Raw genomic sequence first — 72,089 nt, 5'->3', positions numbered from 1 at the left:
GGGTGTGGGTTGGATTTTTCGCTCTGCTTCTGTTTTCATTTGTGATCTTGGGAACAGGATCTGGTATACTATTGGATATACAACATTTGTCTGATACACTTGTGAGGAGTGGCAGTCATACTTTTGTCCTATATGCCTCCTCAACCTAAAGCCAATACTGATTTAAATACTAACCCTGTTCCATGTAAGGATTAACTGAACAATGCATTCATGAGCAGAACTCCAGGCCACAAAAACAAAAAGATACAACTCATTTTATTCTACAATATAATCACTGCAAATATATCATAATACAGTAACTTTGGCCTATCATACTACAAAATACATCAACTTATCCACAAGGCTATCAGCCACAACAGGATAATTACCAAATGACTATGGCTCTTGGAAACCTTAATTACATCTTCTACAAAGTGTGGCAAGGGGATGCTGAATATTTTAAACTTCAGGCAGAAATTTATTATTACAGTTATTTATTATATTTCTGTGCTGCCTGTGTCCAAAGCTCTCTGGGCAGTTTACAACAATAATCATAGAAACATACACTCAAGTCACCCATCTGCAGGCTTGACCATACTTAGCTTCCAAGATTAGGCAGGATCAGGCACTTTGGGCTATAGAGAAGCCTTGACACTTTGCAGTGGGTCTAGGACAGGCCTTCACCAAAGGGCAGACAAATCCTGGATATTAATTGAACTGGGCATCATTTTTGAAACCTAAGTATCACCATCTTTTGAATAAACCCAAGTGGAGCTAATTGTTTTGGGTTGTTCTTATTTAATTCCCCCTTGACTCTTAATCCCCCTCCTTTCTTTGTGCAGCCATGACCCCTTCTTCTTACTGAAAAATGATGTTCTAATTTTATAGTACTTTCTGGTTAAATTATATATACACATACATACGTGTCTTTGTCAGTCCATGTGAAAGTGTTCACCAGAATCATGACAGAATTCTAAAAGAAAGCAAGCAGTGTGAAAACAATAAGTACTTGCACGATTATTGCTAGTTATGATTTATATAAGTCAATAGTGCACTTGGTGCTATCCAAATAGTGATGTGTTGCATTTTCTTATTGTCATATATGTGTGCTCTGAAAAGATGAATGCTCCATCTAGTGTAATATTCTGGCAGTTCCAGGCCAGAAAAGGGTTGTGCTGTTATAGCATTTATACCCTGCAGTTTAGCCCAAAGGACTCCCAGAGCAGCTTATAAAGATAGGTGGCATGGCAGTCTCTTCCCTCAGAAGTAACAATATCAGTAAGGGTGACATTTCTGATGGCTTATGAGCCATCTTTGTGTATCTCAACAAACGAGTTGCAGAAAATCTTGTGCTTGCATGCTCTCTTCTTTACTTCTTTTCATAAGAGGAGCGATACCATCAGTTTCCAGCTTGGAACTGTTTCCGGGGGTTGTAGAAAACAATCAGTTAATTATCCAGGATTATCTGAGCAGGCAATTCCTGGTTACAGAATGTTCTGGAATAATCTTCTCCTTCCTGTAACTGGATAAAGCCGGAAGAAGGTTTGACTGACTCTAGACTTTATCTTTTATTCTGGTTTTATCTCCTTTTTCCTCCAAGAAGCTTAGAGAAGTACATATTAAGTTTCAATTTTATTTGCAAAAATCCTGTGTTAGACTCAAAGCCACCCAAGAGTGCTTCCTGGCTGAATAGGTGTTTGAACCCAGGTCTTTCCAATGAAAGTGCTTAAATACTATTGCAGCAAATTATGCCCATTGTATTTTCAGCTTACCTAGCACCTCAGTTACAAGGAAAAAAAGTTACATCATGTTGGTATCAGTATCTGTCCACATCCCCGGTTGGCCCAGTATTTAAATATTTCATCATTCATCCAAACATTAATGTTCATAACCATTATGATCGAGAAAAAAATAAATAGATCAGACAAACATGCATGATTGGTTCTCCTGAAAATAATTGGTTATCATTCTTTTTCTCAAATTATTGTATTTCAGTGGGCATTTGGTGTGACTATGTGGGAAATTGTGACCCGGGGGCAAACTCCTTATGCAGGTATTGAGAATGCAGAAATTTACAACTACCTCATCAGTGGAAACAGATTGAAGCAGCCTCCAAGGTGTATGGAAGACCTGTAAGTAGTGTATTAATCCCTTTCACTATCTCAGCATGGGAATCTTTTCTCAAGCACAGGCCCTTTTGTGAAGGCAGAAGTTACACAAAAGCACAGCCATGCTGCTGTCAGTTCAGATACTTTTCAATACAATTTGAACAGCAGAAGCTCCCAGTGGACTGTGCAGATTCTTTTCTGGTGGAGGTAAAGGGTGATTTCATCCCTTTAAATTTTAAAGAAGCCCTGCATATGACTGAAGACCTAACATATGTCATGAAAGCTGTGACTATTTTTTCAGGAGTGAAGCAAATGTGATGCTGAAGCAGAATTAATAGCAGGAAGTGCAGAAGAGCCATTCTTAACTATTTATTGGTGTGGGGTTAAGATTGTTGCTTCTAAACTCATAGGTTGAATCCACTAAAAAAACTCTGTCAAACCTTCCAGAGCATATCTTTGGATCACACAGAGCACTTCTGGGGCAAAGAGAGAAGGGGAAAGTCCCACTGTACCAGCTGACATCTGCCAGCGTTATGCTGGAGTTAACTCTGTATAATTGCTTCTGGGAGGTGTGTATGGAACATTGAACAGAGGTCAGAAAGCTGTGCCATCCCAGGCAGGATTTAAATAAGGGTATTCAAAGGGGACTTTAGGCTTGCTTTTTTCTGAATCAGTGTCCTCTCCAGGCCAGATGGCATTTGAAATCTAAGGAAATTTAAAAAGCACTGTGTGATATGGCATAGGATTCAGCTGTTCCAAGAAAAGGGGTGAAGTAAAAAAAAAATCCAGTGAGCTAGTCTAAGGATCATGGCCTTAGGATCTTGTATACTTCTTTAGATATCTGCTCCAGTTTCAGAGCCAGCTCTTTCATTAAGAAGGGTAATGCAGCCTGCTACAGATGATGGCTGTTTGGATTCACCTAAAAGACAGCAAAGTTATTTAGTCCATGATTTAGTTTATTACTATATTTTACAGCCTTGGAGATGCCATTTAGACTTTCGCACTTAGAAACCAAAACATTTTAGGGCATCTCTGATCACATTCTTATTCAGCTTTGGACACTCATGTCTGTTAATGAGGCTCTGTTTATGTGGCTATTAACAGTGGTCTAATCAATGTTGCATGTAATGGGATATACACAAGAAGCCTATCTTTAACAATGGTTACTCTAGGGCTCCTTTTCTCAGTGCCTTTTATTTTGTTTGCTCTGCAGCTATGATCTTATGTGCAGATGCTGGCATTCAGAACCCAAGCTACGACCTAGTTTTGGAGCCCTGAAATTTCAGCTCGAAATGATTTTGGCAAGACTGTCTTTGCTTTCATCCAGTGAGGATCCTCTGTATGTCAACATTGGGGAACCACAAGATTCTTGTAGGAATGACCCCACAACGAATTGTCTTTTTGGAACACTGGATGCAGAAGTGAACATTGCAGGAGCAACAGCTGCTGTCACTAGTGACTATCGTTACATCATGAGCCCCTTGTGCCTTGGGAATGATGCTGAAAGTGAAAGACATCCAGATGCATTGAATGAGGGAGAGGCCAGAAGCCTTCTTTATGATTTGGAGATGGGACCAAAACAATGTTAGCCTGGGAAAAAAAGTGACATTTCACTCTCCTCCAATAAGATGTGTGTATCTTTCTCATCATATGGTACTGCTTTACCAAGACAGTTGTAGGCTGCTTTTAACCAGCATAGGTAGCTGTAATCTAGGCTACTTCCGTAACTTCCTACAGCTGCTTGGGTTGCTGTGGCTGACAGCCCAAAATAACCATGAATCTTAATCACCTCTTGGCCTTTTGAGAGTAACTTCCTACAATGGTCAGTGAAATCCAACAGGAGTGACCCCATCTGTTAAGCCAGTAAATGCCTGTTTGCCCACAGAATTCTGAGTACTCCAGTTAAATAGGGTGCTGGTTGGCACCCTATTTTTTGTAGATTATTTAATCTGGACAGGAAAGCTTGGGACTAGCACATACAGGAGGAAAAACATCAGCCAGGTGTACACATTGATTTATACTGTATTTCAGGGCACAGAAAAATGAAGACCTAATTTAGCAGTACTGCCTAGACCTTCTGTCTACCTCAGTGATTCTCAAACTGGGATCTGTGATACTGCTTCTCTGAAATGACAAAATTGCATTTTTTTCCCCAGTGTTGTTTGGCTACCAGATGTATGCATTTCTCAAGCAGCTAAGTACCAACATTCTAACACTTCCGACTCCTAATCTTCGCCTTTCTTCATGTTTGACATAAAATTGATGAAAAACAAACTTGCCCTGAGAGCAAAACTTTTGCAATTTTTTATAAACATGAGTTGCAGCAAAGAAACTGGTCTGTTGATGCCCACAGAAAAATTAGATGTCAATGAGATGGTTTTTATTTAAGGAAGTAGTTTTCATTCAGAGAGAGTTTGAGAATCACTGGCCTACCTAAATACAGTCTCTTTTGGCACTTTGTGGAAAGCTGCATTGGACTTTAACTTTGCCTATTTTGGCAAATAGAAGAAGAAACTTCATTTTTAAGCTCTAACTTTGAAATCAGCTTATGTAATTAATCCTAAATTTAAAGAATAACATACATTTTGAAGATGACAGCAATGTGTAAATCAGTCAATGTTTTTGTATAACTGTTCCTAACATAGGGAAGGCCCAAGGTGGGCGTCACATCCCACTATCATCCTGACTGCCAAAATTTCCTCTCTGATTGTTAGAAGGACATCCTGATGCTTTGATAGTCAATATTCAGCCACACAAAAACACCAAATCACATAGGAATGCATTCTGTTTGGAATGTGCTAGCATCAACTAAGTAGCGCAATAGTATTTGTCAATAGTATTTTCTGTTGCAACAGGTTTCCTGAGAAAATTGGTTGCCCCAACAAATGCTATTGGCCTTATACTAGTGGTTGCTTACACTAGCACAATGTAATTTACTTCAGTGCTAGTGCCAAATAGAAGTGGATGTGACACACCTGAAGTATTTTTCAGTCCAGTTGAGAGCTTAGCACAGCACTGTAGAACCTGTAGCCTTCCAGATATCTATCCTAAATCCCATCAGTCAACAATGATGAGAGTTGTAGTCTAGCAATATCAGGTTTAGGATAAGCTTAGAATTTCAAATGAATGTGCTGGGTTGGAACATATCTACTGAGCCTATCCACCCAATCATGGAGAGGGTATTTGCCCCACTGCACCTGCTGGAGGGATTTGCATTCTGACCAGCACAGCTTGCCATGTCATATGAAGTCAGCAAGGGTTGCTTGTTGTTTTGGTTAACAAGCCAGCCCAGAACTCTAAAGCAGTCTATGGGTTTTGGACAGCTTGTTAATCATGGCAACAGGCATGTATGGCTGGGGAAATAAGCCACAGTGGCTTACCTTCCCTTCTGTGATCCTGCAAGCCTGGTCTTTATCTGTTTTCCAATCTTTAGAACTTTCACAGAAGGAATAAACAAACTTTCAGGGCTGTGGGCACATTTGGCAAATTAAGAAGTCTCCTGGGCACCACCACAAAACGGCTACTACAGGAGTTGTGCTAAAGGACAAATTGCACATCCAAAACACTGTGCAGAAGGCAGAGGTGAAATCTGAATCCAAATACACTATACAACTGCTTTGAACCCACAATTTTGAGCACCAACAAAAATCTCTTTCACAGCAATCCCAGCTGCCACTAAGAAAATGTGTTAACCGTTCTAAAAAAATGGGAAGGAAGCAGGAGGGTTGGGGCATCTTGGCAAGTGCAAGCAAGGTATCCCAAGGAAAGCACTGGCGCCCACAGGCACCACATTGCCTATTATCACCAGAGAGGCTGTGCATACAGCAAAGCACTACAGATAGGAAAAGAGTACCACTGGTGTTTTTGTATTATTAGTCATGCTTTCCTCATGCATTTCATCCAATGCTCATATTTAAGGGCACAATCCCTCCTGCCAGTTGTAGGACCAGATAATTGAAAATACTGAAGCTCAAATCATGAACAAATCCTGGCACTTACAAGGCCCTGTCTACTAATTAGTTTATCCTTCATCAGATTTGAAACTCTTTTGTTCATATGAATACAAACCTTAAAGGTTGCATGGCCTTTTAAGATTGAAGAGGTCATTGCCAAGTGCCAGAAATATTGCAAAATATATATCCATTCAGAGCCTGCAACTGAACAACAACACCCTAGCACAGCCTCCCCCAACTTGGTACCCTCCAAAAGTCTTAGACTACAACTTCCATCATCCCTCATCAGTGGCTAGACTGGTGGAAATTATAGTCAAAACATTTTCAGGATACCATGTTGGGAAAGGATACTCTGGCATCACCTACATGATTAAGAACTAGAACTCAGGATGGGGCAATGGAGATAGGACTGTGGTCTATTTTCAGTTACTTTCCATGAATCTTATTGGGGAAAAAAGGTACTGATCACAGCGAGACAGTTTGGAAAGAAGCCAACTACTTTATCCCCTTCTCTGCTCTTAAGCCTGGGTTGAGGACACAAAGGCATATTTAGGTCTGCAAACAATCTCTCCAATACCATTTTGCCTTCTTTTGCTCCATACCTATACCATTATGTCATGTGGCAACTGCTACAAGCCACATTGGATAAGGGGAGCAACCATGTTTCTTCATTCAAACACAAAGCTGTTGGGGGGGGGCAACAAAAGGTGCATGTGCTGAATGTTCCCCTCTTAGCATGGCAAAGTCCCTGCTTCAGTCCCCTGAGGCTGCTGCAAAGGACAGCATATAAATGTTTTAATTAAATTTAAAAAATTGGATTAAATTCAGTGACTCCAATATCAGAAGTGAGCCAAGCCATGGAGAAAAGCGCAGGAAGTGTCAAGAGCACCTGGAGGTAAGGTAGAAAAGCATTCAGCTTCTCTTATCCACATGCATCTTTGGTTGTAAAACCATCTTTGGTTAGATCCCAACCTCATCCACCTACCATTTTTATGAGTGGGCCAGACCCATGTAGCTGTCCCATCACATGAAATTCGGCCATAAGAGCAAACCAAGGGAGATGAGTGGTACCAGGCAGGCCCTTCCGTCAGGAAGCAGTTTGTCCTGAAGTTTCTAGACATGTCCATGCTTCTGAGCCACCAGCTTGGTGGCATCTTACTGCTGGCCTTGGTATCTACCCTGAGCCCTAAAGCTATCCTGCCACCCTCAGATGCAGTAAAGGATGCTATTCTTTTGCCACTGAAGTATGTTTCAACTCCCAGACACATTTGCTCTGGATGTGGAATGTGGGGAACATCACCTTGTTTTGTTCTTTGTCTTAGGCAGTAAAATGTCTTGGATCAGCACTGGGGCCAAGAGACACAATGTGCTTCTGCATACACAGATTCTTTTGATATCTGGGTCCTCTCTGCCCTTCTCTCTCTCAAATAGTACTCTGGTGACCTCTCATAAATATGCAATGAGAAATTGGTCGGGGGGGGGGGGAATCATCTTTTTAAACAACTTTGACTATGCTGATTGTGTGAATGACGCCACGGCTAAAACAAGTAAGGGTTAACTAATTCACATTAAGTTCCTACAAAAACAAGTTTCCACAAAAACCAAAAAAAAAAAAAAGCCAACAGATAATGGAAGCATTAATCTGTAACGAAATAAGCATGATCTAGGGAAAAAAGTTCTTTATTTGTACAAACATTGGTGGAATGCCTTCATTGCCAGAGGTATTTGGTGTGTATATGAGGTTCCCATTGTCATCAAAAGTAAATAATTGACGTGGTGCTTGAAAATGTAAACAATTCCTGATATAAGTTAGTAAAACTGGTGACAGACTAATGGTATTAAAATTATTGTTTAAAATGGTTCCATTCAGTAAGTGCTGAATTCTGTACTAGCTGTTCTGGAATCAAGTGAACCAGTTGGGACCAAACCATAATCCCCAAACAGTTAACCTATCCTATCCCTGCCAAAGCTCCGAGTTTCAAATTTCACTCTTGAATTAGAATCCAGATTTGAAAGGAAAATATTCTGCGGTAGTCTGAATCTGGGATTTTTATGGACCTATTGAATTAAAGCAACCCAAAGCAAGTGTCCTTTCCAGTACCCTATGCAATAATTCTTCATGGATGTAGACAGAACTTCATTGGATATTACACACTTCCCCCACACACATTCACAAATTAAACTTATCTTCCCACCATACCTGACTGTTCATAGTATGCAGTATAAGATATAACTAACACTTTGACCCTATTATGTCAACATACTAATAGCAAATTGAATTCATTGAGTGCCAGTCCTTACAAAGGCAAAATGATACCTTCCAAGCACAAGAGAAAGGTATTAGCAAGCTTGGAACTCTGAGATTTGCAGAATTACAAACCAGAGGGAGTTTGGTGAGGAGACCCAGTGAGGGCTGAACACACTCCATGGGCACAGAATGCTGGCTAATTTTGGGGCAGGGGAAGAAACTGAGAGGCGCTTAGAATGAAATGGAGTGGCTGGAACTTGGAACAAAAGCACTCCACACTATAACATTTGGTTGCAGGTCCCACTTGTGCCTCTTTATTTGGAATTAAGTCTCAGTGAACTGGAAGGGATTTATTCCCAAATAAATATGCATAGGATTACAGTTTAAGCTTCCTGCAGCAGCCATTAGCAAGAAGAGCAAGTGTACATACAAATCTAATTTTCTGAAGCATGTTGTTAGTTTTTATGCTTTTTTAAAATAAAATATGTACTGTGTCCTGGTTCCAGACTTTTATTCTTGGTCATCACTTTGCAGGTATTTTTAAAACATGTGAGAACAGAATTGTCCCTGGAAGTGAACAATTACATAAAATGTATTGAACCATATAATAATCACTGCTTCTGCAAGGCTGAGTAATCAAAATTGGGACAATGGGTGGGAACAGACCAACTTAGCCAGAATGCATTTCAATGATGTCCTGGCAATTGCAGAAGTCCTTCCTCCTGTGACATCCTATTTGTTAAGCGGTTCAAATATTTGAAAAGGTGGGATGGAAGTTATGGAAGTATCCGCTACACTTCCATGACCTTTTAGTGCCAATAAGCTGCTTCAGTCCATCACAAAATGATTATGGGCACAATCCTATGGCCTAACATCCTCTGGGAAGCCATGGGATTCTTCTGAATCCCAGCTCCAAGGTCCAAAACCAGAAATCCCTTACTCTTGAAGCTGGCAGGGCTTGACCCATTCCAGCTGCTTCTCACGCAAGGTCACAACTAGGCCATGGAGGGGGGAAAAGGTGGTGTGCTGGGAAAGAGGAAGGAGTGTTATAGTTCCAGTTGGCACCTCAGCCTCCTTCCCTCCCCAGCACTAAATCTTAGATGGATGAAAATAGTCTAGAAAAAAATACAGGGCATGAGGTGTAGTCACTGCTATTGGACACTCATAAGCTTCTACCTTCAGAGGCTTATAAGCATCTCCCAAGAGTGGGGCAACTAGTTTCGTTTTTGTAGCAGAAAAAAAATGAGTATTTGATTGCAAAAGTAAGTGTAATTTTCTCTTGTATACTTGTGCTACTCCAGTATAGCACAGCACCACCTAGAGGTTATGTAGCCGAAAAAAAAATCCTTATACGGTTCGCAGATCTCAAGTCTCTCCAGAAACCGCAACTAGGTAAGTTAACAGCCTCGTACAGAAAAGTTATACGGGCGCAACAGACATTTAGACAGAGCTAAGCCCTGCAATTCCCTGCATGATCTATCTTGTGAGTTGTAGGCTTTTTTGTACCAGCATAGGCCTGCGCCCTAAATCTCTTTCTTCCGGTCCCCGTAGCCACCACGTAGGGCTCCCACCACGAGAAAAGGCAAGTGCGTCTCCACCAGCCTTTCTCAACTCAAGCCAGCGCCCTCTCCAGGAGTGATAGGGTATAACTCCCACCCTCAGTGGTTGGGGATGATGGGGGTTATAATCCAGGGCATCTGAACTGGAAAGCGGCAGACTGGGGACGGCCGCGCGGCATGTTCCTTTCGGAAGCCAGTCTCGTTGACTTTAACGGGGCCCGGGCGTCAGGGGGGCTTGGAAGGAGCGCGACTGGGCGAACAGCCTTCTCAGGCGGGGAGCGGAGCCAGTTGCGAGCACCCTCGCTCGCCCCGCCGCGTCCCTATTTACCCGGAGGAACCCTACACATCCCCCCTCCCACGTTGGCTTCAAAGGGACTTACGGCTGTGGGGTGCAGACACGCTCGCAGTCCTGAGGAGGGCGCCAGTCGGATCAAAGGCGGCGGCGACCAGGCACATTGCTCGCTCGCTCGCTCGCGGGCAGCGTGCGGCGGTACGTCACGTGGGCCAACGGGCGGCTGCGCGCGCAAAATCCCTGTCCACCTGGCAAAAGCAGACGCGGGGGATGCCTGTGCTGGGGAAGGCGGGCTCTGCTGGGGAAAAGTGGGTGGGCGGAAGGAACCTGGGGCCCTCCCCACCTTATCCCGCATCTCTTGGCAGCCTCCCGGGAAAGTGCCGGGGGAGCGCCACGAGGCATGGTGGGAAAGACAGGGGCCCTGGCAGGTAAACACGCTGCAGCAGCAGGCGGCGCGCGGGGGGCTCCGGGCCTGCGTGCCTCCTCGCCTCACCGAGCTGCTTTGACCACCTGCCTGCCTTGTGGCCTCAGGGGAAGAAAGAAAAGTTAACATCCGTTGTGGGGGCGGGACGAAGCCCCGGATTGGCTTTATGAGGAGGAAAGGGGAGACTGTCGGGTGTAACGCTTGCACCCGCATGGTGGGTTTTTCCTTAGGCGCAGAGTTGGCTGTTTGGAAAGTGGAGGTGTAAGCTATTTTCCTGAAATACATAACGATGAGGAATGGACTTGAGTTTGGGTTACTACAGGGCTCCCTCAATATGCGTGGCAAGGTCAGGTAAAAATTCTGCATAGCGTAAGCAGATGGGTGCTGGGATATAAATATGATGATAACGATTTGGCGAGGATTAAGACCAACGCAAATGCACTTCTTAAAAGGGGAAGCACAAAGCTATATTCTGTATTTTATTGTACACGGTGCTTCATATGCGTGTTCTTTGATCATTCTTGCGTTTTGACAAGAAGCAGAACAAACTCGTGCATGTAACTTCTTCGTACCCCTGGACAGTTTTTTAAAAAAAATAGTGGGGTCATATAAAGGGGCATCAGTCATACTCAGAGAGGCTAGTGTGTAAAGTTGATTTTTTTTTCAAATATGCTCACCCAAAAACTTACTTTGCCAGTTGAAATTAAATGCTTTACTATGGTTTGCTTCCTTCTATACCCAGTGTAACACCTGCTGAGGAGATTGTACAGAATGCATGGTTGTTCCCAAGTGATTCAGTAAAATAACGGTCTGCTTGTGTTGGTAGCCCTTCTTCCATAACATATGCATCTTTTGTTTTCTCATGCTAGCTGTTCTCCTCTGTTACCAGTAGCGGCTGAGATCTTAGCAGCTGATGCTGTGATGAGCTGGCCAACAGGCAGAGAGAGTGAAAGGCAGAGCAACTGCTTCATCAAGAGTCCTGCCAGGCTTGCTTCAGCAGGGTAGAAAGGAGAGGGAAGTGGGGTGTTTCTTCCTGTTAACTCCTGCCCCTTCCCCTTTTATAATCAGTAGGAGAGAAATGCATGAAAACCTCTTAGTCTTAAGATCCTAGCATGTTGTAGTGGTATGCTACCTTTTGCTTCTTAATAATACATTTTGTTTGAATTGTGAGATAAAGTGAAAACAGAAAATAGATCCATTTATTGGATAGTCATGCTTTGGTTGTTCATGTTTTGTTATTGGTGATGAATAGTGTCTTACCAAAAACAATGGAGTGATTAATAACCATGTTTTAAGTCATAGAAACAGAGCAAGTCAGAAGGGGGCTCTCAGGCCATCTAGTCTTACCCCCTGCTCCAGCTAGCTCTGCTTATGACATGAGAGACTTGAGATCCGAGAACCATATAAGTCATATGTTTTTAGTGCAAGGGAACTGCTCCTTTGTGAAGTATTACTCATTTTGTTAGGAAACTAGTCCTTAAGGGGGTGGCTGTTCCAAATTTTCAGTTAATGCGAGAATGTATACTATACACAGTGAAGAAGCAACCAATTGTGTTTTGAAGGGAGGATGGTGGAGAAGCTTTAGGTGTAGCAGCTCCCCTTTATGCCCTTGTGAAATATCGCTGGAAAAGCCAACTAAGGCACCTTGGTTTCAAATTGAGATGAATGTGGCCTTGCCAGCAATGCCACAACAACAACAAAACCTAAAGACCTACCTTCCGGTTAACTGCACCTCTGGCAGCATTACTGTTACGCTGGATGACAACAGCATATGGAATGAGTTCTACCATCATAGCATAGAAATGATTGTGACTAAGCAGGGAAGACGGATGTTTGTACAATAAGATACTGGATAGGCCTAGACCCAGGCTGAGGGATACCCTTTTTTTGGATATTTCTCCTTTCAACAAATGTTGATATAAATAGAACAGTCATAGTTGGGAGCCCAGTAGAGCTAAGAAGAGTATTCATTCACCTGTAATCGCTTCCCACTGGTCATTCAACTAAATGGTCCTGATGTCCATACCTTCAGTTTTCCACATACAGAATCTTTTGACATGACCTCCTATCAAAACATCCAAATCGCACAACTAAAAATAGATTACAATCCATTTGTTAAAGGTTACAGGAAAGTTGACCTAATCACTACAGCCCAACTTCGAGCGAAGCAAAGTGATTACTCTGAGCAGATAGAATTCTAAGTACTTACAGGTGTCCCACTGAAAAGTAATGTTTTGAATCTAGGACAGAGTGACCTGGGTGCTTCATGCATGTATTTACTTATTTCTATGCCACCCAATAGCCAAGGCACTCTTAAGTGATTAGAGCAATTCCCAAAATATAAAACACAGTTGCTATAATAAAAGTACAGCATAAAATATCAGTACAGTAAAATATAGCATGAACTACTGACACAGTAAAATACAGCATAAACTAGTATACAGAATTAAACTACTAAAACAATTTTAGTGAAATGACTGGAAGGCACATTATTCTGATTTAGAGAAAAGGTTATTCATTCCAAGCACATGTTTGTATGTATATGATGCATCAGTATAAAAGTATCTGAAGTTAGGGTTATACGTTTACCACTGGGGGCGGGTGCTGAATTATGCTGGTAGCAAGGCTAAGGCCAGATTACTGGGCCCAAAAGGTATGCTTAAAACCATTTAATAGACACTGTTGGTGATACCTGCCACTATTTTACCTTACTGACCTTCTCTCAAAATGATAATGGTGCCAAGGAGCTCAGCCAGTCCATTTCTAACTTTAGAGTTGTTGCATCAATGAGGGTTCTGGGGTGGTGAACTGAGCTGAGGAGAAACATGGAGTGGAGATTGTTGTTTTGCCTTTTTAAAAAAATGTGTTATCTGCCTGGCTACTGCCAAAGACAAAATACAGTGCAAGTTGTTCCATTTTTGTCTTACTGCGCACAGCATTCCGTTTGATCCATGTGTACCTGTCACTTGTGCTCCTACCCCACTCAAGGTCACTGTGAGTTTGTAGTATTACTAGAAGATTGGATTGGCTACATTAGGAAAGCCACAGACTTGAATTTGGAAGTGCTGAGCTGTCATGGATGGGACATTTTGGAGGGCTGTCAAGGATGGAGGGCTTTCATTCATAGGATCTCCATAAGTCAGAGACAATTTGACAGCATATAACACCAACTAAGAACAATAACATGCTTACTGCCATTTAATGCATGATGAGGATACTGATGTGTATTTGAGATCTTACACAATGTAAGAGAAGTTTAAGGAGTCAACTTCTATTACACTGGCATTTATTAAAAATAGTAGTTTATGTTTCTATTCATTTCTATATGTTTGGTCATTTTTGACCAAAACATAGGCAGTTATTTGCGCCCATACTGTAAGTCAGAAGAGACTGTGACTTAGTGATTCTTGTAATTATTATGAATTCATTTTAACGAGTGTTTATAAAATGTTCTAAAATTAATAGATCATTAAAAAATACTGCAGGTCAGTTTCTGAGTAATTTTCAAACCTTGAAGTATTGTTTGGAACATTAGAAATCATTGAGCAGAAGCAGAAAGGGTAGCATGTTACAACTTTGCATTGTATACCAATCTCTCAGCACAGGCTGCAATATGGGCAGAAAAGCAATGAATAACATGGGATTGTTGTAATCTATATTCTCTGCTTCAGCCAAGTTCTGTTTTTTCTTAGAGGGAGGCTGATATTTATGATAAAAGAGATCACTTAGCAATAGAATCTGCTAAGACAATATACAGTAGTACCTTGGCTCACAAACACCTTGGTTCATGACCAAATCGGGTCATGAACAAAAATTTCATGAAAATTTTGACTTGGGTTGTGAACTCCGCAATGGGTGGCAACTAAGATCGCAGCCATCTCCCCCCGCCCCCCCAAGTTGCGTTCGTACATGGAAGATGTGTGTGATCACGGGCACGTTCCTGCAGGAAAGACGGGTGTAATCTCGGCCATCTCCCCCCTCCCAACCAGCACGACCATGGCCATCTCCCCATCCCCCCAAGTGGGGAGATGACCACAATTGCAGTTGTTGTCATGCAGGGAAGAGGTGCGTGATCACAACTGTGCTGTGCTGCACCTGTCTTACCTGCAGGAGGAATGGCTGCGATTGTACTGGTTGCGGGGGGAAGGGGGGAGATGGCTGAGATTGCGCCCGTTCTTCCTGCAGGAGCATGCCCATGCCAGGATTTCTTTGAGAAGCACCACCCCAACATAACTGTAATGAACAGAGTTTTGAATCTGATGAACGATAATGTGGTCTCTCATTTCTGGAGGTTATGCAGCGCAGGAAAAAACAAGTGACTATAGACAGATTTTTTCATCAAAATTGACCCTGCAGCTAAGAGACAAAGAAGAGAGGAAACCTCTGAAAGAGATCTCCCCAATGTCCTTATGGAGGGGGACTCTCCCTCAAAACAATAACCTTTCCCCCCACCTAGTTTAGTGTTCTTCACTGTACTGTACAGTACTTTATTACTTTGTTGTTCTTTGTCACTTTGTTTCTGATTTAAAAAAAATAGTTAATGAATGAAGCTTATTTATATTGAACCTTATGGGGAAATTTGACTTGGCTTGTGACCAAAAATTGGCTCACAGCTACATTCGGAGGGGCCAGAACGGATTAACCTTATTTACATTGAATCTTATGGGGAAAGTTGACTTGGGTCACAACCAGAGTCGTGGAACGGATTAAGTTTGTGAGCCAAGGTACCACTGTACCAGGTATACAGCCATTGCGTTGAATTGCTTATTTACAACAAGTTCATTACATGATTGCTTTAAAGAGCAGAAAAGGTCATAGCAAGAATATGTATTATTTAAATATTTGTAAATTTGATCAATCGAGGGGAAGGGGCCGTGGTGGAGCCCTTGGGCCAGCAGCCAAAGGGCAATGGCCAAAGGGCAAAGCCATTTGGGCTGTGAGGGGCTGGGCTGGGCCAGAGATTTTGTCTATTTTTTCCCCTCTAACTCTTTTCACTTCTTCCTTTATTTTGCGACTGTATTTTATTATTTTAAGGTGTTAATTCTGGATGGGAGTGCCTGGCGAGCGAGTGGGTGCCACCATTGGGGTGGTGACAGGCAGGGGAAGATATGGTGTTGGGGACCTAACGAGTCAGTACAGAAGAAGAAGGGACCGATACCTTATATCAGTCCCCTCTTCTGGTTATTCCCCCAACCGGAAGGTTCCTGGAAGCAATATCAACCGGCTCCTGGACCTGACGGTGCTGCTACTGAATGCCAGGTCAGTCCATAATAAAACATCCGTCATCCACAATTTAATTGTGGATGAGGGCGCTGACCTGGCATGTATTATGGAGACCTCACCCAGCTTTGCCCACCTGGGTACCCGATGCAGCACCAGCCATGCCCAGAGGGAAGGGGAGGGGGATCATCCTGGTTTTTCAAGACTCAGTCTCCCTTAGAGGGCTTCCTGTCCCTTCAAGGCCAGGACTTGAGTGTTTGTACCTGGTATTGGGTGATCAAGACAGATTAGGGATTCTGCAGGTGTACCGTGCACCCTCCTGCCCATCAGACTCTCTGCCTGAGCTGACAGAGATCATCTTGAACCTGGTATTGAGGACCCTCAGGATGATAGTCCTTGGGGACTTCAGTTTCCATGCTGAGGCTTTTCAGTCCGGGGAGGCTCAGGAATTCATGGCTTCCATGGCAGCCATGGGGTTGTCTCAAGATGTCACTGACCCAACCCATGAAAGAGGTCACTGGATCTGGTTTTCTCGACTGGGCAGGAAGAGGGTGATCTGGAAGTGAGGAATTTGACCCTTTGACATGGTCAGATCACTTCCTTGTGAGGTTTGAGCTTGGGACTGATCTCTCTGGAAGGGTGCAGACTGTATTAAGATGGTCTGCCCCGGAGTCTTATGGATCCAGATGGATTCCTGAGGGCTCTGGGAGATTTTCTGGTGGATAAAGTTGGTGCTTCTGTTGATGCCCTGGTCAATCTGTAGAATGGGAAAATGACCAGGGCAATTGACATGATCGCTCCCGAGTGCCCTCTCTCATCTAGCAGAGCCCGCTCAGCACCATGGTATATGCCTGACTTGTGGGCAATGAAGCAGGCTGGGAGACAATTAGAGTACAAGTGGAGAAAATCACGGGACGAATCTGACCGAACTCACGTGCTCATTATCAAGCCTATGCTGTGGCAGTGAGGATGACGAAGTGGCAGTTCTTCTCTGTTTCCATTGCCTCCTCACAGTGCCGTCCAGTGGAGCTTTTTTGAGTGGTGTGTGGCCTTACACATGCTGGTCAAAATAAAGATGTGGTGACACCCTCAGCAGCCCACTATGACGACTTTGCCCAGCACTTCAAGGAGAAAATCGCTCAGATTCGCCACGAGCTGGACTCCACAGTTGATCTGATCCCAGAATGGGAGGCATCCGGAGCGCCATCTGGTCCATTATTGTTGGATGAGTTTCAGTTATTGCAGCCTGAGGAAGTGGACAAGATGATTGGATTGGTATGCCCAACCACCTGTTTACTTGAGCCTTGCCCTTCCTGGCTAGTTACAAAAGCCAGCCATGGGATTGGTCCCTGGGTCCAGGAGATTATTAGTGCCTCACTGAAGCAGGGCCAGGTTCCTGCCCCTTCCAAGGAGGCGGTGATTAGGCCCATCCTGAAAAAGGCATCCCTGGACCCAGACATGGCCGCCAATTATAGACTGGTGGCCAACATCCCATTCTTGGGCAAGGTGTTGGAGCAGGTTGTGGAGGGACAACTCCAAGCACTCTTGGATGAATTGGATTATCTGGGCCTATTTCAGTCCGGTTTCAGACCCGGTTATGATACTGAATCTGCCTTGGTTTCCCTGTACGATGACCTATGCAGGGAGAGGGACAGGGGGAGTGTGTCCCTATTGGTTACCCTGGACCTCTCGGCAGCTTTTGATACCATTGACCATGGTATCCTTCTGGATAGGCTGGCCGGGTTGGGAGTTGGAGGCTCTGCGTGGCAGTGGTTCCGCACTTATCTGGCCGGTTGATTCCAGAAGGTGGTGCTGGCAGACTATAGCTCTGTGCCATGGCAGCTTTGCCATGGAGTACTGCAGGGCTCTATTTTTTAATGCTTTTTAACATCTACATGAAACCGCTGGGAGAGGTCATCAGGAGGTTTGGGCTGTGGATTCATCAGTACACAGGTGACACCCAGCTCTACCTCTCATTTACATCTAATCCAGGTGAGGCAGTGGCTGTCCTGAACTGGTGCCTGGCCAAGGTAATGGGCTGGATGAGGGCCAACAAACTGAAACTCAATCCAGATAAGACGGAGGTCCTTTTGGTGGGCGGTTCAGGCTTTCAGGTAAGTGATTTTGGTCCTGTCCTGGATGGGGTTGCACTCCCTCTAAAGGACAGGGTCCACAGCCTAGGAGTGATCCTCGACTCGGAGCTGTCCCTGGAGGCCCAGGTGACGACAGTGGCGAGGAGCACCTTCCTTCAGCTTCGGCCGATCCAACAGCTGCATCCTTACCTAGACGAGCACTGCCTAGCAATGGTGACACATGTGCTGGTAACTTCCAGGTTGGATTATTGCAATGTGCTCTACATGGGACTGCCCTTGAAAACGGTCCAGATACTTCAGTTGGTACAAAATAGAGCTGCCAGGTTGCTGACGGGGGCCGACTGTTATTCTCATATAACGTCTGTCCTCTACCAGCTTCATTGGCTCCCAACTGAAGTCCAGGCCCAATTCAAGGTGCTAGTACTAACCTATAAAGCCCTAAATGGCTTGAGACCAGGATACCTGAAAGAACATCTCCTCCCCTGTACGCCCTCACGCCCCTTAAGATCAGCAGGGGAGGCCTTGCTCCAGGAACCCTCTTTGAAGGAGGTACGGAGGGTATCTATCCGGAGGAGGGCCTTCTCTGTGGTGGCGCCCAGACTATGGAATACGCTCCCCAGAGAGGTCTGCCTGGTGCCAAATCTACTCCTGGTGCCAGGTAAAGACCTTTTTATTTAGCCACCATTTTAAAAATTAATATCAATAATAACAATACACAGTTGCATTTTCTTTTTCTTCTTTCTTTTTTCTTTAGTTATGAACTGTTCTTATGTTGTGCTATTATTGAATGTCTTTAATTGTATTTTATATTACTATTTTTACCTTTTGTAAGCCGTCCTGAGGCTTGTTGCAAAGGACGGCATAGAAATGTTTCAATTAAATTAAACTAAATTATTTTTTTTCCTCTATTACCCTAGATTTTTTTTCCTCCAGTCCAGTGATCAACCCTTCTGAAACTGACTTCTATGTAAAATTCCTGTTCAACTCAAATGACTGTATTAACATTTCAGTTAAAGATGAGCCTATAGATGACCATGATTACAGACCAAGTATAAAAACTGAAAGTACATTTGTGAAGCAGAAAGAAACTGACAGAGGAATAAACAGCCAGAGGAATATTTCTGTAAAGGTGACAACCTCATATTGGAGAAATAGCTGAAGAAACAGAATAAAATGGGAAGAATGGAAGTGGAAATTGAATCTGGCAATTAGCCAGAGTAGTCTGTTAAAACTGGATAGCAAGGCAATGCCTGAAGGCCACCTAGAGTCTGATATCACAGAGAATATGGTAACAGTCACTGCTTTCCTGCACACTACTACAACAGAGAAATCTTTGAATCAATCAGTGAATTCTTTAGTTGCCTGTTTTGAAAATAACAAGTTGTCTACTCCACTTAAAATTATGGAAAGAAAATATACAAAACTTAAGCAACAGAAATGGCCTTTAGTTACAGATGAACCATGCGAAAATACTAACATGTCATGCCATGACTTATCAGAAAAAATATCTCATTTTAATAACTCCCCTTCAGCATCAGCCCCATTTATGCTTAGAAAAGACAAAAGTACCCTAAAGAACTTTGGTTTGAGACAGAATGATCCAAATGCTCTGCTCTTCCAGCCAGTTAAAAATGAAAGACTGCAGAAACTGAACTTCTCAGAGGAAAAACAGCCCCTGAAGTTCACCAGTGAACCGGTTATGACAGGCTTATTGGGACAAGATTTTGCCAAACCAGAGCTGGTGCTTGATCTGGAAGATGTGGATGGTGTCCTTTTTGTATCATTTGCAACAAAGGTAAATATATAGGCTTAATTTCTGTGCTTTCTAATTTTATGAGTCAACTGTGCAGAGAGCTTTAACTATTTGGTATAGAAATGAAAATAATTCAGCATGACTTTGTATGAATTAGACATTTATTCATTTTATGAGTAAAAGCTGAAGATGTAGTTCTTTCTTAGAAAAGAAATTAGGTTTGTTTCCCGTGATGGAAGAACATCTATACTTTGAAGCTTACGTTCTTAATTCTCATTGTTTCTGAATGTAATAACTTAGACTACAATTTTTTTGTATGTGCTCATGCAAAAGTTTAGACTGGATTCTCCAAGGCAGTTTGTATTAGGCTGTATATTTGACATTTGATACTCTGCAGATGATAATGCTTAATTGCAGTTTTATGTAAAATATTTAACACTTAATTTTAGTCTCCCTGTTACATACAGGAAATTCTTGATGATAATACCATTGAGGAAAGAGAAGAGCTGCAGAATGTACAAGCTTCCTTACTGACCACATGTGATTCAGGTACTTTTGACTTTTAGGTAATTAAAATGAAATGGCCTTAGTACAACATAGTTTAAGGATATGGAGCAAACCATTGAAGTTTTAAAAATATTATTTACATTCTAGCTATTTGTGTGTTCCAGTATCTTTTTTTTTATTTTCTGCCAGACTGTCAAATAAGTCTCCAGCTACTAGAAAGAAAGCTCTTAGAAGATTTGAAATCCTTCAGACATAAACAGGTGATACATCCTAGTCTTCAGGAAGGTGTGTATTAGCAATAGATTCCAAAACCAATATGATGGTTCCCGGAAAATACTGTTTTATCTTTGTGGTCTGAGGTTGTCTAATTATACTTCTAAGTCTTAACATAGTAGTAATAGTCTGAAAGCTTAATGTTAATGTTGCCCATGTTCCTGTTGAGTCCATTGTCTGTGCCAAAAGGAATTGGTTATTGATAGTTTATATTTGTAAAGATTCTTAAAGTGGTATATTCTTCTTGTAGTGGGACTGAAGCTGGGTTCTGTGGACCCAACACTTAGCATTGACCTAAAATATTTGGGTGTGCAGCTGCCTCTGAGATCTTCAAGGGATTATGTATTTGAGAATAACCAAGGAACAAATTCCACTTGTCAAGGTAAATATATTATTCTGAAAATGTTAGACTTGTAGAAGGTTCCACAAATTTCACTTGTCCTTGGTGACCAAGCAAAACATTGTGATCACCAGAACCGTGACTGTTGTTCTTAACTTGTGGTACATTACAGGATGAGTTCAGGAACAATACCTTGCTCTCCTCCCCAGATAGAAGGGATTATTCTGCCCCTCTTCTCCAGCTCGGAATTAGAGACGGTGCAGTGGAGGGAAGTACTGTTCTTGTAGTTACAGTGTGTTTCCAGCACCAAACAACTTTTTGCTTTTTTCCCAACCTCAGAACTGGGATGCAATAAACCTTCCGTCGTGCTGGGCTTCAGAAACCATCTGTAGGAGATTTAGTGACAATCTCTGTTCTGTTCTACAGATCTGAGGTTGAGAGGAAGGCTGGGGCTTTTTGTGCTGTCACATAGGGGCTTGCCTAGTGTCATAAGTGAAACTGTGGAGCCCTATAGGTAGGGCTACTTCTGCTCTAGAAATGGAAGAAGTTAACTTTTTTTCCCAAATGTTCTGTTGTTCGAGCGTTTGATTTGGTTTGGACAATATGATAACCATCATGTGTGATCAGCTATGTATGTGGGGTGCTGTGTTATAACCCAGCTTTTTCCACCCATGCCTCGGTGCTGCAGGCCAGGTCAGTGCCCTGGTCCACAATTAAATTTTGCATCAAAGAGGTCTTGTTGTACACTGACTAAGCACCACCACCACAAGGCTCGAGGCATCTAGCTGGGGGAAGGACCAGAAGAAGGGATGGCAATAAGACATCTGTCCCCTCATCTCCTGTGCTGGCTTGTCCAACCCCAATGCCCTATCTCCCCCTTTCCGAAATCACTGGAATTGGGCTGTCCATACAGCCACCCATTGCAAAATAAAAAAATACATAGCATATCCCAATACAGTTGAGTAAAGAACTGAACTAGCTGCCCAGAAGATATTAGCATTCTAACAAGCCAGGGAGGGAAGGAAGAAAGAAAGATTCCTTCTTACTTCCCATATCCTTACCACCAACCTTCTAACATTCTTCTACTTCAGCATCTCAACACCTCTGCCTTCTAATTCTTATCAGTATCTACTTACTCTTACCTTCCTACTTGCCACCTTTCCTTACTATCCTGTCCAAATACTTACTTCTTACTCACCTACCATTTATATCATTCCCCCTGTATTATAAGCCACTTTGAGACTATGATAGTTGGCAGCATATAAATGAAAATATGTATAAATAAATATTTACAGTTCATAATGTTACCCCAAAGAGAAAGAAAAGGAGGGGGAAGAAAGTCCTCCCCTGCCAAATGGGAAGTACAGGTAGTCCTTGGGTTACCAGTGAGTTCTGTTCCTAAGAATGACCTTAAGTTGAATTTATATATAAGTTGGATCGCGTATATAAAAAGCATATAAACATGTAAGAAACATTTCCATTATACACAAAAACATCTCAAATACATTACATCATTTTAATAATGATAATAATACAGCATTAGTAAAGTGACTACAGGTACTGAAGAGAGAGACCAAGAATGTGTATGAATGTGTGTAGGTATACAATAGAGTTTTTAAAACAGTTGAGATAGATAGAAAAAATAATGAGATATTTAACACTTCTTGAGCTAACATTAAGCCTCATATTAACTGGATGATGATGGAAATGGGACTGGTGTGGGAGAGAGGATTGACATGCTGGGGAGTAAGGTTTTGATTATGCTGCTGAACATTGCAGGGTTACTACTGAAGTTGCTTTATAGTTCTAACTTTGCTTCTTGCCAGCACCACTTTTTCCCGCCTCCTTCTCTTCCCCTCCTTCCTTCTTTCCTGTTCTTCCCTTCCTTCCTCCCTTGCTGCCAGGTGCCTGCTTAATGCTCAAGGACAAAGTGGGACTTCCAGGTTTGCTCATTCATAAATTCAGGTTGTTCATAACCCTGACATTCATAACCTGGGGACTACCTGTACACTCCCCATTGCTGTTGCCTTTTGGCAGCTTCCACCAGCTAAATGGGCCTCGGGTGGGTCTAGTCCCTAATACATGTAACACTAGTGTGTAGAATTCAATCCCTTTACACTGTAAAATTTCATTTCATTTCTGCAGTGCATGTGTACTGAAATTAACTCCCACCCTTTTATGAAGTCTTCCTACTAGTGTTTGCCTCTTCCTCTTAGTAAACAGAACCCAAGTATATCCTTCCCACTAATGACCTTGTCTGTGTCAGGAACAGCTGCTGAGAGGTCCAAAAGAATCAACAGGGTCATACTCTCCCTGTCTCAGAAAAGTTCATCCAGCAGGGCACCCAGGGCAGTTTCTGTTCCAAAACCAAGCCTGGAGCCCAGTTAACATGGATGTATAGAATGTTTCTTTCAAAAGTGCTTGGAGTTAACTGGTAACTACCCTCTAAAGCACTTTGCCTAGAGAGGGAATATTTGCTACTGGTCTGTAATTACTATCATTATCTAGGTCCACTCTTTTAGAAGTGACCCTACTTCCATCTCGTTTAAAGAGGCTGGCATCTCTCCCTTGCTCAGGGAAGTGTTTATGACTCCCTGGACTCAATCTGATATCCCCTTCCTATGAGAAGGAATAAGCCATGGAAGGCAAGGGTCAGGCACACTGGTGGATGACTGGACTTGACCAAGCACGTTGTGCACATCCTCAGGTCTCAACAGCTGAAATTCGCCCAATAAAACTGAACCATCTGATAAAGCTATTGCTCTGGACAGTTTTTTAATGGGTCTGCATTAATTGTGGTGTCATTGTCACTCAGAACTATCATGAATTGATCCTCAAAGTACAAGTGCAAATAGCATACTCCCAGGTATTTCACCATTGCTCTTTGGGCCCAGATTGTAGCAGGCCATGCACAACATAGGAAAATCTCCATTCGACTACCCAGAGAAGTGCAGTGGTGATGGAAAAGAATTCCCTCTTTTCCACGCTCATTGGCACAGAATAGGCTCAATAATGAGTTTTAAGCTGGCACAAGTTTTCATTCATGTGCATTTTAGCCATCTTCCATCTTGCTTTATTGCCCTCAGTTCAAGAAGCTGGCTGGCTGGGCTATACTCAGAAGGTGAGGGTGTTTGGGTGCAGCCATGTCAACTGCCCAATTCATCTCCATATTCCACAGAGTGATCAGAACTTCAACAGGATCACCAGCAGGAAAATCCCCCAGATCCCTCCAGAATTCCCTGGAATCCCTTCGCATCTTTGGATGGACCATTTTAAAAGGTCCCACCCTCGTAGAGATCAAAAGTCATTGAGATCTGAACCTCCAATAATGACAATGGTTTAACTCCACCTCTTTCAAGTCACCATCCTCCTGCCCAGTCCCAATTCAATCCTTCTGCAAAGAAGATCCAGAAATGAAGATCCAAAACTGTACAAACCTATTCTGAGCGAAAAAGACAAAAATCTAGTGCAACTCAACAAATAAGCCAGAAATAAGCCAGAAATCCCTCAGTTAGGGGAGGCCAAATGTACCCTGTTTCATCAAAAGTTACATCCATTTTAAGAATATTGTGATTTGGTGGAACTTTATTAAAATTCTGAAACAAGACATTATGCTTCTGGGAGTTCTTGCCAAGTATAAATATAGGAATACTTCAGAAAAGAGAAACAGTCTGAGATATTATATTATTTTCAAGTTTGTTCACCCTACCACATAGACATACCTTTAAAGATACCCACCTGTTAATGTCCCTTGAGATCTCATTGATCAACTTAGGCAAATTTAATTTAAACATTTACATCCTATCTCTAGGGTCAAATATCCTCAATAAGGAATAAACTCAGCACACACAGTCTAAATTGTCAATTCAATAATATACAAGGGGGTGTAGTATCTCCAGTAGACACAAGTTCCAACTTTGACCAGTTAATAGGATAATTAGATAAATATCCAAAATCATTAACTGTCTTTATCTGAGCTGGAACAGATAATAGAGTTCTCAAATAAATAGAACATCAACAGCATAGAGAATAAGTTTGCATTCAATGCATTATGTCTAAATCCATGAATATTATGAATTTTGTTGAATAGTACTTGCCAGGAGTTCCAAACATAAGTTGACTATCAATGGGGAGAGAGGATTTCTCTGTCTGTTTACATCAGTGGTTTTCAACCGTTCCACAGCTGGGGACTGACGAAAACAGGAAAACCACCTTGGGGACTGCTGAGGCAGAAACATAAAGTACTATACACATAATATAGTATTCTGTGTATTAGTTTCCAAACATAATACTAAACAATTGAAAATTCTCCAAAACAACCAGAAACTGAGCAACAGAAAATGCCAATAAAAGAATACCGAAATCGGTACAGCATGGCTTCCAGCCAGCTGCCACCGAGTCATCTCTTACCTCCCTGCCCGCACCCCTGGCATCACCAACACACCCCTGCAAACGTGATACCAACTGAAAAAGAGATGATAGCCTCCATGCCATTCCGTGGTGAGTAGGATGCAGCCCTTCCACAAATCAGCAGGAAATCTCCGGTCCACAGACCATTGATTGGAAACCACTGTGTTATGTCTCTTGTATAAAAAAATTCAGGCAAGACTCCATTGGTCCCAACTCTCCATTGGTCCAGCTCTGGGAATGCCATATGAAATTGAACTCATTTCTGAAATTCTGAAGCAAACCCAACATTTCTCAATGAAGCAAAGATAAATTCCTAATAAATTGTATTCAAAGAGATAATGACAACTGTGACTTTATTTACTTATTTAATGCAATCAGATCCACAATCAGTTTAAGATTATCACACCCCCTGTCTATTTTCAATGAATTCCAACTGATTCAGTTGGACTAATGTTATGAAAACTTGTGATAGTCTGGCAGCCAAAATTGCTCTTAATGTTTTTATATGAATATTGATCATTAAAATAAATTGATAATTAGGACAGAAAGTATGTTCTCTGTCTGGTTTGGGAATTGCTGTAATGTAAGTATCTTTGAGTGCTGCCTAAAGAGAACCTAATTCAAAAGTATAATTATTCAAATAGTAAAGCTTGGGAACAAAAAGCTGGAAAATGTTTTAGACCACTCAAAAATCTGTCTGGACCATATGCTTTCCCTATTTTCATATTAATTATTGCTTTTGTAATTCCATCAGTTCACAAAGTCCACATTAAAGACTCTTTGTAAAACATCTAGACAGGGAAGATTAACCTGACAAAAGAAGCAGCAATAGTCGATGCTGATATTTCACAGCTGCTACCATAAAATTCTGAGTAACATTTTAAAAATTGAGAATTTATATCTTTAGAATGAGTATGGACAAATGGATAGCTAGATGGATATTTGGGCTGTCTTTGCTGAAGTTTTGCATAATTATTTTCAATAACAGAAAAATACTTTTCTTCTCCTGCAAGACATGCAACCTGGCTTTCTAATGTGCTGCATGAGTTCCGAGATATTATTATTATTATTATTATTATTATTATTATTATTATTATTATTATTATAACATTTCTATGCCGCCCCTTGCCGAAACCTCGGGGCGGCTTACAACATGATAAAATACATTGAAATACAATGAAATATGTTCCATTAAGGGTTTCAGCAGCACTATTTAGAAATTATTTTTCCAAGAAAAATGCAATCAAACCTGGACCTTCCACTGGAAGGTATGGATAGTGGTCCTCAAGAGTAGGTTTCTCCTAGCTTTTCTGCTCATGCACCTGTGTTTGGAGAAGGAGCAGCAGTGGGAACATCACAGTACTGTTGACCCTAAACCAGATATTGGTAAACTCATATGGTCATATTGGTAAACCCACCAGAAGATATGGGTGGGAGTTTGAAAGGATTCTTCTACAAACTGCCTCAGGTGTGGGAGGGAGTCATCCCCATTAGACTTGGGAAACCTCTTTGCAGACCCTAGCAATTCATCTTTCAATGGCTTTCTAGAATAAGAAGGTGAGGGTGAAGTCCCTGAAGGAGAGGATGAACCTGAAGAAAAGTCTGAACAGCCACCAGAGCAACAAATTTCTGCAGCTGCAGAGTCTGTACTGCCTAGGGGAGAAGCACCAGAGGAAGAGCCATCACTAATCAGTGCACACAGGGAACACATCCCCAAGACATGCATGTAATGAGTGGGTGCAAAGGGTCAGTGGCCCTGAAGCATCAAGGGAGCACATATATGAGCTCTTCAGAGAAATGAATGGGAAAATAGAGGAATAGCCAGCGTATATCTGCAACTCTGACCAGGGTTAATAGCAACCACTCTTTAGGTGAATGAGGCCTTGCCTTAAACAGGTGATGAGGAAACTAACAGGCAGGCAGATGCCAAGAGAATGTTGGTTGTCGTCTTGCAGACATCTGGGCTGCCTCCTTGCAGTGCACTGCAGCATCTTCTCCCATCCTCTCCTGTAACAGCACCATTTTGTGCCCCTACCACAATATGCACCTTGTCTGTCAGTCTTGCACAGTCTATGGTGGATCCTTTCATTACCCCATAGAGTGGCCTAAAGTCAACTGAACAACCTCTAGTGTGCATGTTGTGTTTTCCTCTGGGAGGAAATGGCAGTCAACACCAACCATGTATTTCCACGCAGGTGCTAGAACTAAACTGTTTCTTCCAGGGGAGTAAGAGGAATGGTGAGAGATAGTTGCTTCTTCAGCCAACAGAGGAGTGGGATCAAAGATAGGATGAGTGAGAGAAGCTTCTCATCAGGGAGTGGGTGGGGGCAGCAGGTGAAGAGGTGTTTCTAAGGTAGGCAGAGTGCAAGAGGGAGTATAGGGGAGGGACAGTGAGTGATAGCTGCTTCTACGGCTGTCACAGAACATAGAGATATCAAGGGATGAGTGATGAATGAAACCTGCGTCTCCAGGCGAGGAAAGCATCCCTTTATCCATGGGTTAAGGGCAAGACAAAAACAACCACAGAATGGAATGTTAAGATTTCTCATTTTTATTTGAAAAACAAGCATAGGCAGGTGTCAATCTGTCAAGGAGTGGGGGAGAGATAAGAAAACATTCTTTCTGCAGCTGGCAAAGGTAAGACATGCCCGGATCATTGTGGGCCAATAGTAAAAAGGCTGCTGACACAGCAAATGATAGGAATTTTCCTGCAAGGGCTTCGATATACTTGCCGGCAGTGGGAAGGAGGAATGAGTATGAAACAAGCCACAGTGAGCCTCAGTGAGGCTGATCATCTGTTGGCACCGCTGCGTTCAGCAAACGATCCACCATGGCTTGTTCTTAGGGTGGCTTAGTGTGATATGCAAAGTTGCCTGTTACTACATTTAGATTTAGATTTTTTAAAAATCCTGTCACTTTATAAATGCCACCCCCAGTAAATGTATCTGCTATGTGTATGGCAGGAAGTTTTTGGTTAAATATACTGTTGTTCATTTATAGGATATTTAATTTTTGCCTGTTCAATAAGTTTGTATTTCTGCCTTCAATCCTAGATGCCAGACATTTCATTTCCAGAACTGGGAAAACAAATGATTTTAGGAAGATAAAGGGTTGGCAAGGAAGATTTCACAGTGCTTCTAGGCAAGAAGGTAGGAGATTCTGAGTGTAATTTCTGCTGCAGATGTTGAAAAAAGATCTTAAATCTTGGTTTGTGGATAAAGTGGAATAATTTGCCAATATTGAGTAAAATCTAGTGTCATGTGAGTGGCCATTTACTCCTAAATCCACATCTTCTTGCTTCCCTTTTTCCTGAATATTCCTCATATCTTTTTTGGATGGTTTCCCAAACCTCGGGAGCACATTTGGTGAGCTGCAGGCAGAGAGTTGGAGGGTCTTATGGAGTCAACCAGCAAAAATCATGGGCAGATTGGCGTCATTGGATCTAGCCCACCATTATTTATTTGTTGGATTGTCTGATTGTGAAAGTGGGAATTTGAGTAAGCTAAGTATATCAGCTACTTAAAAAGTAGAGGAACAGAAGATATTTGCATAGGTGATGTGCAAGTGGTGGCCAAGAAGATAGAACAGAAGATTAGTAAATGGATAGGAGGCTTAGTAACTGGATAATGTCCAGTTCTTTAAACAGTGAAGGAAGTTCAAACCCCTACTTTGTTTCTGCTTAGGGACCAGATGTCCCCTTCATGATTTTAAGGATTTCTACACAGCCATTAAAGGCTAAAAACTTTCTTCTTGAAAAATAAAAGCCAGATCTTTGATTTTTCCATTACATGCAGTGTAGTTGCAATTATTATGACAATGAAAACTTCTGGTATAAATCCTCCATTTGTTCCTACAATAGATAGGTGTGGTATATTTTCTATTGTTCTGTATAATGTTTATTAGGAATTTTTAAGAATGCAGGCTGCAGTCACTGTGTGTGTGCAGACACAGACCCACTCATGCTCTCTCTCTCTCATTCTCTCTCTCATATACCAGTTCTCAGTGTTCCATGAAGCTGGAATATGACCAGGAAAGAGGACTCAGTTTAGGTTATGTACATACCTTCCCCAAGTTCACCTACCTCAGACTTTTCAACAGAACTTATTGCAAATCCTGTCTCTGTCACCCACCCACCAGGAAGAAACAGCAGTTACAGTGGAAACATTTTGATGGCAAATAATAGATGTTGCCTTCTGTTTTCTGTTGGGCGTGGCACTCAACCTCTGAATCAAGAATGTATCTTGCCTATATTCCTCAAACTATTGTTTTTTCCCTGTCCCTTTTAATCACACTTTAAAAACAGCACAGAAGTGTTCTCAGAAGTACATTTAACTATCAGTTTTACAGAAGCAATTAGGAGTTTCCTTTTGAATTGTGATAGGAATTGATGTATTTTTGGAAGCCATGTTTAACTTCTTTCCACATGCCACATTTTGTACTTATTCAGGCAGCATTTTAACGAACTCCTTCAAGAACCGATCTGCCTTTTGCAGTGATAAACTGGATGAATATTTGGAAAGTGAAAGGAAACTAATGGAAACAGATGTGGAATTCTCTTCTAATTCACTTAGTTATCCAGTGGCCTACCAGCTTCCATCCAAAAGCACCAGTTGTGTCCAAGTACTCAACAGTGTTCTAAAAAAGAAATCTGTTTCTCCACCCAGTGCTCATACGTTCAACCCTCTTTCTCTGCCTTCTACTTTTAGAAAGAGGAAAATAAAAACTAAGAGTAAACAAGGAACTAAAGGCAGGGTAAAATCCTCCGATAAGTTTGCAGTGCCTTCATATGTTCTGTCAAAACAGAAGCATAACTACAGCTTCAAGCTGCTTGAGCAGAAACAGAGCAATGATATAATAGGTTTATCTAAGACTCAGTTGCAGTTGATGGAGTTGGAGGATTGTGCCTTGAGGGATGGGAAGCCACGAACCTATGTTACTGAAGAACGAGCAAGCAGTTCTCTGGACACTTTGCTCATTTCTCAGGTAAGCTGCAGTAGTGACCCTTTAGTGATAGATTCTATTTAAATATATGTTCCAGATGGGGCTCTCAAATCATAAATTATTTTCTTCTATAATCTTTTTATCTGTTGGGCATGCTTAGCTGAGTTTTCTATGATCACCGTTTCTCCTGAATAATTAACCATTTGCAAAATTGTTAGGCCACTAGGAGATTTCTAATTCTCTTTCTCATGCAGTATAATTGGCACAAATAAATTCGTCATAAAACAAGAAAGAAACTTTTCCAACATTCCTGCACTAGGATTAATTATGGGTCCCTATTAGTGAGTGATTTGTAACTTCTTGGGCTTTATCACAAACCGACTTCTTATATTGTAAGCCATTCAGAGATGACACTGATGGATGGCCTATAAATGTCCTAAATAGATAGACAGACAGAATTCATGCAAATATGACTAAAACTGAACTTCTCTGTGCTAATTGAAAAAAATGTTTTAAAATATTCTTGATCTGAACTACTGTGGAATACTTTTTATATGTAAACATATCAACAGTTGGTAAAAATTGTTTCACACAGATACGGAAGCCCTGGCTCAAGTATCTCCCAATTCACTTAATTTCTTGTTCACCTCAGTGTCAAATGAACATGTGCCTTTAGCAGGTTCAGGTGGAGTTGATGGAACTGGAAGATTCTGCATTGCAGAATGGAAAGCCACAGAATTACATTACCAAAGAGCGAGCAGACTTATCTTTGGCAGCTCTGCTTATCCCTCAGGTATGGTTTTGAAAGAATAATTTCATTTGCTTTCCTCATAAGTAAACTTCCTTAGCATTAATGCTCAAGTTTAAAATAATATAGTGATAATATATACTAGAATTGTGAGTTTATTGGCATATATTACAGAACAAAGACATTAAACCTAGAAAATTGAGTAACAAGCTTTCTGTTTCCATTTTCAGTGGTGGTGTATTTTGGATGCTTCCATCAGAGTATACCTTGTGCTTCCAATCAAAAAGGATTTTGCACAAATTTTCTACTATAGTTTTTTCCCTGGCAAAAAGAAAGATGGAAGTATTGGTGGGAAAACAAAGATTTCAAAAGGAAGACAGGGCAATCTGGGCCTTCTTGTGCAATTCTTTGTTTGGAGCAGACTGTATGATAAAAGCCATACAGTTGAAAGCTCTCTCTCAAAAGGAAATAGAAAATTTGCCAAAAATAATATGCAGGGCAATCCTAACCCTCAGATCCTGCAGCTGGGGTCAAGTATTAGAATGGGGTGGATGTGCTGTTCTACTAGCAGAAAGGCATTATCACCATGGAAGGCTATACCACTGAGGGTAAGAAGGATAAGGTTTTACAAGAGGCATTTTGGAGCAGCTAAAAGAAGTTCTAGCAGGCTAAACACTGCATGCCTCCCCACCCCAGTGCATCTTATGACTTCATCAGCTTGAGCCAGTAGGGCTTTTACTCCTCTTCAGTACCAGTTAAGTTTGCAGTCATAAATCAAATACTACTTTTAGTGTGTTATGAATAAGAAGTGGTAGATAGAAAAGATGAAACATAGATGTCTTTGAAAATTACAAATGGAGCTTCTGTTAAAAGTTTACTTCGCATATGAGTTGCTATCGGTTATATCATTGTCTTCTGCTTACATGTGGAAGTTTCCATATGCTTCCATATATAAAATGGTTACTATGCATTAGTTTACAACTAGTATAAGTTTGGTAATTTCCTGGAAACATGCCTAATTCTTGTGAATGATTGAACTGTGCCACTGCACTAAAGCTAAGTGGTTCAGCTGTTTACTAACTGTTTAGGACAAAAATAAGTGTTAATTCCAAGCTTTATTTATTTATTTATTTATTTAATGAATTTCTGTGCCAGTACAGTAGCCCATAGCTGGGCTCTTTGCGCAGCTCATAATATAAAAACAACACAACATTCTAAAATCAATAATATTAAAACAACATATTCAAAACTTATTAACAACATAATCCTAATATAAAAGATAATATATCAAAATTATAAAACATTAAATAAAGCAATTTAAACTAAAATTGACCAAAACCATACATGGGATCAATTTTAAAACCAGGTAGCCATTAAAATCCATTGTTAAAATAACCAGACAAAATGCTAGCAGCATTTCCCAGGCCTTTCTTCTAGCCAGCATCTCCCTCACCTCCCTAGGGGATGGCTCCCTGAGAAGCATGTAGGTCAGTAGAGTGATATCCAGCCTAAGCTGCTGAAGGTAGAGCCCTCTTCAGGTATTCCAAAGAAGATAGTGGAATGCGCTCCCCAGAATGATCTGCCTGGCGCCGTCATTATTTGCTTTTCGGCACCAGGTGAAGACCTTTTTATTTAAAAGTTATTTTAGCTGTTAATTTTTTATTATTGTATTTATAGATTTTAATACATACAGCCGAGATAGGTACCAGTTTTTAAATTATTAATTTTTTAATGAATGTTGTGAGCCACCCCGAGGCTTTGTTGCGGTGGGGGCGGCATAGAAATGTTTTAAATAAACAAATAAATAAAAGTTCCCAGGGAAGCAGTCATGCACACTGACTCCACCCCCCCCAGCCCCCATCAGTGCGCTGTCTCCAGCTCTTCATTCTCTGATTTCCCCTCGTAGAATGGCAACATCTAAGTGGGATTCTACTGGGGTTCATCTTTAACAGGTTTTACAGTCACCCCACACATTTTACTTACGTTCTATTAAATATGAGTAAAAACTCCACTTACAATCCCAGTTCAATGCAGGAAGGTCGAGAATGAAGGGGTGAGGCTGAGTGCAAACAGGTACATTAAGTCAGGGCCAGCATGTGCAGTCTTATCCTGGACCCACTTCTGTCTCTCGTGTGTTCTCTGGAACATCTGAAGTGTAACTGGACAGACTCACTGTTTGCACCTGGTACACTCACCAAATATAGGATTTGTGCTGGTTGAGAACTTGTTGCACTCAAGCCACATTGTAGGAAGCTGTGCAGGTTTGCACAGCACAACAGTCCACTGTGGCTAGTTACCCACAGTGAGTTGCCATGTTGTGCTGCAATTTGCATGCAGTCAAATTTTCTCTAGCACATTCTGCTGCATCCTGATGAGACCAAGTTTAAATTAGACAAGCTACTATGTTGTGCCTTTGCTTTCACACAGTGTATATTGAAAATGTGTGTGTGTGTAGATACTTGTTTGGATTCTTCATATATAGATAAATATATGTGCATTCTTTCAGCCTCCACTCAAAAGCAAACCTATCTATGACCTCATTGGAAGCCAAGAGTTACAATATAACAACACTTTCTGCAATGTTGAGGATGTATGTGCTGATTTAGCTTTTGAGAAGTGTCAACCTACATGCCCCTCCAAGACTGTTGGCACATCTGACTGTCTGAAGAGAAGGATATCTGTATTAAAGGGAGCTTCTATGCCTAAGCAACACTTGAAAAGATCTTTGTGTGAGATTCTTACAAACTGTAAGGACCAAGAGGAAAAGGAAATGGCTTGGGTGAATAACCATAGCAGATGTAATGTGAAATGTAAGTCTAGCTGGAAAATATAGTAGCTACTCTTACTTTATTGATCTCAATTACACAGGGACACTACAAGATAGTGTTGCTGTGGGTTACCTAGTAGAACATGTTGAGTTTTGTTTTTTTCTTTCAATCTTTTCTGCTTTTATGATCCTGCTCACAACTGCACTGCATCTTCAGCCAAATCTGTTTCTGCATTCCCTAATGGTGGTTTTCTGGGGGTTTTGGTCAGGTTTTTGTACATTGTATAAAAGCCTTGGTCTGGAGTGAACAGACTGCCATTGAAGCACCACAAACTCTCCTGCTCTGCTCATCATGGTGGCAGTGAGTTTTCTATAGGATACATTTTATGCTCATTTCTTGCCAAACAAAATTGGTCCTAATCTGTAGAACCCCTGCTTTAAAGCCTTTGCAGAATCATTACCTTATTTCAGTGATATGGGCCATTACGTTCTATAGATCTATTTCCCAAGCCCCTTTGGGATTGCAGTATAGCATTCTTTAAAGATGTGTTTAGCATTGAAGATGGACAACTCTGTTAAGTTTAATTCCACTCAGTTTCTCATTTTTCCATCGGTAAATTCATTCCATTCTGTTTCTATATCTGTTTGTAATGTTTTTCAAAGTCTGCATGAAAATTATGCATTTTGGACACTATTTTGTATATATATTTCCAAAATATCATCCTTTCAAGCAATTGTCCCTGATACAATGACCTCAATCTCTGGGTTGTTCTGTCCCCAACTCAGAGTTCCAGTTTTTCACACTGTAGCAAATAAACCTGGAACTGGGTGTTTCTGGCTGGCCTGCTCAACAAAATGCAAAGCTGAAGGGTGAGGAGGCCAGATGCTTACTTGCTCCCATGCAGCCTTAGCGATGCCCGAATTTAAGGATAAGCCCTTAGTTGGTCCTAGTAACCTGTGAACATTCAGTGCATTTGCTTGGTTACTGGGAGAGAGCTTGTTCACTTAGGAAAAAGTGAATAATAGTGGAAGTCCATAGGTTGTATTGAGAGGAAAAGGAACTTATGGATTTCATAGGTCTTATCTATTTATTTGATTTATATTCCACCATATTCTTTTTTAAAGAACTCAACGTCATGGCTGAGCAGGGACTAGATCCCAGATCCTCTGAGTCCCAGTCCCGTGCTTTTAAGTACTACATGAAACTGACTTTCTTTTTTGTACGTAGTAGATTCCCTATTAAAGGCTATTGGACAATAAGTCTTATTAGTGTCTACTAATCACAAAAGCTATATATTACTTTCAGAATTACAGAATGTCTGCTCCTGAATATTAGTTACTGGGATGCTGTTGAGCTAATTTCTTTTTTATGTTTCACCTAAGCATCTCTCTGACCTGACCCCAATTAAAGAAATGTGCAAATTCGTTTTAACCAATAGCTGAAGGTATGCAGAAGGGTACCTTCTACTGTCCCAGTTACATGCATTTTGTTGCTCCTTTGAATGTCACCACTGTTGTTACCCTGCAGTGAGGTTTTCCCTGTACTGGTTAAGTGATCAAGTGATTGTTGCTGCTCTGGTTCTTTTGCCTTTCATGTTTGGCTGTCCTCATGCATGTGGTTTTTTAGGGCAGGTTTCTCACCCTTTGGGGTATTTTCTTCCATATCGGGGCTCCACAGAGCACCTTTCACTTCTGTGTGGGTTTTTTTTCCATTTTAGCTACATAATCAAGACTGAAGATGGGAAATAGAAGGAATTTTTTTCAAAAGAGCATCCCCAATTTATCTGATTTCTTGCTGTAATAAAGACTACACATTGCAATTGATTTTAATAACAATTTAAAGTCTAGGGATGTAGAGGGACATATATTGACTACAACTTGATGTACCCATTTCCTTTTACCTAGAGAGTTCAAAGGAAGTAAAATGGAACAGTTCTAGACTGAATATTTCTATAACCAACCTGTGGATGTGTTTGTGTTTTGCTGCTAATCCAGTTATTAGAATATTACAGTAGTCCCTGAGTTACAAACATCTGGGTTACGAACAACCCATACTTACAAATGCCCAGACTGCCAGAAATTCTATATGAATATCACAAATATCTCTAGGAAATGATGTAATTTGTTTGGTGGCACATCATCACTAGCCATGTCGTTCCCTAAAGATACAGTATTCACAGCTTTTCATCATGTTGCAGTAGGACTGGCAAAGTCTGAGGAGCTAGATCCTAACATGGAGAGGTTCACAAAGGTTTACCATGCAGTTACTGAGGCCCTCAGTTACTACAAGACCATTTATGATGAGAAGAAGAAAATGGCTATACAAATGACCCTTGAGGCCTACTTCAACAAAACAACTCCAGCGGTAGGCTCACCCCACCTGTCTCCAGTAGCACAATCAAACCCTGACTGTCCAGCACCAGGCACATCCCCATTTTCATCAGTTAATCTTAATGTTACCTTAGAATGTTCTAAAATATTTTAAGAACTGTTTCTTTTATTTGTTTTTAACAATATTTTATACCTACACATACATACAGTCGCTCGCTCTCTCTCTCTCTCTCTCTCTCTCTCTCTCTCTCCCTCCCTCCCTCCCTCCCTCCCTCCCTCCCTCCAAAGTACCTGCAGTTACTTTATTATTACTGTATTATTATCAGTATTACAATGCTGTATTGTATTTTAAGATGTTTTAGTGAATATGGAAGTGTTTCTTATTTGCCTAGAAAAGTAAAAAATATACATATACTAAGACAAACATTTGGCTTACTTCAACTAACATACAAATTCAACTTAAGGACATTCTCAGAAATGGAACTCATTCTTAACCCAGGGACTATTGGTATGTATGTATGTATGTATGAATTTATTTGAAGCATTTATATCCCATGTCCAGTGAAAATATGCCCTAAGGAGTTTACAAGAATAAACAATCAGACAGTTCCTGTCATCAGTTTCAAAATCTAAAATGACATGAGATACAAGGAAAGAGATTGGGAAGGAGCAGTGGGGTGGGTAGAGAAGCACAGTGGTAATACTAGATTCAATTGTCCAACCAGAGGCAAATATTTCAGTTAAAGTCAGGTTTATTTATTTATTTGTTAGGTTTACATCCCACTCTTTTCCCAATGAGCACAAAGTGACTTATGAAATTTTCTTCCTCCTCTCAATCTTGTTGCCACAACAACAATCTTGTGAAGTGGGTTGGGTTGAGATTCTGTAACTGGCCCAAAGTCACCCAGTAAACTCCATGGCTGAATGAAGACCACACCTCAGAGTGTCTGAGTTCCAGCCCCTCACTCTTAACCACTAGACCACGCTAATTATCATTTATTCATTCTTTCATTTACTTTTTCTATACCAGTTCAGTGGCTGGTTTGCATTGCCTCTGTTCTCCATATAGGCTGGCCGGCCGGCCGCTCGCTCGCTCACTCGCTCGCTCGCTTGCTTGCTGCAGTTTCTCTTAGTTTAGAGTGGAAGCCTAATTTGTTTCTTGTCTGTTTAAGCTGCTTGCTATCTTTGCTTTTAGCAATATACAGTGCAGAAATGGATCAACCTATTGAAGATTTCCCAATAATGTTAAAGGAAGAAAGCGAGATTGATGTAAAAACAGTTTATTTGCCATCACTATCTGCTACTAAACCCACGCAACATATGATGCAGCCTTACTCAGAGGTGGTTTTGCCTTTCAAGTCAGCCTGCAGCGGTATAAAAAGAGATCAACTGAGGATGCCTAAATTCAATCCAGTGGTAAAACAGGTAACTTTTGTTTACTTTTAAGCTTATCTGTTTAAATATTTATTTTCTGAAAACAAGCAATGTATTTGTCAGCTCTGCTTGTAATCCTTATTTAGAAATTGTTTTGCTTTTTTGTATACATTTTGGAAAAGATGAGTAGCGGGTGTTAGTGGGAGGACAGGGTGGTATTATAGGACTTGTTCATTCTCTCAGCATCTTACAGCTTTGGCCATACCTGAGTCACACAACACCTGGTTTTGTGAGGCTGCATTATCCTCTGTTGCAGCTCATATTCAACCCCATAATTCATGTAGCAGTGGTAATCAGCCCTTCTGCTGCATATGACCAGTGCATGCTTTACAAAAGGATCATGTTGTAAGTGATAATATTCAAAAAAGAGGATAAAAAAGGTAAAGGTTTCCCCTTGACATGAAGTCCAGTCATGCCTGACTCTAGGGGGCGGTGCTCATCTCTGTTTCCTAGCCAAGGGAGCCAGTGTTTGTCTGCAGACAGTCTCCGTGGCCATGTGGCCAGCATGACTAAACACCGAAGTGCACGGAACACTGTTACCTGCCCACCGAAGTGGTACCTTTTTATCTGCTTGCATTTGCATGCTTTCGAACTGCAAGGTGGGCAGAAGCTGGGATGGAGCAACAGGAACACACCCCGTTGTGCAGATTCGAACCAGTGACCTTTTGATCAACCAGCCCAGTAGCACAGCGGTTTAAACCACTGCACCACCTGCAGTCCCTAAAAAGAGGATATTTACTCTTAAAGGAATGACCTCTTTTGACCATCCTCTGGGCATTGAATAATTCTAGAGAAAACAAGGAAAAATAAATGGTGTGTGGATTCCAAAGCTCTGTGTTGCTCTAATTTGAACTGTTTGGACTTTTAGATTCAACAGGAGCACAAGTATGCTGTACCTTCACACTTTGAAAAGATGTGGTCATATGCTTGTACCTCAAAGTACAAGGACAGCATTGGAAAGAAAAAGCAGCAACATGGGATCAAACAGACACCCAGTTCTGAAAAATGTATTGGAGAGGTAAACTGACAAATGTACATTTCTCTCCACTTAATGTATCAGTACTAATTTGATCACAGAAATTATCCATGATAATTTAAAAGTTCCATGGAAGAATTATTTCAAAATGTTACTTAAGAACTTTCAGTTCAATAATGAGCACTGGTAACCTTGCCCTAAATTGTCTTGTAGCCCTAGCTAGAAGTGGGGGAAATTAATAAAGAATATTTTGAGAGAATGTACACAGTTAAAATGTTCAATTTATCTTTCTATATTAGGTCCCTTTTTGTTGGGAAAGCTAATAATCATGCTGCTCCTGTTCTTACTATATTTTAAAACCTATATGGGCCTGCACAAATGTTCTCGACTTCTCTTGCTCTTTTCTGGCTTTTCATGTACCCTTTCTATCTTAGGACCATATTTCAGATGTTCCTGAAGAACCTTGTGGTATAGAGAGTTACTCTGGAGGTGAGATTTGAAAACCATGCTTTTCTTAATAATTCTGTAAATATTACTATCATTCCAAGAGCTAACAAAACAGGAAAAAAGTAATCTTCATCAAACAACCTTAAAGCAACCTGCCTTCAGAATAATGAAGAGTAGTAGTCCAACCTACTACTTAAGCTGCTACACTTTTTTGCATTTTTTGATTGGGTAACCTCCTTAATAGACTGTGGGGATTCTATATCTATCTTGATTTCAGCAAAAGTTTTGACAGTGTGCCCTGTGATATCCTGATTAGCAAACTAGCTAAAAGTGGGTTAGCTGGAACAACAATCCACAGTTGGCCAGAGAATCAGACTCAAAGAATGCTTAACAGCAGCAGCTTCCCAAATTGGGGAGTGGGGTATTGTAGGGTTCAGTCCTGGGCCCAGCACTCTTCAACCTTTTTATTAATTTGGATGAGGAAGTTCAGGGAACAATTATCAGATCTGCAGGTGAACCAAAACTGGGTGGGATAGCCAATACCCTGGAAGATGAAATAAGATACAAGCTGATCTTGATAGGTTGGTGTGCTGGGCTGAAAAGAACAGAATGAAATTCAATAAGGACAAATGCCAAGTTCTGCACCTAGGAAAAAGAAGCCAAATGCTTCATTCCAAGATGGGGAATACTTGGCTCAACAATACTGCAAGTGAGAAAGATCTTGTTGTAAATCACAAGCTGAATATGAATTAACAATGTGATGCGGCTGCAAAAAAGGGCAAATGCATTAATAGAAGTATCACTCCCAAGTCATGTGAAGGACTAGTTCCCCTCCACTCAAGGCTGGTTAGACCTCATCTGGAGTACTGTGTCCACTTCTAAAACTACAGTTTTAGAAAGTTACAGACAAGCTGGAAAGGATTCAGAGGAGGACAACAAGGATAATCCGGGTACAAAGCCCTGTGAGGAGAAATTGAAAGAACTGGGCATGTTTAATCTCAAGAGAAGATTGAGATATGATCGTACACTTCAAGTACTTGAAAGGTTGTCAAAAAGGAAGGCCAGGATCTCATTTCAATCACCCCAGAGTGCAGGACACAGAATAATGGGCTCAGGTTACAGAAAGGCAGGTTCCTGCTAAACATCAGGAAGAACTTCCTGACTGTTGCAGCACTACAGTGGAACCAATTACCTAGGGAGGTTATGGGTTCTGCCACACTAGAGGCATTCAAGATACATCTGGACATCCATCTAAGAGTCCTGCACTGAGGAGGGGGTTGGAACCAATGGGACTCTGGCCCCTTGCAACTCTATGATTCTATGATAAGCTACTTTACATTTTAATAGTACGTTATGAAATGTGTCTTTTTCAGCATGATGGTTCTTGATTTGTTTTCCTACCCTACAGTATAAATAAACTCTTGATGTTATTTCCAGAAGATGAATCAAAAAATAAACAGGTGATAGTAATCTGAACACTGCTATTGTTTGCCTGGTAAATCCAACATAAAATTCAACTAGCCTGATTCTGCCCACAGAATTGCTCCTTCTTTTAGCATTTACTGAGAACGGTTATCAGGTTGGCCATGCTGTCATATATTTTGCATTGATTTACATATAGTTTATAGTTTGTATTGCATAACGTATGTTCTTTTGTTAAGAAGAGGTCTTGCTTATGTTTGATCCTAATAGGGTTGCCAGTCTTCTGATATGAAGGAATATGTGGGACTTTGGCTAAGTTTCTGCTGATAAAATTAAGGTCCTATTATTTTGCAATATTACATAGAAAAAAAATGGTAATTGTCTCTGTTGCAGAGTCTGATGTAGGAATCCCATCAGCAAGAACATGTATGTTTCCAGAGAAGTCTGCAAGTCATTCCAGTTCTACTCTTGTGTGTCCTGCTAGAAAGCTAGCATCAGAAACTCTTCGATCCAAGCTTATATCTACTATTTCAGAAACTCAAGCAACCACCATCCTTCCAGCTGAACCTGTATCTGAATCACAGGCTGTTGATCTGTCTCTTAAACTTTATCCTGCAAGTATTGTACACAGTACTACTAATTCAGTACCCCTTCAGTCTGGCAGAATTGCATTGCCTAATCATCCAGGGCAGGAGGCTGTGTCACACGCAAATTTCCACAATATTTTATCCCTTCAGATTGCTAGCAATTCCTTTAGTATAAGTGTTCAAGAGGAGTTGGATACCATGAGGCCAGAAGAAGAAATAGAATTGCACTCAGAAGAAGTAATTGTCACAAAGGCTGGAGTCATAGTGTCTGATACCATGCTAGAAGCAAATGAACTGAGAGCAAATCAGCCAGATAATTTTGAGGAGTTGAAAGTGAAAACACTTTTATGTGATAAAAATTCAGTTATGACAAAGACAATTCTAAAGAATACATTTGCAGAAGAGGAATTATCAAGTGAGACACCCTTGTTATATCCTGATGTTTTTCCAGGCATATTGTCAGACCATTCATATGTTAGCAGGACAGAAAGTGAGAAAACAAGCATGATTGGGAAGAAACAGCATGACAGACATTTTGAAGGTGTGTCAGATGCTGAAAACTGTTGGCAGACTGATCTATCAGGACATATATTATGGGAAAGCTCCACAAATCAACCAGAGGCTACACAGTTTAAAAGTACAAATAGAAAGGGCATAAACATTGCCCAGATGCAAAGCCCAACTACCAGTTTAGAAGCACCAGAGCAGATACAATTGATATTGATTGCTGAAGAGTTACAAGAAAACCAACAGACTGTAAGCATGAACTCTACAAAACAACAACAGGAAGGGACCAGACAGTCTCAAAGTCAGTGGGAAAACCAAAATGAATTTGAATTGCAAGGGAAGTGCAGGAAAGGGAGATGTGATTCCGTAGAAATGGAAAGTTGCAAGGGAAAAGAAACAAAAGAAAATGATGTTACCTGCATGAAGAATCAAAATTATGGACTAGGAAAGAAATACAGGGATAGTACTCAAGAGTCTGTACCAAACTCAAATACTGATGTTCAAGTGAACTGCAACACATCAAGCCATAAGAAAGGTATAACTGGTATTCAGGGAAATATGCAAACTGTTAAAGATGACCTTGTTCAGGCTATCATAGCTTGGAGCAAAGCATCCTGGAAATCAGCTGCTAAATGTATACAACAAAATCCACCTAAAACCAAAAATGGTTGTATCTCCATTGATGGTATTATTGATGTTACAGAAAATTGTGGGAAAAATGATCACCCTAAAGAGGAAAAGACTGATGGAATATCTGTCTACCAGACTGAAACACTGGTGAGCACTTAGATCTAAATTGAAAATTTTCTGAGAGCAAAGTGTTTTTGTTTTGTTTTGCTATAACTCAGCTTATTAGAGGATGATGGAAGTTGTTATGATCAATTGAAATTACTATTGCAACGTGTCTGGTAGATCCAACACATATGTCTGCCTGTTTCTCTTCTGGCATGTTACTTTCCTTAACTTCCTTCTGTGTTTCTTCTCACTCACTTCCCCATCTTTATAATCAAAACTAGCTGCTAATGTTTCTCACATAAGTTGGATTACATGCAAGTGTTCTAAAGAATATAATGCCCTTCATAACTGGTATGTTTATTGGTAGCTCATTTAATAATTATTTAGTTAGTAGTTTGTGTGGTTCCTTTCAAATTACAACTTAAGTTAATTTGTAGTTTGTTAAGATATACATTGAGATGGAAAAATCCCATATGTCTTGTTGTTTGAGCAGCTAGAAATTTGATGCTGCTTCCTAGGAATTTGAAAGTATTGTACAGCTGTGTGCAAGGCTGGTAATTAAACTAAGATACTTAGATGCTAGCTGGTATATTGCATCCTCCAGATAAAGAACACCATTTGGAAAGATGAGGTCAGTGCTGTTCAGATAGGAGAAGAGATCATAATTCCAAGAGGAGCAGGCCTTGGCATTAGAAGTCCCAATGTATAATACCAAATTAGAAAAAAATAAGTTGCTCGCACATCAACCAGAGTCTTATTCTGAAAGTATCACACATGGCAGAAATGCTATTAGAGATGGCTGAAAAGGACACAGAAAGCATAAATATAACAAAAAATATATTTCCTGTATATATTATTGATTCTGAAATTTATTTTATTTATTTTTCTTCAGTTATATCCTGTGCAAATTGAAAACTTCTTATTTTTGAGACAATGCTTAAAAGATACATGTGCTCTGTCTAACCTTTCTTTGCTTTTGAATGCACCTCTGAATATTTTATCCTTCAATATTTAAAACCTCTTCCTGTAACCTATGCTACAATTATTGTGCAACAGACCAAGGAAAGGATGACACTAACAACTAAGGCAGCAATCTGGAAAAGTGATAGGCCAGGATAAAAAGCTAGAGATTTATTGGAAGCTCTTGTTACCAGTAGCTAAAATAAATAGAACAGTAGCTTATATTTTCCCACTGCCTCTTGTATGTACACCTGAATGTGCTAAGGGGATTTGAGAGATTCAGAGAAGCCAAGAGAATGCCAGCAGAAGGCCAGACTCTCTAACTAGCCTGGTTTCCTAGCAGGGTCACTCACGGCAGAATGGTCAAAGCTGAGATACCAATCTAAGATATGTTTACCCTCTTCAGGAGTAATGGTCACATTAGCAGAAGAGAATGGATATCTCAGATGGTGATTGGAGCAGAGAAGCCTCTGAAAAGCAGCTTCTGGGCAGCAGCAGTAGTTAAAAATGACAGTGGTGGAAGATCTTTCACAAACAATGGCAAGTGACACTAAAACTATCTCTAGTTAGTACTGTCCAGAAGAAGGTGATAGTAAACCACTTCTGAATCTTCTTGCCTTGTAAACCCTATTGAAAAAATCCAAAATGTAACAAGAGATGGTGCCAAAAGATGAGACTCCCAAGTTGGAAAGCACTCAACTAGCGAGCAAAGAACAACTACAGATAGTGTTGTCACTATTGACACAACTAGATCGAAGACAAAAGGAAGTCTGGGGCTGAAAGTCAGTGCTTCACAACACATATAGTTGTAGCATGGGACATGAGAAATATGAATTAGGGCAAACTGGAAACCACGAAGGAAGAAATGGAATGGTTAAACATCACAGTATTTGGTGTGAGCAAACTAAAGCAGACTAGATTGGGACATATTCAGTCCGGCAAACACAAAAGTGTTCTACTCTAGAAATGACAAACTCAGAAGAGACAGAATGGCTCTAATACTGAGGCAAGATATAGCACAGGCAGTAAGGGGCTATAATGCAAAATCAAACCAAATAATAACAATCAGAATTAGTGGAAATCCTGTCCACATAACCATAATCCAAGTCTATGCTCCAGCAGGAGATGCTGAAGAATTCAAAAACCTTTATGCACATGTTCAAGAGGAAGTTGATAACACACCAAAACATGACATGTTGATCATACTAGGCGACTGGGATGCAAAAGTAGGAAACAAATTCTCAAACATTGTAGAACAATTTTGGCTAGGGGTAGGAAATGAAGCAGCAAAATTACTCATGGCATTCTGTGAAGCAACAATCTGTTTATTGCAAATGCATACTAAAAGCCAGTGTAGTGCAGGGGTTAAGAGTGTGCAACTGGGACACAGGCAATCTGGAGTCTAGTCACTGCTCAGTCATGGAACATACTGGGTGACTTTGGGCCATTCACAGACTCTCAGCCCAATGTACCTCGCAGGTTTTTTGTTTTTTTGTGGGGATAAGATTGAGAGGAGGAGGAGAATTATGTAAGCTGTCTTGGCCTGCTTGAAAGGCAAAAAAGGTGGGATACAAGTACAAATGGATGGATGGATGAATTCAACTTACTAGACATCTATATACATGGACATCACCAAATACAGAAATTAAATGGACTGAGTAACCAGAAATAGGAGATGGTGAAGGTGTATTATTGCTGCCAAAACAAGACCAGGAGCATATTGTGGTAGTGAACTATTAATATCAAAAATCAGAATAAAGCTTCAAAAGATCATGAAGAGAAAGAGTGCGAAAATACAACTTAACATTCCTGAAGATTTAAGAACAGATTTCCACTATTCAGCTTAATTGGCCATGAGCCAGAAGAGTGGACTAAAACCAGAGACATTATTAGGGAAGAATGTCAAAAGACAAAAAGAAAAAGCCTAGATAGATGACAGGAAAAAGCTATTGCTAAAGACAGAATAGGCGAGAAGCAAAAACAAAAATTACAGAAATAGGGTCAGAATCCTGAAGGCAAATATTCAGTGACTATCAGATAGAGACAAAAACGCCAATTACAATGACCAGTGTAAAGAAGTAGAAGGGAACAACAAACAAAAACAAGACTGCTTCCAGAAGATCCAAGAAATCAAAGGGAAATTCAAACCTAGAGAAGGAATGCTGAAAGACAAATTGGAGCATCCTAAATGACAAGGAGCAAATCTAAAAAGAGTGGAAGCAATATACAGAAGACATGTACAGGAGAGATGAAAGGATGACTGACTCCTTCAGAGAGAGATCCTATGAGGAAGAGCATGAAGTATTAAAAGTGGAAGCTGCTGGAATAAAGCACCAGAAGGATTAAAGCACCCAGAGTAGGTAGGGTAATACTGGAATAGTACTATTCCAAGACTGAATTCAGAGACTGAATCAATCCAAACCATGATAAAAGTATGCCAACAAAAATGGGAAACAAAACAATGGCCAACAGATTGGAAATGTTCAATATACATTCCCAAGAAAGGAGATTCAAAAGAGTGCAGCAACTATAGGACCATTGCACTAATTTCCCTGCAAACAAAGTGATGCTTAAAGTGGTGCAATAAAATACCACCTCATACAGAGGTGGTACAGAGAGCCAGTGTGGTGTAGTGGTTAAGAGCATGGGACTGGGACTCAGAGGATCTGGGTTCTAGTCCCCGCTCAGCCATGGAGCCAACTGGGTGACTTCAGGCCAGTCACATACTCTCAGCCCAACCTACCTCACAGGGTTGTTATGGGGATAAGATGGAGGAGGAGAGATGATGTAAACTGCTTTGAGCCCTTTGTAGGAAAAAGGCAGGATATAAATCGCAATATAAATATTGAGTGAAAAATGCCTGAAGTTCCAGCTGAAAAGGAAGAGGCATTCAAGACCATATTGCCAGAAGAAGATCTATACTTTATAGACCACATCAGAGCCTCTGACCATATGAATCACAAGTAGCTATGGGTGGTCCTAAAAGAAATGGGTGTGCCTCAGCACTTGATTGTCCTGATTTGTAACCTATATTGTGGACTAGAAGCTACTGTTTGCCATAGGAAAATGCATCAGGCAAGGGGGTTTTTTATCTCCCTATCTAGTCAACTTGTACACAGAATGTATCCTAAGGAAAGCTGGATTAAGATCACAGAAAGGAGTGAAAATTGATGGAAGACACAGCAATAAATTAAGAGATGCAGATGATACCATACTACTGGCAGAAAGCAGGAATGACTTGAAACGACTCCTGATGAAAGTGAAAGAAATACAAAAATAAGGACTGTAGCTGAATATCCAGAAAACAAAGATCATGACTACAGAAGTATTATACAACTTTATTGTCAACAATGAAGAAATTGACATCTTGAATGATTTTGTATACCTTGGCTCAGTCATCCAACCAAATGGTGGCAGTTGCCAAGAAATTCAGAGAAGACTGATACTTGGAAGTGCAGCAATAAAGGAACTACTAGAATAGATCGTCCAGTGTAAGGACATTTCATTGGAGACCACACCAAGATCATCCACACTATTGTTTTCTTGATCACTATGTGTAGCTGTAAATGCTAGACAGTGATGAAAGCTGATGGGAAGAAAATTGATTTGTTTGAATATGGTGCTGGAGGAAGAGTTTTGTGAATGGACTGACAGACAAACAAGTGGGTCCCAGATCAAATCAAGCTAGAACCTTCCCTGGAGGTAAAAATGATAAAACTGAGGCTGTCACAATTTGGGCACTTCATGAGAAGACTTCCCAGAGAAGACAGTCATGAAAATTCAAAGGCAGAAGAAGAAAAGGGAAATCATATGAGGTAGATTGACTCAATAGGGTAAGCTATAGCCTTGAATTTTCAAGGTTGCCATGGCTGGAATATTTTGGAGGGCTTTCATTAATAGAATTGTCATAAGTCAGAGACAACTCAGTAGCTTGTCTCTTCAGTGGTGGATTCTGTGTTGGTGCACAGTTTCTTTCTTATGTGAACCTGTTACTGCTTGAATATATGAAGCTGTCCTGTATTGATTCAAATTACTAGCTTATGTATTGTGGGGCTGACTTCTAAAACTAGTAGCAGCTTTCAGGGAGTTTAGTCCAAGACCTTCCTTAGCCCTGCTATACAAAATCCTTTAACTGGAGCTCTTGAGGCTTGAAGTCAAAGCAAAGCATGGCTTATGATGCTGAGCTGTGTTCCTTATGTCACAAACTGTGTGTTGAAAATTGCAAGACCATAGTCCTAGCATTTATAGAAGGTATTCTAGCTTCAAACCAGTTATGGGGATATTGTATGAACTGGACTGCATATGGATTAAGCCTTGGCAATTTTCAGTAACTGCTGTATAAACAGAAATGTGTATAGCCAGTTTCTGAGTACTTTGGTCATGATCATCTTCTATTTATTTATTTAAAATATTTTTGCCCCGTCCTACACAGAAATTGTCCCAGGACGGCTCACAATCATAAAAACAATAACTAAACAACATATATAATAACAAAAACCAAAATATGACTGTAAATATATTAAAACCAAGATAAAATTCCTCAATCCTTAAAATAACGGGTAAGTAAAAAGGTTTTTACCTAGCACCGAAAAGAATATAAAGTTGGCACCAGGCGAACTTCTCTGGGGAGCGCATTCCACAGTCAGAGCGCCACTGCAGAGGAGACCCTGCTCTTTCCCTCCTTCAAGGAGGGTTCCTGGAGCAGGGCCTTTTGCCTTTCCCTAGCACTACTGTTTGCTTCACTGTACCAATAATTGTGTTCAGATCATGGAGATGGGCACTTTTAGCGTTGGTTTCTTGCAAACTCTTCACTGTGAGCCTCTGAGAGCTTTAATAACTGGATTCACTGAGGTAGATGACCAAAAAATGCAACTGGATGCCCACCTTGTCTTTCTTCATATACAATATGTGCAATTATACATTCCTAGATGCACACGATAACCTTCAGGGGTAGGATTATGCCACTTATGCTCCAGCCATCTTTTGACTCATTTTCATTGTCTAGAGCCCCCCAGTAAACCAAGAAGCCCTGTAAGAGTGATAGTGCTGAAGAGGACACTTGAGCAATTGAGTTGATGACCTGTTGCACTTTGCCATTCCATAGTATGACAAGGATTCCAAGAAATTGCCAGCTCTGGCTTCTGGAAAACTCCTAGATTAGAAAGTAGTATGATTTTGATAGTGGGATGATTGTCACTCTCAATATGCAGACCACTGTTGTATGGCGCGATTTTACAGACGAGACCAGAGACTGGTTGGAATTATCGAGAGGGATTTATTTACCTGCCGGCAGGGACCATGCACTCGTGAGAGTGTGGTGCTGAGCAGATCGAAGGCAGGATTTTTATACTCTTTTACACGGACGGCTATGCAGGTGCTTGAATAACAGCGAACAATAGGGGAAATCCACTGAGCTACATTCGCACACATTTTTTTATGCTAAAGCAAGCAAGCGAGTGTACAGGGCGTGACGTTATGCTGGAGCATAGCAACAAAGGCTGCTTTGTGGTCAGCCTTGCCTAGCGTGCACATTCGTTGGGGTTCTTGTTCTTACGCGAACAGGACACTCTGATCATGCTTCTTACCTGTGACGAGCCATGCCCTAGCTGCATGCTCGATTAAGAGGGGGGTTACAACAACCACCACTCCCATCTAGAGGTAGAAGTCAAAACAAGGGTATACCCTGATCTCCCCAAAGAGCCAATGACATTCTGAGGTGGCCCCATGGTTGTCATAAAGGGTATGAAGCCCTGAGTGGTCATCGCAAGACTGTTACAATGGATGTTGAAGCCCACAAGACCAGAGTCTTGCCACAGGTGGTTTGGTCAGGAAAGTCCTCATAGTTTATCCCAGGGTGGAGGTGGTTCCTGGCGAGTAAAATGGAAGAGTAACTCCCCCAGCTTTTTAGTCTGGTCTGGCACTATACTGAATTACCAGGAGGGCAGAGCTGAGACAGGTCTGCACCACTCAGTTCTTAGTAATCTATGCCAGGTCAGTTCCCTTATTCTTGATCATATAGATGAGTGATATCTTATTAGGAACTGAGCTAGTATTCACAAGTATCATGTTTACCCCAGAGGGTACTGTACCCAGCGCATCAGGAACCAGCAGAATGGAGAAAAAGCAGAAGAGAGTGCTCTCTCCCTCATTATGCCATGTTATCCCTCCCTTGTAACAACTAAGTAAGGTTGTAATCATAAGCACATTAGACAGAGAAAAATTCTGCAACTACAAGCATGCACCAGTTTTGTCTCAATATGCATAGGATTGTGACTATAAAAATTATGTAACATTCACCCCCCACCCCATCCACATGCCTACCACAACAATTAGTTAAGCCCAGTTGCCCATGAACAGGTAACTGCATTTATTTTATTTGTTGAGATTGTCACTCTTGCCTGCAGCAGTCTGAACTACGGAGGAGTAAGCCAAAGAATGTGGCACCAACCCTTGCTTCTTATCGCCTGACACATACAGCAAATGAACAGCGTCGTCGTAGAGAAATTAAGGAACTCTTTGATAAATTGAAGGTGGTTCTGGGATTGCACACCTTCCCCAGAGTCGCCAAGCGTATCCTCCTCAAGCAGGTAAAAGTTCTACAGTCAAGACATAGTATGGAAATTCCTCTTTGTTCATAGGAAAGTTACTGCATTCTTACAGCAGCAAAAGTCTTATTAATCTGGAGATGATTAATGTTATACTGGGGGAGGGGGAGCAGACATCTACATAAAAACTAAGCAAAAACTTAAGTGCTAGAGCTAACTCTGCTCCAAGTTGGACTATCAGACTTGAGATAAATCTATCTACTTTAGTTTCCTTTGTCTGAGTAACTTAGCTTCATAACTACCATGGTTCATGCCTGAACTTATCATCTCCATCTGTACTGTTTTTCTAGCTTGCCTTTCCCCTCACTAGCTGGAGCTTACTCTCTCAATATATTCAAGTGCCTTGCTTTCTGATTATAGTAGAAGCAACTGACTTGTTTCTAGAATGCTTGGCTATACCTTTGTTATAGCATATAGTACTGAAATCTGAAAATAACCTCATAGTCTCTTTTCAGGCTGTTGAAGAGATCCAACGGCTAATTGATCAGGCAGCTGAATTGACGAGTCAGAAGCAGTTATTACTGCATGAGAAAGGCACCCTAATTCATAAAGTATCTGTACTTTCAGGTGAGGTGATTTCATGGGTAGATTTATTTTAAGGCAAAATAAATATAAATTTGAAGAAAGATTTCCTGCCATGTAGGGACACCAGGAGGTTCAAACTGAAGGGTGCTGGTGGGAGGGATGGTTCATATAGAACACTAAGGGCTAGAATTTCAAAGAAATGAATAAAGTACTAAGTTGTCCAACTGGTTAATTAGTTCAGATGGGCCCATTTGAGCCATATATGCTGGAAATGCTATAAATTCTGTGTTATTAAGTATTAGGTTTTTGCACTAACTTGTTCCCTTACTACTATTCAAAGAACTTGAATAGCCAAATGTGAGAGAAATTTAGTACTCTTGCTTTCTCTATAGGCAAGCCACAGGAGGTGATCTTGAAGAAGCTAGACTACATTTTAGCAAAACAAAAAACAAATATACAGAAGAATCAGGAAGAGCAAGTAGAATCTATGAAGACTGCTAAAACTACGGGAATTACTAGACTTTCTGTGGAACAAAGTCCCTTTTCTTTTTCTAGAGAGATGAAACAAATTATGTCCAACAGGCATTCAGAACCTTCAGTACTTTTTAGAAAAAGTGGTGCTACAGGTAAGCTAGGTGAAGAAATATTTAGTTGCTGTTTTCATAAAGGGAAAATCCCAAGCTTCAGTGTATTCTTGGAAACATTGCAATTGCAAGCACAGGACTCTCTTTTTTATTCTTTTCTACAACTGGAATCACAACATGCTAAGCTACCAGGGAGGTAAACCCTTCTACTTCATTTGGCTGGAACTCCTCTCAAGGATAGCCAGCTGAATGTGCCTCACCACCAGCCCACCTGCAGTTGGGATGGCTACAGGTACAGGGGCTGTTTTCATATTGGCCTCATTATGAGAGGAGGTTCAACCAAATGTGCTGCACCACATCAAGCAATGGGTGAAGTAGAGCTGGAGGGGGGCACACTTCCTTTCACTGTCTTGCAAGACCGTGAAACAGAAACACTTGCTTCTCCCCTCCCCGACCCCACTTAGCAAGCAGCTTGCCAAGTAGAAGAGGCACTTTCTTTTGTCTCTCCTCCCCCATTACTCAGCTGCAGCATGACCCAGATAAGCAGAGCTACAGTTGAGCTGTGGGATGGGCTGCCCCATACTGGGTTTGGAAACCCAGCACAAGAAGGTTCATGGAACCCAGCCCTGGGTTCCCTGCCCAGCATCATGTGGGAGTTGGAGTATGAAAGTGTGGGGGGGAACTGGAAGGGAGGGAGATGGCAAAAGAAGTGAAATTTTGGAATGGGGCAGACAAGAAAAATGGGAATCATAGGAACACCAGAAGCTGCCATCTGAGTCAAACTGTTAGTCCGTGTAACCCAGTATTGTTGACACTGACTGGAAACAGCTTTCCAGAGTTTCAGGCAGAAGTTTTTCCAACCCAACCTGGCAATTCCAGATTGAACAAGGAACCTTCTGCATGTAAAGCATGGCTGAGTCATGAGGGCAAGTATATGTAATAATGTCTCTGAAAAAAATGTCTTCAGCCATAAAGAGATGGCCAATTCTCAGCCATCATGAAATTCTAGTATGCAGTAATGAAACCAAGCCATTCCAAGAAGAGGCATTTCTGCCTTCCTCCCAGGAAAAGCAAGATTAGAGCTGCACACACATACCTGGGGAAGAACAAGCTGCTGGCTGTTCCCCAGGAGATGCTGAAAGATCTCTCCTTAGAGTGAACAGTTGCACAGGCTGAATGTGCAGCATGTTGCACAAAGTGCATTGTCACTGATTTGGCCCCACAGCATGTAAGAGATTTCTTCTTTGCGGTTAATTCTTTAAATCATCAGCACTTTTTATTTGAGGATTTAGATTTATTTTGAATTCCTGGATGAGAAAAACGAATTCCGTACCCAGAGAACCCTCAGACTTCTATTTCTTGAACAGTAGCCTGACATGCCATGTAAGAAACCCATTTGAACAGGGTAGACTTTTGAAAAGTAGTATGATATAGCATAGCCGTCTGCTTTTCAAGAAAAATATTCCATTAGTATGCCCAAGCATTTAGTAGTTCCTAAAGTACTTCACTGAATGCTGATTCCTGTCTTGCCAGCATTCTAAAAAGTGGGCAGACTTGAAACTTGGAATGGTCTTTGGTCTTTTACTAGAACTCCAATATCTTCCAATGTCTGTCTGGTGCAAAAGACATGCTTAAAATTAAGAATTCTGATCCCAGAATTTTATTTCCAGTACAATATCTGAAAAGTGCTCAGTTATTGCATATTCAGTTATCCCAAATGTTTCTTCAACAGTAAAATTTAAGGCAAGGTGGGGGCAGCATTTTATTGCTGATTTTGTGAAACAGCTGGTGGCCAGAAATCCTTATTGATCTATTTCAAGTCTGTCAGAGATCCTGCAGTAGATCCAGATTTACTTTCTGTCAACTCCCTGTTCTAACAGATTTTGCTTTATTTGGCCTTGCAGAAAATAAGGAGCCGATGATGCCAAGGATAGTAAATGTGAGGTCACTAACTGCTGAAGGGGAAAGACATTTAAGCCTGGATGTCAGAAAGAATTATGATGTGATGGAGGATGCTGATCTCCAGACAGATTATTCTTTCTCGCAGATAGAATTGCAGGAAATGGCCAACCTTCAGCCTGGAAAAGAAGCTGGAGCTGGAGAAAGACATCTTGTTGGAACCATGAAGCCTTTTGCTGGAGAAAAAGAAAACTTTTTTCCACAGATGGTCTCCAGCTTCAAGGGATTCCCAGGATCCTCTATGACCAAATTCTACACTAAAGAATTAGCTGGAAGCCAGGCAAAATTAGAAGAAATGGACAAAGAAGGAGAGAGGCAAAAGTCAAAGGATTCTTTATTTCAAAAGGTGCAGGATAATGAATCCAAGGGCTCTGGATTAGAAACGGAACAGCAAAATGAACCCTGTATGATGCATGACACAGTAGTGAGTGCAAATGCCTTAATGGAGATAGAGGAGAATGATGAAATTCTTACATCACTTCTGAATGAAACAGCATTTCTCAATAAGAATGATAATATTTCAGATGTATCAAAGTTTCCTAAGTCCTTAAGCTCAGGTTTTTCTTTAGAAGATACGGAAAGCTGCAGAGCATCAACTACTGAAGGCTCTCCCTTTCATTTTGGCACATTGAGTGGATGTTTTAAGGACTTCTCTATTGTGCAAGGAAGTAGTGATTCTGTAATTCCACTCCTCCTTCACTTAGAAAGTGACAATCCAGATACCTTGGGAGAGCCTTCATCACCATCAGATGTTTCGACATTCAGGCCAGACTCTGAAGTGAAGGACCAGAATCCTAACCTTTCAACAATAACTAGTTGTAGAAATCTTAAAAATATAAAATGTCGAACAAAGGCCACATATACATCACTTCCCAGTCTGCAGATGAAACCTCATCACAGTGACATCATATGGAAGCCCATGCCCAAACTGGCATTGTTTGGATTAAAAGATGCAAACTTTGTATTAGATTCTGAACAGAATACTAAACTGAGGCCTTCATTGGCACAAAAATGACATCCACTTAATTAAAAGTCAGTCAGCCATGGTCAGGACTATAATGTAATCACAGGACTATAACCCACAATTACAAAATCAAAATAACTCTGTAGCTGTATTTCCAAATTGGCAAATGCATGCACTTTATTTAGCAAATGCATGCACTATCTTCTTAGAAGCTTTCAAAACGAACATGGAACTGTAATCTAGTACACTTTTAGCAGTGGATTCTTTGCATGTAACTAGCTGATTCAGGGTAAGTTTCATCTGCAGTAAAATTATTTGGGTCAGCTATCTCTTTGGGTATCATGACTTGATCGAGGTACTTGATAACTTGTATTTCTTTGAAGTAATGATTTTAAAAGAACTCTTTTACATGTACTCTTGGAAAGTGGAAATAGTTTAATGGTTCCAGTTGTTTTCTACCAGAGTGACTTCTAATTTGATGTCTCATTCCCCTGTTCATTTTTGGATTAATTTTTTAGATGTTTTACTAAAGCTATTTGTCAGTCCTTCCTCTCTGCAACTATCAGTTTTTTTACTGCAACTGAAAGATAAGCACGAATCCATCTACATATTTTCTCAGTACAGCAAAGATCTACTCAGGACCCTTATGTTTTAAGTTGTGAGCATTTGTACATCCTCTCTTATCTATTGCATATCAGTTCACACCCACATGGGAACCACTTCCCCCATGTGGCATATGTGGCTATTGCACACTGTGGTGGTAATGTTTTGAAATACCTCAACTATGCAAGCAGAACAAATTATGTGTGTCCCTCCTTCACAGTTGACACCCTCCAGTAAGGAAGGCAGCACCTAGGAAGGAAAGAGCTACATGGTTGGCTCTACTCACATGGTTGCAGTATGTCCCACCAGCATGGGAAGTAAAGGTATGTCTTAGGCAGCTTGCACATGCTGGTGGCTATATGGAAAGAACTACATTTGATTAGTTTCAGTACACTCTTGCCAAACTTTGCATGAAGTAGTACATTTCAAATACTTGGGATCAAACTGTTCAGCAGTAATTTTATTTGTAAGATGTTGGGTCTTTCTAATTGATGACCAAGAAACTATACAGAGGCTTCACTCATAAGCTTTAAAGTATAAAAATAATTTTATAGTTATGTACACACTTTGCATGAATGAAACTCCCACGCAGTACACAGAGGTAAGTTTCTTACCATAAACATAAATATGAATTATGAAAATGGGATACTTCTTAAAAGAGAAAATTGTTGTAAAAAAAGCATTGGATCTGAGAAATAATGGTGCTTTCATAATTCATACTAATAAATGTGAATACTTGTTGATATTTCACACCTGAGATGCTAAATCAAAACAGAATTTTCCTTTTTTTTAAAAAAAGAGAATACATTCATGTTTAGTGCCACAGTTCCAGTAGCATCAACCTTGATTGTATAAAGGATATCTAGCAGTTTGGAGGATTGGGGCAAATTAGGTGCTAAATAAATAAATAAATGGAACAAAAACAAAGACAGTCAACATATTCTCTTTAAATTGCATGGCTGAGGATAAATCTGTCCTAATGAACATAAGAATTGAAAGAATAAAGCCACTGTTCCAAGTCTGATTTGCCACCCCGCCTGTAGTGCAGGAAATTATTCAACGGAGGAGGGAAGTTTTAGCAGTAGTGTTAACTGTATGGTGAATTATCCAGCTGGCACAGAAGTTGTAGACATGACAGTCTTACCTAGGTATTGAATAGAAAAAGTCAGTGGTTGTGGTACACACATAACGATAAACAATGCAGAATGTGGCTTGTTACGTATGAATTCAGTAAGCATGGTGAATCACAGTCTGTCTGGTTACTGTGAATAACCAACAGTTTGTGCTTCACGGTTGCTTCTGGCTACGTGTGACTTCAGTTACAATGCTTTTCCACAAGGAAACAGTGAGTTCAGTAGCAAGAAGGACCATGGCTGTTGCAGCTGCTATTTGCCACTGCCCTCTCCTCCTCAGCAGCTGCTGAGTTACTGGCAACAGGGCACTGAATGGCTGCCTCAGCACTCCCTGTCTTCCCTCCTAGTTCACACTCTCCAATGCCCAGTTGCCCCATCTTGGTGCTTTGCTGCAATACCAGCCTCACCACTCCACTTGCTTGTTGCTGTGCCTGCCTCAATGAGCTTGTGGTGAAATGATGAGGCCAGATGGAGATAGGCACATCAGCAGAGTGGTGAGGCAGTGCAGGCACATTGGTGAGCTCAGGAGGCGAAGCAGCAAGGTGATGGAGCAGCTGGGTGAGTATCCTAGCCAGCTGGGCAATGGGGAGCCTGCTTCTGAAAGGAAGGCAGGAGCACCTCCAGCAGCAGCACCTGTCAGGGCAGCCATGCATGGGCATGAAGTGTGGCAGCGGCAGGGGCTGCTGTGCTGTTGCTCCTGCAGAACAATACTGCTATTCTAATGGGTAGATGGTGAGCAGCAGACAAAAAAAGGGGTAGCTGGCCAAGGCCATTCCTTGGGGAATGTGTGGGCCAGTGGGGGAGTGGCAGGCAGCAGTGCATGCTGGGATAGAATCCCAGCTGTGGAAGATGATAGAATACCTGTTGTTCTTTGAAGGAAAGATGGAGGTGCATGTCAACTACTCGCAAGTACAGAAGAACATAAGGTGAGATACCATGCATTGTATGTGAGCATAGCTGAGTAGCAGTGGTAGCTGAAGACATTGTGGGGGTGGGGGTTGCCTTTGTTGACACAGCAGCTCACTTTCTAGGACAACACAAGTCCAATTAAGAGGTGGACAATTCCGTAATGGAATCAGACTACTAGTACATAACAAAGATTGATAACACCTTTTAAACTATTCTTGGGGAAGGCTGACAGTCTGGTTTGGAATCTGAATGAAGTAATTGTTTCATTTCCTCAAAGATGAGACAGGCTAGGACTTGCTAATAAGCATACAGAAATTATTCTCTTTTAAACCCAAGAGTTGGAGGGGGGGGATAGCACATTGAAAAGCTATTTAGGGAAGAACGTAATATATTGTTTATATACTAACACCAGAGACTTTCAACCTAATTCAGACAAAGTATTAAAAAGTGGATCTTACATGAATGAAACTATTTTGTTAGACTAAAATTTGCACCTGTGACATATCACAAATTGATGAAAAGCTGATTAGGTATTACAAATTAGTTTGTCACATCTGGCACAGAATCAGTTAACAGGTGAAAGAAACCAGTGGGTAGCTTCCTTAAAGTCATAAGTTACTTTTTTTTAGTTCATTCATCCATCTTCATGTTCAATGTTCCAACTGAATGCTCATTCCCATTACTAAATACAGAAACAACATTCTCTCTTTGTGGATAACTAGAATGCACATTGGTACCTCCTCTGGGGTCCAGAGGACAGATGCCTGATTTTCACTCTAGAGGAAGGATGATCTCTCTCCAGCAGCTCGTTTTGGCAGCAGGAGTGGGAGGCAAGGCGCTGTATTGTTTTCAAGGGTCTAGCACTTAAACACAATGACAAAAATACACTTTTCTTCCAGCACACACAGGAATGAGTGGAAAGAATTGTCTCCTTCAGTTGTAGTTTCCTAATCCATAGGATGGCCATTTGAAAGGGGATTTCAAAGGGGATCACAATTTTTTCCTGCCTGACCAACCACTTCAGACAATTCAACATATCCAGGAGAGACATGGCCCTGTAAATGCCTCTCAGATATGCTGGAGCAGAGTGCCTTCCCTCCAGCCTTTTCTGCCCTCCTCTCTACATCAGGTTAAGCAGGCCTGTCCCTAGTCATCCCAGAAACATGATACTCCAAAAGAAGTTGCTGCAGGAACAATCTTTTTGGGACTGGGGAGAGTTCATGTTTTGTATTTAGTAGCCTGTCTAGAACTATATGAAAAGCATGAGGAATGTAAAAGCTCATGCACTGAGTTTTGAGAGTTTCTGTTCTACTCCAGTCATGGACATTAAAGCTACTTTTGATCACAGACTGATTCAGTCTTACAGCATCTTCTCTCAAAAAAAAAAAAAAAAATCAGGCCCCAGGGAAACTTCCCATTATCATAAGAGAAGCAGGTTTTCATCTTGTCACCATTCTAGAGGTAGGCACAACTGTAGAGATCATTCATTTCCCACCCTACCCACAAGCATAGAATTTACTATGGGGCTGTGGCCTGGTGGTACAGCACCTGCATTGCATGTGAAAGGTCCCCAGTTAAATTCCCAGCATCTCCATGTAGGACTGGAAAACTGCCTGAAAGCCTGGAAAGCTGCTGGCAGTCAGTGTCAACAGTGCTGGGGTAGAGGGACCAATGGAGTGACTTGTATAAAGCAGTTCCTATGTTTTTTAAGTCCAGGCACTGTTATACTCAGCAGGCCATCATCCCCAGCAACAACCTACTGCTTATCACTGGTCTGCATGCAAGATTCCCTTCTTGAAGAGCCATTTTCCCTCCTGAGACCAGATCTAAAAGTGAGATCTACAGAATTCAAGTTGATTCTTTGCTCCTTTCTGCCATGGCTACTTCAGGGATTGAAAAAGAAGTTTTTTGGGTGTTTGTTGAGCAATCTAATTTTCCCACATTTGGGACAAAACCACCCAAATAGCATAGTGCACTATCTGTCTCCTTCAAAAAGTTGGCCCTTGGTCAGATACTATCTATGACCTCTATACTGATAGGGTTATTTGTGCTAGGCTACACCTCAAGCAACCCTCCAATCACTAAAGCAACTTTCTGGAAAATAACTGTTGGAAGAGACATGTAGGCCAGCTACTTGGGGCATCAGTGCCTACCCTCAAACACTGTAACAAATTCTTCCTCTGTGGATCCCTTTGGGAGGTGTGTTCTGAAGGTTTTGCAACTTGAAGGAGAAGCAGTTTTGGTGATCTTTGAGGTACACTGCTTTTTTGTTAGGTACCTGTCATTTGTGGAAACTGAAATGATATACCTACCAATGAATATCTTTTTCTCAAGAAATGAATGTTTTTATACTTTATATATTGTGCTGGATTTTTAAAAGAAGTTTAAGATTGATACAAAGTATTTTTTTAAAAATCAGGAGAGCAATGGAACTACTGCAAGATGTATACTTAAGAGTTCCATAAAGAGTTAGATAATGCATATTTATATCTTAATCTACTTGAATGGTTTAAACAATGGAATATGTAAGTCAGCATTTTTCTAATGTATTTTTCACCTTTTATACCTGTAAACAGTCAATTCTGTAAAATATTTTATATTAAACTAAACCCATGTGTCTAAATCAAGTTCTGGCTTTTAATAAAAGCAGATGAAAGGAAGAGTTCCTGTGGTGACTAGCTAATCATCCTTTCCCCATTCCATGAATCTTTGTTCTAAACATGGATGCAAGTATACAAATGCATAGATCCATTCAGGACAATTCTCAGTTTCCTTTCATGAAGGGTTTGAAATTTTCAAATACAAATCACACATTTGAGTGCCAAATCATGAACAAGTTGAGAAGGACTCACAGATCATACCACTTCTCCTCAGAACAGGAATAAATATGTAAACAGGCATGAGTGAAGCCAGCTGGAGCCAGGGGTCAGACTAGATGGTGCTGAAGAACCCTTCTGACTCGCTATGTTTCCATATTGAGGGTTAGGGGCTGTGCCTCACCCCCAGCCTCTCTAGCTTTGAGTCCCACAGCCTTCAAGGAAAAATGGTTAAAGAATGGGCTACATGGTTCCTACCATAGTAGTGTCACCTCTAGAGTACCCGAGGAAACAATGTTGAAAGGCACCCATGTGCTTTCTTGGTTGTTATAGTAACACTTATATGCGAGGGAGCTGGCTTTTAGAGCATTGCTTCTAATACTTGTTTTTGCTTTTTCACTGAAAGAGATCCTGATAGCAGAGAGAGCCCAGAGCTTTCAGGAAGTGAGCAGTCTAGAGGAGGGAGTCTGGCTGAGAAGCTGAATTCCTGGGTGAATGGAGAACTGAGGTTTCTGAAAAGAGTATTAGCCTGGCTGATCAAAGCAGTACCAGGCCTCTGAAATGTTTTGTTGGATTGTGTGTTTCACATACTTGTTAATGTGCACTTAACCATTTCCTAGCAAATACCCTGTACACCCCTGACTGAAAAGGTATTGCACAAATCTTCATTATATTTCCAGATCATAATCTGAGAGTATAGGCCTGGAAATTAAGGCTTCAGTTGTGTGTGATAGGGAGCACAAAACACCTGCTACAATTGAAATTAACTGGCTGACTCCTGGGTAAAGTCAAGGTACTGATGCTCCTTTTAAAGCCCTTTACATTCTGAGGCTAGCATATATGAAAGAGTATTTTAATCATTCAGGCTGTTTGAAATCCAAGGATGACATCCTAGTAGTCATAACACCTATTTCTCTGGTGGCTGCATGACCCTTTTCAGTGGCAGCCTCCAAGCTCTGGAATCAGTTACCAAATTAGAGGCCACAGATCCAAAAGAGTGCCCATTTACAGAATTTATAAAAATGTTTGTCCTCCAGCAAGCTACACTTGCAGCCCACTATGAGAATTATTAAAAATGGGGCTATGTGCGTGCCACTTGGCTGTTTCGAGAAACAGCCTCCTGTAAAAAGGAAGAATCATGTGTGTTTCTGGGGTACAACAAGGATTACTGGGTACAAATTTAACTGGGTGCCTGAATGGTTGGGGGTGGGCAAATGTTTGTGAATAATCAGGTGGAGGAAGGGCAAATAAGGAGAAGCATTGGTGTCTTTCCTTCACATTCACAGGAAACCAGACACTGGCCCTCCTTAACAGAGGAGTAGAAAGTATCACAGTCACAGAATAAAAGCAGAAAGACTCCTTGATGAAAGCCACATTCTAGCCATATTCCAGAAACAGGAGGATGCAGGGAGGTTGCACTGGAGATTTAAGGTAGATGAGCAAGGTTCCCCCTGCCAGTGTATCCCACCCTCAAAACCAAACACATTTCATCCTACACTTCTTTGCAATTAGCCATGGGAGGGTGCCTTCTTAGGTATATGTAACATCACCTGCATTAGCATTGCATGGTTCTGTCCACTAACCAGAGTGGGATGAAAGGTGTTCGCTCAAGAGCTGAGAGGCCAATCTCAGAGAGGCCAAGTCCTTCCTTCTCTCCTCACCTGAAAAGACAGGCAGATCACATACTTTTTGCCATGACAGAATAAGCATGTGCTTTTCTCTCTCCTTCTAAGCTAACAATGAACCAAAATAAATGTGTCAAGGAATATGACAGTCAGAGTCTACTACGAACCACCCAATCAAGAAGATGAAGACTAAACTTTTGTTAAGCAAATTGCCAGTATTTCAAGGAAGTGGGATGTGGTAGTAATTTATGTTATGTTAGTTGCAAAGTCATGCCCAACCCATCACAACGCATGGGCAACACTCCTTCAGGCTCTCCTGTCCACCACTCCCCCCCCCCCCCGGAGACCACCTGAGCTCACACCAACTGCTTCAGTGACTCCATCTAGCCACCTCATCCTCTGCCGTGGTAGTAATGGAGGGCTTCAATTACTCATCTATCTGTTGAGAAGCAAATTCTGCCAAAAGTGGCCCTGCAAGAAATGTTTTACATGGATGGCAGATAACTTGCTTCTCTAGAAAGTGGGGATAGGAACCAGAGGATTGACTGTTAAAAGCACTATCTGGGCCCCAAAGTTTCCTTACCAGAACTTCAAAATCTGGTATGATTTCTTTGTAGTTTTATTTGGCTACAAAGTATCATTTGTGCCCACACGGATTAGAAGAAAGGGATAGGTGTCTGTGGGCTTTATGAGCTTTGGCAATCTTTCCAGCACATCTCTAATCTCAGCATATCTGGCAAGTCCATGGGTCATCACAACACACTTGGATCTCAATGCTATGCAACAAGGAGCCTCCCACAATGACTTTTTTCTCTGGGACAGCTGTCTTTCAGCATCCTGTTCCCTGCTCCACAAGTTATCTTCTCATTCTTCCTCAGCAGGGTGTCCACTGGTCTCATCCTCCAATGGCTAAAAACAGTTACTTAGCACTAGTGGTTGCAGTGATGCAGACTGTCTTCTCATTCTGCGCCAAACTGTTACCATTTTCTAGAGAGTCTCATTTTCACTGGCTTTCCTCAATCCAACTTTGTCCCTAACAGCTTCAGCCTGTTGTTGTTGCTCTATCATTGGTGCCTTAGAAATTTAGAAATGAAAGTTCTAAAGTCAAGATTAAGAATGTCCTATATGTACCAGAAAATGATGCAGTCGTGCATGTTTCAAGATTAAATAATAATGAATTTGAAGTCAATTTAAAATAGTGGGTGCTTTATATATCAAGGTGAAATCCATGCAATTGCTAACAAAAAGCAAGGTGTGTATGAGTTTAGTCTTTCAAATGAGCAAGTCAGTGTAGCTAGGAGTTCTTCAGGTGAACAAGTGCACATGTCTGTAGGAAACACTCCTGAAGAAAACCTGGAATTCTGGCACAAGTGTCTGGGACACTGCCATCACAAGGCAATTCTGGAACTACAAAACAGAGACCTCACCACAGGGATCAACATAAAACAATGTACTCTAAATTAACTTGAAAGATAAGCATGCTGCATCAAAGCAAAAGTTCTGAGACTCACTTTCCCACCATGTAGTAAGAAATGCATTAAGAAATCGCTGGAATTGGTCTTTAGTGACATAATAGGCAAATGCAAGTGTCTTCTCCTGGTAGAAATCACTACACAGTTACCTTTTAAATTGTTTTTCTAAATACACAGTGTTCAACCTGCTTACACACAAGAGATGTTTTAATGCTATGTGATGATAGCTTAGAAGAACTCCCAGGGTGATTTAGATGGATCAAGGAAGCAAGTCCATGTCCCACAGCCCACAAGCCTTACTGAGAAGGGGATAAATCACAGAACGTTTGTAATTTACACCCTTGTACAAAATGGATTAGCTAGAAAACATAACTAATCTCTTCTGAAAGCAGTACAATGTCTTCTCGTGGGGTTAGGCCTTGCTAATAAATGATTGGGAGAGGCTATCATGACAGCAAGCTACTCTCACAGTAGAACACAAACACCGTACAAGGAATAGCACAACAGAAAACCAAACCTTGGCATTTGAAGAGATTTTGGGTGCAAGGTGTACAGCTTCATCCCAAGAGAAAAGAGATTTACGTTAGATGGCAAAACAGAAGAGACTGTTCTGAAAGCCATTCTCCCAGAAGCAAGGCCTACGAAGTGCTGCATCCAGAGAATGATGAAATGTGCACAAGGCATACACGTTTTCAATAAGAGCTCAATGTTTAGAAAAGGTGCAACATCTGATTAAAGAGAAGATCCAAGACATCTCTTCTATTTAAGGAGTTTTCACAGCTCCAAACAGATGAGAATCTGGACCAGGTGATGCACCAAATGTACTAGAGGTAGAGTGCATTCCAGTAAGTGAAGGTGCTGTGGGAGATGTAGAGATAGACATAGGCAAAGCAACCAAAGGGCCAGAACAAAGTCTCAGAAATTCCACAAGACCTTCCAAAAAAGTTCTTGCACCATGCTTGTCTTGCCTCTCCAGCTCAGTGTTACCAGCAGAACCTTCAACCTGGAAGCAAGTTGGAGCAATGCCTAATGCCAAGGGCAACAGATGGAGGCAAGCAGCATGGAACAAAAGAGGCTCTAAAGAAAAACAGAACCTGGACTTGAACTGAACTCCCACCTGGCAAAAAAGACAATTAGTTGCAAAGCAAATAGTAGACAGCAACAGAGAATGCTACAAAGCAAGGCAAGTTACAAAAAGCAAACATATGGAGAAGACCATGGTAAAACCACCAGCCAGCTATCATTCTGTCAGCCTGCAGAACAGGCTGAGACTTGAAAAAGTCAATGTATGCAACGTGTTAGGGTTTCAAATGCTGTTTTATGTATTGTGTTTTATTGTTTTATATCATGCTGTGAACTGCCCAGAGAGCTTTAGCTTCAGGCAGTATAGAAATGTAAATAGTAATAATCTACATTAACAGTACATGGTTCTGTCCATTAATTAGAGTGGGAGGAAAGGGGTTAATGTCACAGATAAAATGAGACTGACCTCTCAGTCTGAGTTATGTTCTTCCTGTTCCTTCTCTCCTCCCAACTCACCAGGAAGGCAAAAGGGTCACATGACACTTTTTGCCCACCCTCTCCTCATCCCCATTAGGGAAGAAGCATGTGTTTTTCTGCCTCTTCTAGCCTTCATGCAGAATATTCTGCATGAACATACCAACATCTCTCCTCCACACACGTTACATATTAATTGTTGGCTAGTAAATAAGCCTTTTTTTTTTTTTTTACATTTGTTAAAAAATCTCTCAGTGGGGAGTCCAATAGATCCAGGTGCAAGCAACAGCCTCTTAACTACATTTGCTGTTTGATGCTTACCTCTGCTGAACCTGCATATAACCAAATATACAACAGGTTCCCAACATGCTCCTTCACAAAAGCAGCGAAGGAGCAGAAGGGAAACACACCAGACCGCCGCCCTTTGAGGGCACTGAGACAGACAAAGCAGCTGTGCACCGAAGTGCTTCGAGTAAACGTCCCGGCGAGCCGGGCGGGTGGAAGAACGACTTGGAAGGACTCGAACTTGAGCTATTTAAATAGGTGCAGTGGGTTGAACTGCTGAGGTGCTGGGCTGGGTGATTGAAAAGTCGACAGTTGGAATCCACACAATGGGGTGAGCTCTTGCTGCTCCCTCCTAGCTCCTGCCAACCTTGCAGTTCGAAAGCATACAAATACAAGTAGATAAAAAAGTAACACATCGGTGGGAAGGTAACAGCCATTCCCTGCACTTTGGTGTTTAGTCATGCCGGCCACATGACCACGGAGACTGTCTGCGGACAAACGCCGGCTCCCTCGGCTAGGAAACGGAGATGAGCACCGCCCCCTAGAGTCAGGCATTACTAGACTTTAATGTCACGGGCAAACCTTTAAGCCCTTTCCCCCCCCCCCACCACAAAGCCAAGCAGTGCGTGTGCGTGCGCGTGTGTGCCGGGGTGACAGTGGGAAAGGAGCGAGAATTCCAGAACGTTCTTTTACGTAGCCGCGAGTTCTCCAAAGCAACCAACCGAGCAAGCGCGCGCGAGGGGCGGGGAGGGGGAAGGGGAAAGCGAAGAGACAACCACGGGCACGTGACAGTCTGCAGGCGAGTAGGAGGAGGAGGCGCGCGGGCCTGCACCGCGCGTGCGCCAATTGAGGCGCGCCGACGACGTCACATGGGTGCGTGCGCACGTTCTCCCCTTCGGGTAACACGATTTGACTGTGAACATTAGCAAGGAGGGGGAGGGGCTTTCATTGCCTCGCTCACAATTTCACGGTAACTGGCGGGTCGCGAAAGCGGGGGAGGGGGGAGTGACGGGGAAGTGCCCAGCCCGAATCCGTCAGGTCTGCAACCGCGCGCGCGTGGTGGCTAGCGCGCAACTTCCCGCGTGTCTCGCACACCTCCTGCCGAGGATTGTTGTCAGCTGCGAATATTAACACCCGTTTGTGGCGGCCATGAGCGGAAGGCTCGAAGCCTAGACGGGGGAGGGGTGGGAGCGGGCGCGAGCGCGCCGCTCCTCGCGTGTCAGGGAGGCTCCGCGCGCCACGCGGGGCTCGGCGTTCGAGGCGTCTTGTCACGCGCGCGCTTGGGTGTGGGCTGAGGCGCTGCGCCTGGACACTCGGGTGGCGGGCGCGCTTCGGCGGTGGCCGCGTAGTGCGTCGGCCGAGCTGCGTTCGAGAAGGCGGTTGGGGGGGGATACTGCAGCCCTGCGAGCTTCGGGGCGGGCACGTGCATGTTATTCCTGGACGGGCTGCTGGATTTAGAGCGCGCCTCCGGACTGCGGGCCTTTGGCTTCCCTGCTGCTCCTTGCCGTTCTAAAGTTTCCTTCTCGCCTCCTTCCCCCGGCCCTGCACCTTTTTTTGATCCGGCAGGGTTGTGACGGTTCTGCTCTGCACGTTGTCAGTCTCCGTCCCTTGACCAAGCCTTTGTGGCGCTACGTTAGCGTGGGGAGGAGGCTAGAGGCGTTCTCCTTGAGGAATAGTTTTCTGTTTTCTACAGGAGCACGTGACTTTCCAGGTTGCACAAGTTGAAAAGTTAGGAAGCACGGAGGGATTGATGGACGCGGGAAGAAATCGCATCACTGACAACGCCACAAGCTTGGGCATATTTACTCGGGAGTAAGTCAGGCTTACTTCCAGGTAAGCGCGTTGAGGGTTGTGTAAGGTATGAAACACTGGCATTGAAAACACGATGTTCTGGTTTATCTGAGATTTTGACAACTGGACTTCCATATACGTTTAAGTTTCGAAGTGCCTGATCCTGCCAAATTTTTGGAAGCTAAGCAGGGTCGGGCATGGTTGAAATCTAGATGGGTGACTTAAATGTTGTGAACCGCCCAGAGAGCTTTGGCTACTGGCGGTATAGAAATGTAATAATAATAGAAGAGAGGAAGTAAAATTCAAAACAAATACTATTTGTAACTATTTTCCTACACATTATAGGTGTACTTGATTATATATTGTGATGCACATACACAACACATTGTTTTTAATTGGTGCTGTAACTGAGTGTTTATAATAATGTATAAAGCAGTTAAAACCACAATTAGATAAAATTTATTTTTAGAGAATTGCTATTGTATTTCCTGTGTAGAACTAAATGCAACATTCCCCCTCTCCATCTACCACCATATTAATCTCTGCGGCTAACATTAACATATATCTATGAAGGAAGTTACATAATTGCCACTTTGAGCAAAAACTTGAGATTTATTTCATGTTTGCTTGGCATTAGAATTCTGAAGTTTTCATTAAACTGCATTCCAGATATGTTTTTAATACCAATGCCAGTTGATATTAATTAATTATGGAGCAAATTTTGCATTTTTATATTTTTAATGAAACAAACAATGTGTTTTAAAGAAATTAAATCAGAAACTATTCTGCACTCTTCATATTTTCATTTAGAAAGCTACTCTTTGGCATTTTCTGAGCTGGATCAGAAAAATGATTTACTTTTATGCTGTGCCTTAATTTTAAAAACCAGTTAAAGGCTACAGTGAGTAACTTAATTTTTTTTTAAAATTCTAAACAGTTATGCATTTAGCATATCAGCTATAGTATCACTTGGAGATGCTAGTCTTTATTTTTGTGGTACCAGGGTAGCATGGCATTTCATAATACAATTCTTGTGAAATTATAAGTTCACTATGCTAACTCCATACCTTTAGGTACAGAGTGTGCTGGTATTGTTCTGTTTGTTTTTATTTGTATCCAAATTTTCTATCCCCAGAGGGAGGGTTAGTTCCCCCCCTCCCTTTCTACTGCCTCTCCTAGCTATTTTATCCTCTTAACAACCTTCTAAGTTAAGCTAGGCTTAGAGAAGATAACTGGTAGATGATTATTCAGTTGGCATCATGACTAAGTATGGATTGGAACTTGGTCCAAATCTAATTTCTAATTTGACAACCCTGCAGAAACAAGTCAGATGCTTTCAAAAAATATGGCTAATTCTAGAATTGGTTATTTGACAGGTTTGGACTATGGCAGAGAGATTCCCTTTTGTTTTTCCAGAGGAAGGGGAGATAAATAGTCTAGAAGGTAGGTTGTTTTGGTTGTTGTTCACCAGTCACACTTTATTTTGAAGTGTTCCTGCATCCCAGCACTTGAACGAGGTAAAGATAATAAGTGATAAGTTACTGTTCCCCACTTACACAGTTGTCCAGTATTGTTACTTAAACTTGCTAGTTTCGGTTCAATTGCCAGCTAAGAGAACTAAATGAAGATAAATTCAACTGAGGTAGGTGTAGTGTTTTTCAGGGTTAATACTCGTATGCACAATACTGCACTGCTTGGAAATTACTGTTTCAGGATTTTGAAAAAGCTTTCTTGTACAACTTTTATAGTGATTCACATTAGTATTTCTGATTCTTATTTTTAATTGAATGCTTCTTTTAAACTTTTGTGTATTATATGTTGGTCTCTCTTTTAATACATTTTAATACATTTGTTTCTTGTGAGCTGCCCAGAGAGCCCTTGGGTTATGGAGCGGCATATAAATGCAATAAATAGATAAATAAAATTTTCAGTATTTGAAATATAAATCTTGGGTTCAGTGCAAAGGTTGTGGAAGGGAAAAGATGTATTTTCTAAAACTTCTGAAAATTTTATCTCACTTGCAGCTTGCTGATTAGGATGGGATGTGTCAATGCTGCTGAGGTATTAGGGGGAATCCCTGAAACTGTCCAGTGGTTCCTCTATTCAGGGATCTGTCTCCTTGAGCCCCAACCCTCATGTGGCAGGTCATCTCCTGGACTTTCTGCTTTAAGCCAACAAGAAATTTATTTAGTTAAAGTTTTTATATGCTGTCCAATATTAAAGTCTCTGGATTGCTTACAAAAAAACAAAGCAAATTCATTTTGATCTAATTAAGAAACTTTGAGGCTTTGACATGTATTTGGATTTGTTTAGGAAATTCAGATATTTTACATAGATGAATATATCTGAACCCTAACAATATTTTGGCTATATTATTAGAAATACAGTGGTACCTTGGTTCACAAACTTAATCCGTTCCAAGAATCTGGTCACAACCTGAATTGCTCATGAACCAAGTCAAATTTCCCCATAAGGTTGAGTGTAAATAAGGTTAATCCATTCTGAACCATAACTTTATATATAAAGGACAGTATATAAAAGTTTTAAATAAATAATAAATAAATACAGTTGTTTTTTGAAACCACAAAAATATGAGCCAGATCCCTGGGCTGCAGGTCAAGCTGCGGCCGCCTCACCAAGCATGGGAGCGGATGGGCCAAGGCAGAGTGGGATCGGGGCCGCGACTCCTACACCTCCGCTGTGGCCTTCTCAGGGCAAGGTGCTGCTGCCAATCAGCCACCCTGCTTGTTCTCCCCGTGGCAGGGAGAGGCAAAAGGCGCCCCACTCAGCCAGTCCTGGCTTCGTCCCTCGCCTTCACTCGCCTCAGCCCATGGAAAGCAGTCCTTACCTCCCCCTCGTGGCTGTCTCCAAGCTGGGTGAGCTGCCCCACACTCGCCTCTCTGGCCTCCTGCTCCCCCTCCCAGAGCCGGGCGAATACCTACGAGGGGGTCTTCCTCCAGCTTGGAAGTGGGGTGGTGGTGAGCAGCTGGGAAGGCCTTGACTGAGGTGAGTGCGCCCTCATGGCTTGCCCTCATGGTGGGTGGGAGGTTATTGTTTGGAGTGTTCGTGTGGGGAAGATGGCCACGATTGTGTTCATGCAGGAACATGGCTGCAGTCGTGGTTCTTGCCCAATGCAGAGTTCATGATTGGAGGCAAAATTTTGCCAAAACTTCTGTTCATGACCCAATTTGGTCATGAACTGAGGCGTTCATGAACTGAGGTACCACTGTAACAATGTGCTGTGATAGCCTGACTCTGATATGTTCCTGCAGGAATACTTTAAAAATGATTTAAATTATATGATTTTCCTATAATTTTCAGGATGATAAACATGAAGTAAAGTCAGAACTGTGAAATATGGAGAAATTTGGAGAAATTTCAACACTTCCCATGATGGAGAATCAACCAGTTGTATTAGGGAACCAGAATGGTGGAGCAGTATCAGGTACAACACCTGCTCTTTATGTCCTTGTGAAACAGAGCACTGGAAAAACTGATCAAGGCATCTTGGTTTCAAATCGAGATGATTGTGGCTTTGCCAGCAATGCCACAACAACAACAAAACCTAAAGTAAAGACCTACCTTGCAGCTGACTGCACCTCTGGAAACATTACTGTTACACTGGACAACAACAACATGTGGAACGAGTTCTACCATCGCAGCACAGAAATGATTCTGACTAAGCAGGGAAGACGGATGTTTCCATATTGTCGATATTGGATAGCAGGCCTTGAACCCAATCTAAAGTATATCCTTGTCATGGATATTTCTCCTGTTGACAGCTTTCGGTATAAATGGAATGGCCATAGTTGGGAACCCAGTGGAAAAGCAGAGCCCCATGTGCTGGGAAGAGTATTCATTCACCCAGAATCGCCTTCTACTGGTGATTACTGGATGCACCAGCTAGTGTCCTTCTACAAACTGAAACTTACTAATAATACCTTGGACCAAGAAGGGCATATCATTCTACACTCTATGCACCGTTATCTACCTCGATTACACCTGGTGCCTGCTGACAAAGCCACGGAGGTTATCCAGCTGAATGGTCCTGATGTTCATACCTTCACTTTCCCACAGACTGAATTCTTTGCTGTGACTGCCTATCAAAACATCCAAATTACACAACTGAAAATAGATTACAACCCATTTGCAAAAGGGTTCAGGGATGATGGACTGAGCAGTAGACTTCAACGTGATGTGAAGCAAAACGGTAGTTCAGAACAGGAAGAAGGTAGTGTTACTAGTTCTCCCAGCATTGATAGGCACCCCACTGATGATAATACTTTGGATACAGAACATGGAGGTCTAGGATCAGCATTTAATGCTATGTGTAACACAAACTTGGAAAGAGACTCACTAAGTCCGTATCATGATTTTCTCGGTTTCATGGAGACAGATGTACATGGGCGTGATCCAGTATTAAAGCATGAAGCATCTGAAAGGTAGGGATTCTTTTACCTTTTAAAAAACTGAGTAATTGTTCAGATAATGTGAACTTTATTATCACTTTGTAAACACCATAGCTCTGTCCAATGGTATCATTTCATTGATCTGTTCTGAAGGACTGGGAAATGCTCAGGCAGATTTTCCTGTCACACTGAATGCTGGAGGAGGGAAGAAAGAAGGGAAAATCTCTACTGCACTAATGTGCTTCCACTGTCATAACACTGGATTTAACTCCATGTGTTAAGATGATAGTTGTTAGACGTATTCGCTGTAGTTATCAAACTATAGTTTAAAAATTAATGCGGATTAAAAAACTTTTTGTTAGATAAGCCATTTTATACTGCTTACTTTCCATTCACCCAAATCTGGCATTTCTTAACTTGTCAGTTTACAGTCTATTCACAAGGAAAAAGCAGATATTATATTTTTACAAGAAACACATCAAAAGAAAGATGGAGTGAATGAATTAAAATTATATTGGGCAGACGCATTTGAAAAATCATACGGTACATCAAAAGTAAGAGCTGTTGCAATTATTGTTGCCAAAAGATGGAAATTTAAAAGCTATAAAAAGAGATCATTTGGGAAGATTTCATATAATACAAGGTCTGATTTATGGACAAGAGGTGTAGCTAATATTTGCACACCTAATATAAATTAGAGTTTTATAATAACATGTATTATAATTAGAAGAAATTAGAAGAGGAAATTAAAGAATTAGAGGGAAAATATATAAAAAGTAGAGAAAACAAATTCATTATGCTAGAATTAACAGCTAAAAGAAAAGAATTACAAAATATTGAAATAGAACAAGTTCAAAGAAATCTAATTTACTTGAAAAGAGAATTTTATGAAAGTAGTAATAAAAATTCCAAAATGCTGGCCAGAGCCACACAAGTTAAAAAAGCAAAAAGTTTAATTGGGAGTAATCAAGAATGAAAAAGGGGATGTAGTAAGATGGAAGAAGAACTTTTAATTTTTCAAAGGTTTTTTGAAAAGTTATATATGGGAAATGAAATCGATTTGAAAGAAAGATATATATATATATAGAAAAGAATTTAAATTGTAAAATTCGAGAAGAAGATAAAGAACTCATGGAAACTCAAATAGAAGAAGAAGAGATGTTGGAAGCTTTTAATAAATTGAAAATAGGTAAAGCACCAGAATCTGATGGATTGGGTATTGAATATTATAACAATTTGAAAAAAAATATTAGTCCCTAAGATGAAAATGATGTTTAATAAAATAATGGAAGGGGAAATAATTCCAAATTCTTGGAAACAATCCATGATAATATTGATAGCAAAGCATAAGAAAGATCTTAAAAATCCTGGATCTTACAGACCAATATCCCTTATTAATCAAAATCTAAGAGTTTTACAGCAATATTGGTAAATAGATTGAATAGATTTATAGATAAATATATAAAGAATGATCAGTTTGGGTTTATAAAAGGTCGACAATTGTCAGATGTTGTAAAGAGTATTTAAATATTAACTATTATATAAAGAAGCAAAATTTAAAGGCAAGTATATTAGCATTAGATATATATTGCGTGGAATGGCCAACAATGAAGATTCTAATGGAAAAGATGGGATTTGGAATAAAATTTAAGAAAGTAATAAATCAATTATATTCAGAAAATACGGCAAAAATAAATGTAAATGATGGTATTACAGAAACAATAATCTTAAGATGAGGAACAAGAAAAGGCTGCCCTTATCACCAATGTTATTTGCTTTAATGATGAAAGTGCTGGCAAATGCAATTAGAAATGATATACAGATAGAAGGAATTGGAGTATGTCAGAAAATTAATTTATTTGCAGATGATACACTGTTAACATTTCAAGATCCAATAA

General features: G+C 41.1%; 3 protein-coding genes and 1 long non-coding RNA gene across 11 annotated transcripts in view; all 4 read left to right on the top strand.

The window, feature by feature from the left end:
- The window catches only part of TYRO3 (TYRO3 protein tyrosine kinase), a 69,391-nt gene extending 64,735 nt beyond the window's left edge, over window positions 1-4,656 (top strand). Inside the window, exons 18-19 of the mRNA XM_044437033.1 lie at window positions 1,975-2,111; window positions 3,301-4,656. Of these exons, the coding sequence (XP_044292968.1) occupies window positions 1,975-2,111; window positions 3,301-3,676 (513 nt within the window). The 3' untranslated portion in view covers window positions 3,677-4,656. The remainder of the gene's footprint in view (window positions 1-1,974; window positions 2,112-3,300) is intronic.
- Window positions 4,657-20,750: 16,094 nt separating this feature from the next.
- On the top strand, window positions 20,751-29,203 carry LOC123026920. Its single transcript, XR_006415414.1, has 3 exons — window positions 20,751-20,791; window positions 28,213-28,308; window positions 29,156-29,203. It is a non-coding gene; the product is annotated as an uncharacterized LOC123026920 (long non-coding RNA).
- A 360-nt stretch (window positions 29,204-29,563) lies between these two features.
- On the top strand, window positions 29,564-54,685 carry LOC123026294 (MAX gene-associated protein-like). The gene is made up of 11 exons (XM_044435731.1): window positions 29,564-30,142; window positions 30,780-30,893; window positions 33,355-33,658; window positions 37,142-37,371; window positions 38,249-38,398; window positions 38,791-38,845; window positions 40,619-42,096; window positions 49,419-49,601; window positions 50,075-50,186; window positions 50,537-50,770; window positions 52,633-54,685. Exons 1-11 carry the CDS (start codon window positions 29,564-29,566, stop codon window positions 53,700-53,702), a joined length of 4,509 nt encoding a protein of 1,502 aa, XP_044291666.1. The 3' UTR covers window positions 53,703-54,685.
- Window positions 54,686-64,837: 10,152 nt separating this feature from the next.
- The window catches only part of LOC123026305 (MAX gene-associated protein-like), an 85,205-nt gene continuing 77,953 nt past the window's right edge, over window positions 64,838-72,089 (top strand). For 6 of the 8 annotated variants that reach the window (XM_044435769.1, XM_044435770.1, XM_044435767.1 and 3 more), the window contains exons 1-3: window positions 65,453-65,824; window positions 67,159-67,225; window positions 69,104-70,224. In XM_044435769.1, the coding sequence (XP_044291704.1) occupies window positions 69,140-70,224 (1,085 nt within the window). In that variant the 5' untranslated portion in view covers window positions 65,453-65,824; window positions 67,159-67,225; window positions 69,104-69,139. Of the gene's footprint in view, window positions 64,962-65,452; window positions 65,825-67,158; window positions 67,226-69,103; window positions 70,225-72,089 lie in introns of those variants that run through there. The other 2 variants (XM_044435764.1, XM_044435765.1) reach the window with 2 other exon arrangements.

Source organism: Varanus komodoensis, unplaced genomic scaffold (genome assembly GCF_004798865.1).
Source record: "Varanus komodoensis strain SLA01 unplaced genomic scaffold, ASM479886v1 scaffold3, whole genome shotgun sequence".
NCBI classification, from domain to species: domain Eukaryota; kingdom Metazoa; phylum Chordata; class Lepidosauria; order Squamata; family Varanidae; genus Varanus; species Varanus komodoensis.
The sequence above is the reverse complement of the archived record's forward strand: the minus strand, read 5'-3'. Positions and strand labels throughout refer to the sequence as shown.

Bases quoted from the DNA above. Each gene is read 5' to 3' on its own strand.
- LOC123026294 (XM_044435731.1), top strand. From the start codon at position 29,564: ATGTTTAACTTCTTTCCACATGCCACATTTTGTACTTATTCAGGCAGC. The intron at 37,372-38,248 runs GTAACTTTTGTT...TTGGACTTTTAG, and splicing joins TCAATCCAGTGGTAAAACAG to ATTCAACAGGAGCACAAGTA. The intron at 38,399-38,790 runs GTAAACTGACAA...TTTCTATCTTAG, and splicing joins CTGAAAAATGTATTGGAGAG to GACCATATTTCAGATGTTCC.